Genomic DNA, 72,089 nt, shown 5'->3' on the forward strand with positions numbered 1-72,089 from the left:
CCATAAGAACCATGTGTGCCCCCAGGGCATAACTTGCAACAACTGCCCCCTGGCCCTGAGTGGTTCTGTCGACACCGGAGTTTTTGTTATCTAACCTTTGAACTTTTTTTTAACAAAATGCCTATCTCAAGATTTTTATCATATACATGTAAGGGAAAAGGGGCGTGGTGGGAGCTAAGTGCTCTCCAATCTCTTTTGACTCTTAAAAAGTGAACAAGAACTATAAATTTACAATCAAATAAGCCCTCTTTGAAGTTTATACGAGCATCCCTTCCATAAGAACTATATATGCCCCAGGGCATAACTTACAACGTCTGTCCTCGGGCCCTGAGGGACTGTGTCCGCCCCGGAATTTTCATTTAATGGTCTTTGAACCATTTTTTAAAAAATGGCTATGTCAAAGTTCTTATCGGATGGGTTTGATGAAAAAAGGGCGTGGAGGAGGGAGGGGGCAGGTGCTCTCGAATCTCTTTTGGCTTTTAAAATGTGAACTGGAACTTTCAATTTCCAATCAAATGAGCCCGCTTTGCAGTTCATACGAGCATCCTTTCCATACGAACCATATATATCCCGGGGCATAACTTATAACCCTTGCCCTGAATACTGTGGGGCGAGTGTCGTGCTCAAAGATACAATTTCCAGAACTTTCAACTACGTTGAACAAAATAGCTATCTCACAATTTTGATTGGATATGTTTGGGGAAATGGTGGGCGTGGAAGGGGTGTTAGTTGCCTTCCAATCACTTTCGACTATTAAAAAGGGAACTAACCATTCGTGTAAAAATTTAATGTGTTTAGAAACTAAACTGGAATAGGCCTACCTATTTAAAATGCCACTTCCCGAACTAATAAATACAATGTATGGAAACTGTCAGCGATCAGTAATTATAACTGCAAAATATTAATGGTATTCACCTGATATAATAGAAATCTTAACGTGCTTACATAAAAAAAAAAAAAATTTCAACTCAAAGCAAGGGGCAACATTAGAACTTCAAACGAACTGAAATTATTCCGTGTAAGAGGGAGGGTTTCCCCCCTCCTCAACCCCTGGATCGTCACGCTAAAGTCTTTTAGAGCTTTAAAAATGCTTCTTATGTCAGTCAAACGTCCCCTGTGTTTCAAACGTATTTCTTAAGAAATCGAGACAAAAAGTAAAACTATAACGTAAAAAGCAAGAGCAGAAAATAGGGCAGTCCGTGTATGTAATACTTTTTGTTTGTTTTAAGTTTTAATGTTGCTCCTTACTTTTTTTATTATTCAATTTCTTCTTGCATTCCAAATCATCCTATGAAATTTGAATCCCCTAACCGTGAAAATTTCCCCCCCCGAAAATAACTTACCCACGAAAATTTCTCCCATGGAAAATCCCCTATGAAAAGCTAGTCCTGGTTAAAATTTCCCTCAAGAAATTTCTGCAGACATTACATTCCTCACTGAAAATTCCACTTGGAAAATTCTCCTTACTTTCATTTGATTTTTTATTTAATTTCCGTCGTTTTTTCAATCATACTGGGTATTCCTCCTCCTCCGGGGGGAACTTTCCCTGAAAATTTTCCGGAACGGAACGTTCCTCCAGTAAAATTTCAAGATATTTCCCGATAACAAATTTTATATGGAAACAATAGGCAAATCGCATAACTTACAGCCATTTCCACTTCTTTTAAAATTTCACCTGGAAATTTCCCCGAAACTTTACTCCCGCCGGGAAATTATCCCCTTGGTACCCCCCGCCGTAAAGCTTATGTATATTCCCCAATAAGAAATACTATACGCAAAAAATGGGTGAATTGCCTAATTTATATTCCTTTCCCCAGACACTGTGGGGGGCAATGTCATCCCCAGTGGCACAGTTATTGGATTCTTCAACTACGCTAAATGAACGGGATATCTCAAAATTTTAATCGAACGCCATTAGGGAGAGAAGGGGCGTGGCAATAGTACTTTTAATTTCTGTTCAAATGGGCCATTTTCCGATATTTTTGGTCCATTGGTTTGAAACAATCACCCCTGGAACAAAAAAAAAACAAAAAACAAACAAACACACATTCTTAATTTCTCTTCTGGCAAAAAAAAAGAAAAAAAGATGCAGATTCGAAAGTTTTGTAGAGAGAAATTTGAAACCTCTACAACATGGTTCTCTTATATACTAAATCTGACGGTGTGATTTTCATTAAGATCGCTTGGCGTTTTCTGGGTGTTTGTTTCCCTTATTCGTAAATCAGACAAACTTTCTCAGGATCATAGCTTTTGATTAGTAATATTAAACTCAATGAGTTTTATAAATTTTGATTCAGCACAAAAATCCAATTCTTTTGATGCATTAATCGCCATCAAAATTTCAATTTTTTAGAGTTTCGTTTACTACTAACCCGAGTCACTCCTGACTTACAGCGTTACCATGCGTTACCACTCCTTACTTACAACGTTACATGTTACCATGAACTGCTCGATACCCGTTAAAAAAATCAAACAGTTCGCGGTAACGAACTGTAAGTAAGCAGCGACCCGGCTGAATAGTAACCGAAACTCTAAATAAAGGAATTTTGATACCAAGAGATACATTTTTATGCTGATTTCAAATGTATAAGTTTCATCAAGTTTATTCTTACCCATCAAAAATTACGCTAAGGCATTGAGGCTGTCCCCTCCTCAACGCCTCGCTCTTTACGCTAAAGTTTGGCTCTTTCTCACAAATCTATTTTTTAAAACAATAAAAAACTGTAGCATAAAGAACGAGGCGTTGAGGAGGGGAAAGCCCGTTTGATATACGGAATAATTTCTGTTCGGTTTAAGGTTTAATGTCGCTTCTTACTTTCAGTTAAAAAAAACTTGTTTTTTTTATTTAATCTTTATTCAAAGGCAAAAAAATGTCTTTTTTGAAATGTAATAGGCTATAACCGTTTGATTACTTTCACAAGCTTGCTGGCACAGGATGTAGAGATGGAGGAGATGCATCTCCTCCATCTCTAGGGGGGTAGTTCTCCGCATGAGAACTCAGGGGGAGCTGAATTTTCTGCTGGGTTTTTTCACAGGGATAATTTTCTTGGGGAAGGATATTTCCGGGGGTGAACTTTTCAGGGGATATTTTATACTGTTGAATTTGACAGAATTCCTCAACGAATTTTTTTTTATTTGTCTTACTTTCTCTTTGCCAACTCAATTTTGCATTTGAAGATGCTCCGAGGGGATTTTTTGGGGCTATTTTCCGTGTGTTTGGATTTCTGTGAAAAAACTTCCACGAAAGGGGGATTTCTGGAGTGATCGGGAAAACGGTTAAAAATTATATTCTTGTTCAAATGAACATGTACTAAGGACACTTTTAGGCTGAATCGTTTTTCGAGGGGGGGGGGGTATTCAGCGAGAATGGAATTACGCGGAGATAATTTTACGGGGGGGGGAGATGAATTTTACGAGCTAGTATATTCCAAGGAATAGTTTACCGTGAGGGGAGGGAGTTTCTTAGGGAGGATGAGCCAGATTTACCCGTATTATTTGATTAAACAGTCAAAAATTAAATAAAAAACGAGTTTTTTCTTTAACTGAAAGTAAGGAGCAACATTTAAACTAAAAAAGGATAGAAATTATTTCATATATGAAGGGTTCACCCCCCCCCCCCCCACTCATTAATATTTTGCTGTATACGCTAAATTTTGACTCTTTGTCACATTTTTTTAAGAACGGCTCCTGAAAAACAGGGGCTGTTTAATTAGAATAGGAACCTTTTTTTTGAAAGTGCTAAAAGCTTTCTTCGTAAAGAGCAAGGTATTGAGGAGGGGACATCCTGTCTAAACTTGTCTGAAGTACCTTTAAGGGGCATAATTTTGTTTGTTAATTTAATTTGAATTGCAGGTAGTAAACTCCCGAATCAGAATCAAACAAATTTAAAATTAACAGAACTTCTTATTCCAAATAAACAACAATAATTTAAGTAAAGAAAGTTCTTAAGAAGTCATCACACACTGTTCACAAAAAAGTATTGGGTATCTTCCGCTAGGTGTTTATTAGAAGCTTTTCTCTTCTGAAGCAGCCTTCTTTTAAGGAGCTTTTTTTTAATCGCTGAACATAAGGCTCCTTGAAGCACTTGCAGCCCTTCCTACCCCGCATCGCCTTTTCCTCCTTTATGCCTGTAAGTATCTGAATACAATAATTTATTCTACATAGAACAAGATTGCCAAAATATGGGGGGGGGGTTGCTATTATCCTTCCCTTTCTCAGCACCAATATAAAAGGCGTAGACAAAAAAATATTCTTGGGAATCAAGAAAAAGTATTTATCAATTTCTGCCTTTGCCCCAGCCACACCCCTTTCTCAGAACTCTTTCTATATTTATCTGAAGGCTCAATGAAACTTAGGATATTTAGGAATTAAAAGTACTCTTTGAGGCATATGTCCCCTTCCACCTGCAAAACTACCCACCCCCCTCCTTCGTAACAGCTGATGTGTAGTTACACATCATTGTATATAATTGTATGGAAAATGAAGAAAGTCAGTTTAGTTAAATGAAGCTTTGAAGTCAATGTCAGAAATATTTTTTTTCCTATAAGAATGGAAGTATCACCCCATAGCAATATCATTCAAGTTTAGTCTAAATGAGTTTAGTTTCATAATCTTAAATTGATACCAAATTTGTTCCCCACGGGGCAAAATCGTAGTTTGATGTTACAAGATTCCAGAAAACACCACTTTTCCATGGCAGAGTCTTTTTGGTCACATTAAATGGACACTAACAGTACTAAATCAAACAGTTCGTGGTAACGAACTGTAAGTAAGGAGCGACCCGGCTCAATGGTAACCGAAACTCTAGAAAACGGGATTTTGATACCAACAGGTACATCAAAAGAATAAAATTTTAATGTTGATTTCAAATATATAAGTTTCATCGAGTTTAGTCCTACCCATCAAAAGTTACGCGCCTGAGAAAATGTGGCTGATTTTCGAAAAAAGGGGGAAAAGACCCCTAAAAGTTATGTAATCTTAATGAAAATCACACCATCATATTCAGCGTATCAGAGAACCCTACTGTAGAGGTTTCAAGCTCCTATCTACAAAAATATCGACCCAGTTCTCCTAGAATATCGTGGGTGGGCTCATTGGAACGGAAATTAAAAGTTATAGTGCCCTTTTTAAGTAACCAAAAAAATGGAGGGCAACTAGGCCCCCTCCAACGCATATTATTTTCCCAAAGTCACCCGATCAAAATTTTGAGATAGCCATTTTGTTCATCATGGTCGAAAATATGATAACTAGGTATTTAAGGATCACTTAATTCCCCGAAGTCCTCGGGGGGAGGGCTGAAAGTTATGAACTTTACCCAATGTTAACATATGTAATTGTTTATTGGGAAGTATAAAGACATTTTCTGGGGGAATTTTTTCTGGTCGTGGGGCGGGGGGGGGGGTTGGTGGTTATGTGGGAGGATCTTTCCATGAAGGCATTTTCATGGGGGAAGGGACATTGCTATGAAGGGGGCGCCAGATTTCCCAGCATTCTTTAAAAAAAGACCAGAAATTAAATTAAAAAAAATAAGTTTTTCAACTGAAAGTAAGAAGCAACATCACAACTTAAAACGAAGAGAAAATATTACGTATATGATTGGGTTCACCCCCTAGTCCATACCTCGCTCTTTAAGCCGAATATGTTTTATTACTTTCATAAGAGCTATTTATTCTAATTAATGGCCTTTGTAATTAAGGGTCATTTTTAAAGAAAAAAATTCGAAATTTAGCTTAAAGAGCAAGCTATTGACTAGGGGGAGAATTCCCTAATATACGTATTAATAATATATGAATATAGAATTTCGTTACGTAAGTTAATTTGTAAGTTACGTATTCGATAGTAAACAATTCGTGGTAACGAACTGTAAGTAAGGAGCGACCCGGCTCAATGGTAACCGAAACTCTAAAAAACGGAATTTTGATACCAATAGATACATCAAAAGAATCAAATTTTAATGCTGATTTCCAATATAAAAATTTCACCAAGTTTAGTCTTACTAATCAAAAGTTACGCGCCTGAGAAAATTTAGTTGATTTTCGAAAAAAGGGAGAAAGACCCCCTAAAAGTCGTAGAACATTAATGCAAATCACACCATCATATTCAGCGTATAAGAGAACCCTACTGTAGAGGTTTCAAGCACCTATCTAGAAAAATGTGGAATTTTGCATTTTTTGCCAGAAGAAAGATCACGGATGCGTGTTTATTTGTTTGTTTTTTGTTTATTTTTTTCCCCAGGGGTGATCGTATCGACCCAGTGGTCCTAGAATATCATGGTCGGGCTCATTGGAACGGAAATGAAAAGTTATAGTGCCGTTTTTAAGTGACTAAAAAAAATGGAGGACAACTAGGACCCCTCCCACGCTCAATTTTTTTCCAAAGTCACCGATAAAAATTTTGAGATAGCCATTTTGTTCAGCATGGTCGAAAATATGATAACTATGTCTTTTAGGTTATTAGGAATTGTTTATTAGGAATCATACAGACGTTTTCAGGGGGGCTTTTTTTTGGTAGGTGGAGGGGGGGGGGTCGGGGGCTATACGGGAGGATCTTTCCATGAAGGAAGTTTTCAAGGGGGAAGGGACATTGCTATGAAGGGGGTGCCGGATTTCCCATCGTTATTAAGGAAACAGATCAGAAATTAAATATAAAAAAAATGTTTTTCAACTGAAAGTAAGGAGCAACATCAAAACTTAAAACAAACAGAAAATATTACGTATATGATTGGGTTCACCCCCTAGTCAATACCTCGCTCTTTAAGCCAAAAATTTTTTTAGTACTTTCATCAGAGCTATTTATTCTAATCAACGGCCTTTGTGATTAATGGGTTATTTTTAAAGAATTGGAACAAAATTCTAACTTTAGCTTAAAGAGCAAGGTATTGACTAGGGGGCGAACCCCCTAATATACGTATTAAAAATCTATGAATATAGAAGTTCGTTACGTATGTTAATTCGTAAGTTACGTATATTTATTACTAATAAAAACTTTCGTAAATAAAATTAAACAAGTTTCGAGAAAGCCATGTAACCAAATAAAAGTAAAATTAATTTGCAAATTTTGTTTTAATTATTCATGTACTGTGAGCCAAAATCAAAACATGCATTAATTCAAAAACGTTCAAAATTAAATTAAAAAAAACAAGGTTTTTTAACTGAAAGTAGGGAACGACGTTAAAACTTAAAAGGAACAGAAATTATTCCGTAAATGAAAGGGGCTGTCCCCTCCTCAACGCCTCACTCTTTACGCTAAAGTTTGACTTTCTCACAACTCTATTTTTTTAAACAACAAAAGACTTTAGCATAAAAAGCGAGGCATTGAAGAGGGCACAGCCCCTTTCATATACGGAATAATTTCTGTTCGTTTTAAGTTTTAACGTCGTTCCTTACTTTCAGTTAAAAAAAACTTGTTTTTTTTATTTAATCTGTTTTAATGAGCCATCTCCCTATTTTGAAGGACCATTGGTTCAATTAGAGAGCCAGGTATTACTCCGGTACGAACATAATTTATGCATGTTTTTATGGTTTTTGTCACTGATAATGAAAAAACAGGATTTTTCTCACTTTGATGTATTTTCATGGTTTATTGACTCTAATGGGGTCAATGACACCACCATTCAAGGTTGATTTATTTGTTGTTTCCAAATGTAATGACACTGGGGTGAAGTTTGCAAATCCGCATTAACGGGGGAGAGATGTATTGATCTAGGACAAGAGGGGGAAGTGGATTTCCGAGAAATTGATTACATAAAAGAAGGGGACAGAATTTCTGAGAAATTGATTCGTATAATCGAGGGGAATTATTGATCTACGAAAGGGGAATTAGAAATGACATCACTTGTTTCCTAGGAATTATACAGGATTCTAAAGAGATAGAAATTCCATTTTTCAATATGGCTTCTCATGTCATTAGGCTTAGCTATAAATTGATATTCTATCGAAACCATAATAGTGTAGCTAGGAACATCTTTGAGATGAAGAGATTAACGCGGGAAAGGGTTTCCTAGGAATTTCAAATATGACAGCGCAGGGATGCCAAAACAAAAAGAATACGCAGAAATTACTTTTAGGGGATTATTTGGGTTAAACCGTTTGAGACATTTTAGAAGATGATTTAGGGTGAAACTCTGTGGTCGTTATAATACACAAGTTCCATTTGAACAGTGTTGTGATGTCATCTACCCCAACCCTAAATGGCCCTCCTACCCCAAACCCAAAGGGCCCTCCCCGGTCCCCCAAAGGCCCCCCGGGCCCCCAAAGTCCCCTGAGCCCCCAAAGACCCCTCCCCGGGCACCCAAAGGCCCCCGTGCCCCCAAAGGCCTCCGAGCCCCTACCTTCCTCCCTCCCTTTTTGATTTTTTGTAAGTTTTTTGGACTGAATTTTTTAGACTTAGAAATTATCCAACATTTTTCTGGTTTTTTCTTTAACCCATTGGCATAGAGTTTTAGCCTAGAGTCTTTGCTTAGTTTTATTTAGAGTTGAAGTTTACTTTAGTTTTAGTTAAGAGTTTAGAGATTTGACTTAGAGTCTTAGCTTAGAGTTTTTGTTAGAGTTCTAGTTTAGTTTAGTTTTAGTTAAGGGTTTAGAGTTTTTAGCTTATAGTCTTAGCTTGGAGTTGTTTTTGAAGTTCTAGTTTAGTTTTAGTTAGAGTTTTAGCTTTGAGTCTTAGTTTAGAGTTTTAGTTAGAGTTGAAGTTTAGTTTAGTAATAGTTAAGAATTTAGAGTTTTAGCTTAGAGTCATAGCTTAGAGTTTTAGTTAAAGTTTTAGTGTTAGTTAAGTTTTAGTTAAGAGTTTAGACTTTTAGCCTAGAGTCTTAGCTTAGAGTCTTAGCTTAGAGTTTTTGTTCAAGGTCTAGTTTAGTTTAGTTTTAGTTAAGAGTTTAGAGTTTTAGCTTAGAGTCTTAGCTTAGAGTTTTTGTTAGAGTTGAAGTTTAGTTTAGTAATAGTTAAGAGTTTAGAGTTTTAGCTTAAAGTCATAGCTTAGAGTTTTAATTCAAGTTGTAGTTTTAGTGAAGTTTTAGTTAAGAGTTTATATTTGTAGCATGGAGTTTTACCTAAGAGACTCAGCTTAGAGTTTTGTTGAAGTTCTAGTTTAGTTTAGTTTTAGTTCAGAGTCTAGATTTGACCCTTAGAGTTTAAGACCGGAGTTTTTGTTAGAGTTGTAGTTTACTTTATGTGTTAGGTAAGAGTTTGGAGTTTCAACTTAGATTCTTAGCTTAGAGTTTTGGTTATAGCAGTGTTTTACTTTAGTTATAGTTCAGAGTCTATTATTTTAGCTCAGAAGCATATCTCGGAGACTTAGTCTGCGTTCTAGTTTAGTTTAGTTTTAGTCAAGCGCTTATAGTTTTTATCCTAGATTCTAAGAATAGTGTAGTTGCTGAATCAATAGTGTGGATTATTAATTGTAAAGAGTTTATTATTTTAGCCTTGATTCTTATACTACAATTTTATTTAGGGCGGACGTTTAATTTAGTAATATTTAAATGATTAGAGTTTTAGCTTCGAGTCTTAACTTAGAGTTTTTGTTAGAGTTCTAGTTTAGTTTATTTTTAATTAACAGTTTAGAGTTTTACCTTAGAGTCTTAGCTTAGAGTTTTATTCAGAGTTGTAGTTTAGTTTAGTGATAGTTAAGAATTTATAGTTTTAGCTTAGAGTCATAGCTTAGAGTTTTAGTTGAAGTTGTAGTTTAATTAAATTTTAGTTAAGAGTTTAGAGTTTTAGCCTAGAGTCTTAGCTTAGAGCTTTAGTTAGAGTTGAAGTTTAGTTTAGTTATAGTTAGGATAATTTCTAAGTCTAAAAAATTCAGTCCGAAAAAACTTACAAAAATTCAAAAAGGGAGGGAAGAATGGAGGGGCTCGGGGGCCTTTGGGGCGGGGGGGCCTTTGGGGGCCCGGGAGGGTCTTCGGGGGATCAGGACCTTTGGGGGCCTGGGGGCCTTTGGGGGTGCCAGGGGACATTTGGGGGCGCTGGGGACATTTGGGGGCCCGGAGGGACCTTTTGGGGCCCGGGGCCCATTGGAGCGGGGGTATGGGGGCCCTTTGGGGTGTGGTTAGGGGACATGACAACACTGTTCAAATGGAACTTGTGTATTATAACGACCACAGAGTTTCACCCCAAATCATCTTCTAAAATGTCTCAAACGGTTTCACCCGAATAATCCCCTAAAAGTTATTTCTGCGTATTCCTTTTGTTTTGGCATCCCTGCGCTGTCATATTTGAAATTCCTAGGAAACCCTTTCCCGCGTTAATCTCTTCATCTCAAAAATATTCCTAGCTACACTATTATGGTTTCGATAGAATATCAATTTATAGCTAAGCCTAATGACCTGAGATGCCATTTTTTAAAATGGAATTTCTATCTCCTTAGAATCCCGTATAATTCCTAGGAAACAAGTGATGTCATTTCTAATTCCCCTATCGTAGATCAATAATTCCCCTCGATTATACAAATCAATTTCTCAGAAATTCTGTCCCCTTCTTTTATGTAATCAATTTCTCGGAAATTCACTTCCCCCTCTTGTCCTAGATCAATACATCGTTCCCCCGTTAATGCGCATGTGCAAACTTCACCCCAGTGTCATTACATTTGGAAACAACAAATAAATCGACCTTGAATGGTGGTGTCATTGACCCCATTAGAGTCAATAAACCATGAAAATACATCAAAGTGAGAAAAATCCTGTTTTTTCATTCTCAGTGACAAAAACCATAAAAACATGCATAAATTATGTTCGTACCGGAGTAATATCTGGCTCTCTACTACTTAAATGCCATCATCCTTCGGAAAAAAACAACAAATAAACAAATAAGTGTCCGTGATATTTTCTTCTGGGGAAAAAAACGTGAAATTCTACATTTTTATATATAGGACATTAAACCTCCACAGTAAGGTTCTCCCATATTTTGAATCTAATGGTGCGATTTTAATTAATATTACTTGCCTTTTTGTGAATGCTTCCTCCCCCTTCTTCAAAAATCAGGCAAATTTCCTCGGGCTCGTAGAGTTTGATGTGTTACATTACACTGAATGAACTTGTTATATTTTGAATCAGTATAAAAAACCAATTCTTTGGATGCATTGAATATTTTCAAAATTAATTTTTTTGGGGCTTCGGTTACTATTTGCCCAAGTCATTTCTTACTTGCCGTTCATTACCTCAAACTGTTTGATTCTACACCATAAATTCTACATGTATTTAGGAATATAGGTAGAAAAATTCCAGAATCCTTTCTTTCCTTTATTCTTTTTATTTGTGTTAATTTTCCTTTGGCTATTCAATTTTACAAGGGGGAAAAAATTTCCAGGTGAAAATTCTCTGGAGGGGAGTTTTCCAGTTAGGAATTTTCGGTAGGCAGAATTTTCCTGTGAGATTTTACTGCAGGCCAGGATGAATTTTCCATGGGGAAATTTTCCAAGGAAATATGCCTACCGGACCTTTTGCTGGTTTTTGATTATCTTGCATTTCGATAATCCTATTTTCAAATTACCTTTGCTCAACAAAACTGACCATAAATATAAAAGGTAGGAGATGAAGTTTTAATTCAATGTTGAGGGAGAGGGTAATCTCAGTGAGTCAATTTAAAAACATATCTTCTAAACTATGCATGACAACACTAATAGTTTCTATTTTGGTTCATTCTTATTCCAGTTTAGAATTTCAGAATATTTATTTGAAAATTAAAAAAAAGTTATTTAGGGAGTGACGGCATGTTTTGGTAATAGAAATAATAATATGTCTACCGATAAAGTATTCTAATGTCACGGACAACCACTATGAAGCATGGAAGAAGCAAAATAAATAATTGATTAGATGTTTTTCCGCTGTATGGCAATTTGAACGGGTATTGCTATCTAGTTTCTAATAGTCCTTGACGTTTTGTTGGATAGTTCTAATTACTGATCAATATAACTTTACGTTAAGAACAGTAATATATCGACCCAGGTACAAATACAGGAATATTCTTGGGGGGGGGGGGCTTTCTTTAAACAGGATATCCGTACATAAAATACAATAAATTATATTTCAATTCAAAATTCAATAATTTAAACTGCATTCATGCTTATGAGAGGAATGTATTGAGTTGTAGAGGTCGATAAAATTATTTGTCGGATGAATAAACTTTTTTCATTCAGAAAGCAATCTAACCATGTCCAATTTTTTTTTTTTTTTTTTTTTTTTTTGAGGCTGTATTTTCAAATCTGTACATCAATTTAAAATTTATGCAGCCAAGGGGATACAAAAACGATGGTTGAAACAAGAAAAATGCTAAAAATATTAATAATAAGTAACAAACAAGTGCTTAAAATCAAGTTTGACCAAGTCTATTTCAAAGTTTGTGCGTAAATATCCAGCCACAGATTTCGTTTAGTAACATTTTCTTTTGCAATTGAATGTGATTTTGCTGTTTCTTGTTCCATGCCTTTTTTTAGATGTTCAGAGTCATTTGGTATCTTTTATAATTATGCATATGTCATTGTTACTAAAAATAATATGACGCCATTGGAGAAAAATTATATGATTTTTATCTTTGATTGTATATAAAAGTGACGTCACTCATGTGATTTTCTTATGAATTCAATCCCTCTTTCCAGTTTATCCTAGAAAGACGCCAAAGTAACTGCATTCTGTTTCAGGTTGGTTAAAAAATCCGGGCGTGGATTCATTTTCTCCTTCCTGTATATCTGTATAGACGCTAAAATAACATTTATTCATTTAGCGTTAAAAATCGGGAATTTCAATTGAATTTAGTAATTCAAGCATAAATTCGATTCCTCCTTCCTCTTTATCTTTCACAGACTCACACACGACAAACCAACACTTTCCTTTATTCCATTGTATGTTTTTTATTTTTCTTATCACCGCAGATTTCGTTGTGCAACATTTTGTTTGCAATTCAATATAATTTTTGCTGTTTCATTTTCCTTGCTCTTTTCTTTAGCTGTTCAGAGTATTTCGTCATCTTTGGTAATTTTGCGCGCGTCATAGATACTAAAATCGATTCAACCACTTTTGGGAGGGGAAAATTATGTAATTTTTGCTCTTGAAACGCCACTAACAAGAATGAGAAGTCACTAACATAATTTCTTTTTTGTTTTTTTATTGAGACTCCAAACAAATTTTCTCAAACTTGTGATATACAGGGGCGTGGCTCCAGAGTTTTTTGGGGGGAGGGGGGGCAAGAGGGGATCCACATCCGTGTATTCAGTGGCATGGGCTATCCATCAGGGGAACTCAGTGGGGGTTCTGGCCTTTTCAAGTTGCCTTTACTTACAGTAAGTACTAAGCATTAGTATATAATTGTTACAGTAAGTTAGTAACTTACTGCCAACTACGACCTCTACTTTATTCTAATTAAGATAAAATTTTAAAAACTACCAAATGATTATAAATGTTAGATTATCTATATAAAATTTGCGCCTCTAAAATTTCTGCTGCCAGGGCAAGTGCACCCTCAAACCCTCTCCTCTAAAAGCACCTGTGGTGAAAGGGAAGTTAGAAAACTTGTGGATAACACAAGTCTAAATGTGTGTTCAAAGATGTTTGAAAATTCTGATAATTCTATTCCGAAATTTCTCCCGTTAGTCTAAGGGAAAATAAAGTTTCTTTGTTGAAAAGGGCCGTCACACATATGAGCCAAAACTGAGGATGGATCATTAATTGGATCACGTTTGTTAATTAATTTGTCAAATGAAGCTGCTTTCACTGTGAAGATTGTCTTAATTTTCTGTCGTTGTGCTACTATTAGAAGATGTAGAAGTAGAAAGGTCCCTATTGACACGTTCCCACATCCCTGCTGCCATCTACAATTTAGTTTAATGCTGACGGGACACCAAATATGGGCATAGAGTCCCTAGGGAGAACAAGTGGTTAATCGAAGTGGGTCAATGACCTATTTTTCCAAAACTTCGCCCCGGAAACCATTCTACTGTTCGAACTCCAAAGATATTTATAAACTTCGCCATGGAAACAATTCTCCAAGAAACATCTTAGCGATGAAGAGATTAACGCGTGAAAGAGTTTCTCAGTAATTTCAAATGTGACAGCACAGGGATGACAAAAACAAAAGGAACACGCAGAAATTACGTTTAGGAGTTATTTGGGCGAAACCGTTTTAGACAATTTAGGAAATTATTTCGGCAAAACAGTTAGAGACATTTTACACAAAGATTTTAGAAGATGTTTTAGAAAAGAATTTGAGTGTGGTCGTTATAATACACAAGGTCTATTTAAACAGTGTCGTGAGGTCCCATACCCCAACCCCAAGGGGCCCCGATCCACCTACCCCGACCCAAAGGGCTCCGATAGTGTTTTGTCGTGGTTTACCTTGTCTCTGTTTCATTCTTAAGATGTTTCAAAGTTCATTTTGGATTTTTTCCATTGAAATGTAAGAGTTGGAATATTTCACTAGGGTTCTGTTATGGTTTACCTTGTCACTGTTAAACTCTCTTGATGTTTCAAAGTTCATTTTGGATTTTTTTTTCATTGAAATGTAATAGTTGGAATATTTCAGTAGTGTTTTGTCGTTGTTTACCTTGTCACTGTTGCATTCTCGTGATGTTTCAAAGTTCATTTTGGATTTTTTTTTTTATTTCGTTGTAATGTAAGAGTTGGAATATTTCAGTTGTGTTTCGTCGTGGTTTACATTGTCTCTGTTACATTGTGAAGATGTTTCAAAGTTCATTTTGGATTTTTTTTTCATTGAAATATAAGAGTTGGAATCTTTCAGTAGTATTTTGTCGTGGTTTACCTTGTCACTGTTACATTCTCTTGATGTTTCAGAGTTCAATTTGTATGTGTTTGTTTGTGTGTTAGTGTGTGTGTGTGTTTGTGTGTTTGTGTGTGTGTGTTTGTGTGTGTGTTTGTGTTTTTGTGCTTGTTTGTGTTGTTTTTATTGTTTACGTGTGTTTATTTGTGTGCGTTTTTTTGTATTTGTTTTTGTGTGTGTGTGTTTTTTTGAGCGTGTGCTTGTGTGTGTGTTTGTTTTTGTGTTTTTTTGTTTGTTTGTTTGTGTGTGTGTGTTTGTGTGTGTTTTTTTGTGTGTGTGTGTGAGCGTGGGTGTGTGTGTTTTTGTTTATGTGTTTGTGTGTGTTTTTTTATTTGTGTTTTTGTTTGTTTTTGTTTGTGTGTGTGTGTGTGTGTGTTTGTGTGTGTGTTTGTGTGTGTTTGTGTTTGTTTGTGTGTGTTTGTGTGTGTGTTTATGTTTGTTTGTTTGTGTGTTTTTGTGTTTGTGTGTATGTGTGTGTGTGTATGTCTGTGTGTGTATGTCTGTGTTTGTCTGTGTGTGTTTGTCTGTGTGTGTGTGTCTATGTGTGTATGTGTGTGTGTGTTTGTCTGTGTCTGTTTGTGTGTGTTTGTGTGTGTGCGTTTGTGGGTGTGTTTGTATGTGTTTGTGTGTATGTGTTTGTGTGTGTGTGTTATTGTTTTTTTGTATTTGTTTTTTTGTGTATGTTTTCGGTTGTGTTTTTTTGTTTGTGTGTGTGTTTGTTTATGTTTGTGTGTGTGTTTGTGTTTGTGTGTGTGTGTATTTTTGTGTGTGTGCGTCTTTGTGTGTATTTTTGTAGTTTTTATTTTGTGTTTTTTTTTTTTTGTGTGTTTTTTTGTTTTTTTGTTTTTGTGTGTTTGTGTTTTTTTGTGTTTTTGTGTTGTTTTTTTTTTTCGTTTGTGTGTGTGTTTGTGTGTGTTGGTGTTTTTGTGCTTGTGTGCTCTTTTTTGTGTGTTTGTGCGTGTGTTCGTGTGTTTTTTTGTATGTGTGTGTGTATGTGTATTTTTGTGTGTTTGTGTATGTGTGTGTGTGTCTGTGTGTGTATGTGTGTTTCTGTGTGTGTGTTATGGTTTGCGTGTTGGGATTGGCAGTTAACCAGTTGACTGTTGGCTGGTGTATGATGGGTTCGGATGGTTGTGGCAACTTGTTGTGGATGTTAGATGTTGCAGTTGACCAGTTGACTGTTGGTTGGTGTATGATGGGTCCGGATTGGACTAATGGTTGTATCATCTTGTTGTGGATGCTGGATGTGGTAACTGGAGAGTTGGCTATTGGATGTTTAATTGTTATTGCTGATGGTATTAATGTTTTCGGCCAGCAATCATATTTTGTAACAGCTGATCTGTTCTCAATGACCACTGGAGTCGCTTAACCCCTCCTTATCTTCTTAATGGGTAGGGGGAGCTATGGAAATTTCTAAAAAAAATAGTTTGTTTTTCATGAAAAAATATTGATAGACAATCATCATCGATTGTGTTTGTATGTGTGTGTGTTTGTGTGTGTATATGTGTTTGTGTGTTTGTGTTTGTGTGCGTGTGGTTGTGTTTGTGTGTTTGTTTGTGTGTTTGTGTGTGTTTGTGTGTGTGCGTGAATTGAAGTTATCAAGTATTTTGGGCAATAGGTTGCATCAAGACTGGGCTGGGTAATTGTAGACAGAGAAAAGCCAAGACCAGATAGTCCAAGTAGTTGAGAGGCAAATGTTTCAATGGCTGAGGCACGGGTAAATGGCAGGAGTATGAATGACTCTCTTATTGGACACATACTTGTCAGGTTAGTTTTTGGTAAGGCATACCTGCCTAGAGTCTTAGGTATGCTGATCAAGAATTTAAAAAAGAGGCAAACAAGGTAGACCCGCCTATGGTCTTAAGAAGGTTGACCAAGAATTTAAAAATGACATAGGACCATAAATTTGCTTCAAATAACAGGCAAAACAATCGATGACAGGCGAAACAATCCTCATCAATAATATGCACAAGAATATGTTTTAAATTTTAAGTCAAGAGTGTCATTCTATTTTTCTGATATGATTTAGAGCTGTAAAAAAAAGTGAAAAAAAAGAAGTTAGGGTCGGAGGGAGGGGGATTGGAGGGAGAGGGGGTTAGCAGGGGGTTGGGGAGGTGGGGTTTAGGGGCAGGAGTTGGGGGGGGGGGCAAAAAGTTGGGGGGAGGGGGTCTTTGTGGTTGGGGTAGGGGATCTTACAACACTGTTCAAGCTGTAGTTGTGTATTATACCGAACACATTTGAGAATCGCCCAAATAAAAAAAAATATGTATTTCTGAATAGGAGTTAGCATTCCCTCAGATGGTTTACCATTTTGGTTTCTGTCAACTCCTATAATCATACCATATTGAAGAATCATGTCTAACATTAAAACATCCATAACAGTTTGAATAACTCATCGTCAGAGTTTTTATACCCGTGTTCAAGGTTAAACAGAAAACAACCACGCCTATCCATATTGTTTAACAGACAGAATTTCATAGCCATTAACTTCATTCAAGCATACCATGAAAAGAACCATCGATGTATGCATGCTACGTGAACACCCATGACTCTATCAGAAAGATTGAATTTATTATCATAATCACTGTAGCACGAATTTTCATGGTATTCTAGTTCTAATTACAACATAAAAAACCAACTAAAGATATGACTTTTTAGACGTGGTGATTTCTATCTGTCTGATACCTTTAATTGATACAGTGATTTGCTACCTGCCCTCTTCCTTAGATTGACACAGTAGTTTTTTATTACCCCGCTCTCTTTAATTGCAACAGTAGTTTCCTATCTGCCCCGTCTCTTAGATTGACACAGTAGTTTCCTATCTGCCCCGTCTCTTAGATTGACACAGTAGTTTCCTATCTGCCCCGTCTTTTAGATTGACACAGTAGTTTCCTATCTGCCCCGTCTCTTAGATTGACCTATCACTACTCATGAGTAGGGCTGTTAACCCCCATGTCTTCTCAAGGCCAGAACATAATTTGTGCTTTACTGAAAAAAAAATAACAACTGATTATGGACTGTCAGTTTAATTGAAATATACAGATATTTAATCCTTAAGTTTTGATATTTATTTTTTTATTAAAGTAAAAAAGCAAAAAATTTAAAACGTATTTGTTTTCAGTAAAGTAGTTGTAGTAGAAGTAGTAGTAGTAGTAAATGTTACAGTAACAGTACTACTGGCAGTATTGTGCCCTCTATTACTTTTTGGTGATATGATCTTCCCCTTTAAGCATTCTATTAAAGTTCCAACTTAATACCAAAATCAATTCTGGAGATACACCATTTTGACAATAAGCATGCACGTGGCGTCTTTTTGTTCAATTAAAAGTTCCTCTCAATATTGTAAATGGAATAGTGGGGTAGCAGTAATGGTGGTAGTTGTAGTAGCAATGGGTAGCATGCAAATATTACCTTTTTGACCATCTCCCTTATCCATTTCCTGAGTTTTCCATATAAATATACTCAGTTATTCCTGTGTTACACTCTTTTGACAATCTGCATACACATAACGTATTTTGATTTAGTTCAGCACTCCCCTCAATATTCTCTGAAAGGCTCACCTGATTGCCCTTCGTCTTCTTGGAAAGCAAAGTTCAAACAGGCATACCTTTCTCAATAACATATAGTATGTGTAAACAATCGACGAAATTCTTAATTTACAGCCCTTGTCCTGATGACTCTGAGGAGGCTGACATCCCCAAAGACATAATTACTGGGCATTTCAACAATGCCGACCAAAAAAGCTCTTTTTAATATTTCGATCAGATGTTTTTAGGGACTGATAGGCTTGGGGGAGGGGGGTCTGATTGCCCTCCTTTCACTTTTGACTCTTATAAAGGTACTAAAACTTTCATCTTCCAATCAAATGAGCTCCATTTGATCCAACGTTTATGCGACAACCCGTTCCATAAAAACCTTATATGCCCCAGGGCACAACTTACAACCTTTGTCCATAGACTCTGTGGGATTGTGTCCACCCTAAAGACACTGTTATATGATTTTTGGACTATTGGTAACATAATGGTCATATTACGATTGCAATTGAATGTGTTTCGGGAAAAGAGGATGTCAGGAGGGCTAGTTGCCCTCCACCATGTTTGACTCTTAAAAGGGAACTAGAACCATACATTCCCAATCAAATGAGTCTCTTAAAAAGTTCATACGACGATTTCTTCAATAAAAACATAATATGGCCCTGGGGCATAACTGACAACCCTTACCTCCAGACTCTTGGGGATTCTGTCAATCCCAAAGATCTTTTTATATGATTTTTTGACTATTTTTTAACAAATGTCAAGCTCAAAATTGTTATTGGAATTTTCTATTTCGGGTAAATTTGACGTTGGGCAAGGCTGCCCCCGATCACTTTGACTTTAAAAAGGGCACTAATAAATCTGATTTTTAATTCAATGAGTCCCCTCCGGAGTTTTTACGACAGTCTCTCCCATAAAAACCTTACATTTCCTTGGGGCATTACCTACAGCCCTTGCACTGAGGGTTGTGGGGGGGGGAGTGTCATCCAAGAAGACATAATTTCCAGACCTTTCAACTACGCTGAAGAAAATGGGTATCTAAAATTTTTGATTAGATGCGTTTTGGAAATCGATGGGCGTGTATCGGGGGTTTGATGCCCTTCAATTACTTTTGACTATTAAAAAGGACACACGCTCTTTTAATTACCAATCAAATGAGCATTTTTCGAAGTTTCTACGATAACAAATGGTCATCTTAAAATTTTTATCGATGCATTTTGGAAAGTGCGAGGTATGGGGGGTATCTGCCCTCCGATCAGTTTTAATCTTAAAAGGGAAACTAGAAATTCTGATTACAAATCCAATGAGCCCCCTGTGAAGTTTATACGACCACCCTTTTTAAAAAAAACTTATGTGCCTATGATAGATCTCGACCTCTGATTGCTATCTTCTTTTTATTAGACATTACCCTTATGAAAAATATAAATTACACACGTGAAAAGATCTTTGGTTGTTTCTCAGCAGGAACTAGCAAGGAACGAACTACGTTGTCATCGCTGTTACCTAAGAGACCCTAAAAATACATTTGATACACAATTTTCTTAACTTTCTCTCGGTAGGTATTATAACTGACTTCACTCGTCAGTATCTTATATTGGTAATAACGCAATAGCAACTAACATCATCATATAGTTTTACTATAACGTCATTTATTAATGTAAACTACCATTATGACGTCATTCATCATCTTGTATCGGAAAATACAGTTTTTTTTATAAAAAAAAGAATTTATTTTAAACATCGTGTTTTTAAATTACAAACAGCGCTAAATAAAAAAAATTCTTTAAAATGAGTATTAAAACCGCTCTCTATGATGTTCGAGTACCCCACTAGCTGTGGATAAGGAAAAACCGAAAAAATATGATTATTATGCAAAAAAGGATTTTCCTTGTTGTTAAGGCCAAGGGAATTTTCTTGTTGTTCATCTCAAGGGACAGTAAGTTTCCTGTATAGGGTTTTTGGCCATAGCAATTCCAACAGTATACTTTTTTCCGATACCATTTCTTGAGGTTTTAGGCTATTTTTTATGCTACCACAGGGAAGCATCAAGGTAAGGGTGGACCTACTAATGAGTTTTATTTGGTTTGAAAATCGTTTTAAGCCAAAGTGGTGGGGCTATGCAACTTCCTCAGATTAAAATTTATTCTCAATACTATAGAAAATTCAGCGTATCAATTTTATAAACAATTTCAGACGTTCAAATTGAAAACCATTCAAAATTTTAATCTTAAACTGGGATATTAAAAATTACCCGGTACTCTCGAGAACAAACTCGTCAATTTCTTAGTTTTAGTGCATTCAAAATAAAATCTGCTACAACAAATTTCTAATTTATTCGCAAGTCTGAATTCAACAACATTTAATCAGTTGAAATACTACCAATTTTTTTCACTGGTTTTTGATAGAAGTTTTTTATTCCAGTCTAATCGATTGCTCAAGGAACATAACACTAATACCTGAACACGATATACAACCTGTTGCAATCATAAGCAACATTTAACCTCACATTTCAGTAAACTACTTTATAAGTTTGAATCAAGTGCATACGTAAGGGGGGGGGGCTATGGGCCCTGCCTTCCTGAAACCCTAAGTTTCTTATAATGTCTTGGAACTTCGAATCTGAATTACCGAACAATTTTGCTTTTATTGACCACCCCGAAAAAAACTTGCTCACTTTCTCCAAATATGCTTCAAGCAACTGTTACATAAGAAATGTGGGTCCAAGAAAAAACCAGACAACATTTCCATATCAGCATAAAAATTCCAAATCACATTAACTAATTATCTTTAAAATCACGGTACCTTTGCCAAAATCAAATTTGAAAAATCAGATATAATACCAATGGTTCATTAAAAAAATAAATAAATAAATAAAAAAAAATTGGAAAGCAGAATTGAAAACAGCACAAGAAAATACGAAAAAAGTCACCCATTGATTAATGCTCAAGAGAAAAAAGTAATTCCTATTTACCGCTGTAATTTAGAGAATTATATTGCTTTATAAAATATACGAAATTTTCAAAGAGATTGCACGTGGTTTTATGTGAAATAATTGCTAAAAATAATAAAACAAATAAAATGTTCAAACAGACAGGATGTGGTTTTATGAGAAATAATAAGTTTTTATTGCTGCTTATAAAATAATTTTAAGTGCATAAAGTTTTTATGGGATTTAATGTTTATTAGCTATGTTTATTAGTTTTGGTTTGTTGAACAAACCAAAACTACAGTAATTCATTGACAGTCACAAGAAAAAAAATACTGCTACTGCTACTAATACTACTAACAGCTCACAGTAGTACAAAGTGACCTGAAGCCAATACAGCTGCGCATCCTTCCCCTCCATCCCAAACTATGCAACACCTCTTTAAACCCTACCAGGAAGTTCCAATAAATATTTCATTACCATCTCTTCCCGCCCCATTCAAAGATAAACTGCTAGCGTTTGGCCCTTGATTTTCGAGTATAACTCACTGTGTAGGTACCCTCTGATGGCTGGCTGACAAGAGCGTTTCTTATCAATCTGCCATCCTTCGTTCGCAAAACGTGCCCTAGTCATCTTAATCTCTTCTCATTACAGGCCTAGAATGCGGGAATCAGCCATATTTTTCATATAGCTTGCTGTTTGAAATAAGGCAGTCTGACAGGCACCCAAATTAATCCTGTGGAAAATTTTTCTGGAAAACATCTAACAAGTGCTTCTCCGTCTTTTGGAGCTCCGGCGCCTCAGAACCATGCTTGACCGCTGTCATTATTGTGGCTTCCAATATTCTAATCATGGTTTGCAGAATATCCTTCCTACTCTTCAAAAAAAAAATTAAATCGGGAGGAAAATACCCTGGACTTGGCTATTCTACTTTCAATGCCTTCACCTTACCTGCCAAATTTACTAGTAATACTACCTAGGTAAGTGAAGCTGTCTAATTGATCAATCTTTTCGTTACTAAGCATCCCACTATTCTGTTGTTTTTTTTTCCAAGAAACAAAAAAATAAACGGTGATTGAATAAAACAGAAACAGAACAGGTAAACACAGAACAGAAAACCTGTTTCTATTGCTGTTCCGCTTTTTGGTTAAAACATAAAACTCAAGATTTCGTTCAAAAGGCAGCTGTTTAAACAGCTGTTTTTTTCAATACTTAAAGCTTAAAGAAAAAATAGCAGGAGATACGTCTTGTTTGATTATTATAAAGTTAATAATAGTAACGTTTTTCGAACCTTAAAACTTATCACTTAAAAACATGCACTTTTCCAAAGTATTTAAAATTGTCCGGGCACACTGCTTTCACATGAAATAACCGACGATCGAAAATGTTGATTCGCTCGGCACACGAGTAGCTTCTCCGCTGTGAAGCGATGTCTGCTACCTCCGGAAAGACTTCTTCGTTTTGAGACCAGAAAATGATTGGGTTTGTCTCCAATCCGAAAACATTAACCATCAGTCTCTCATCAACTTCTCCTCAAACATTAACCATCAGTCTCCCATCAACTTCTCCTCAGGGTTGCCAATTGCCAAGGGTAGCACTTTTTCTGGAAGCAAAACTTTTGAGAAAGTGTAATACTATCGCAGGAATTTTTTGAAAAAAAAGCACAGTTTTTCTAATAAAGGGACGACAAAGTTTTCATGTACACGAGCATTGCCATATTTTTATTTGTGTTTTTTTTTCATTTCCCATCTCTTTTTTTCCAAAGTGCGTCATTATGTTTATACAGCATCTCCTAAACTTCTTAGAAATGTTGGCTAGTCATTTGACACATTTCGACTATAAAATAATTTTTGTTACCAATTTATACATTTAGCTCAAAATCATTAGTATTTAAGCAGAGATCTTAGTTACTTTGGGGGAGGGGGCTCTCTTCCCCCTACAGACCATACTTAGCCCCTCCTCTATCCTGACGCTCGGAAGTCATCTTGAACGAAAGTATGAAAGAAGAAAAATACATGGGAAAGGGACACTTCTTAGTGCTAATTCAAAAATTTTCGTCGCTTCCCTGCTTAAAACTATTAAGGGGGGACGCCAGTCCAGAGCCGTTTTGGCCGATTTGAGCCCTTTTCCTGGTCGGCAAAAAGGCTCAAACACAAAGGTATCAGATTTCACACAGACTTGAGTAAACAAACGCGAAGAGGGTGACTTCCAGGGGTTCCTTACGCTTTTGAAAAAAATGAAGCCGCTTTTGAACAACTGACCGTTTTTGAACAAAAGGAAGCACTAACCCCCTCAGCATAAGTTATCCACAAAAATCCATTTGATTAAAAGTATTTTAGGCTCTTTGTCGGGTGATAAGTAGTTTGAAACGTTGGTATGTAAAGTATTTGAAGGAACTGCAGTCAGCAAGTGTTTTTTTTATAAAAATATGCTGCAACTGCTTCAATAGAATATTTTTCGCTGCATTTTTAAGTACCAATTACGACAATATTGCCTGCAGCGATCTTGCAGGCAAACCCAAAATAGGTTTTTGAGTTTTTTTGGGATTTAAGGAAAAATAGGTGTCGGCTTTAGCATTTTGCTAAATCAAAATGTTCACCTGATTCTATTCTATTAGCAAAGACTGAGACCGCCTAACTGCCTCAACTATTAATGTCAGACAAACTCAAAACGCTTACTATGGGAGAGATAGGAAGGTCGCTTTAAGTATGGTCGCCCCTTAACCATCAGTCTCTCATCAACTTCTCTTCAAACATTAACTATCAGTCTCTAATCAACTTCTCCTCAGGGTTGCCAATTGCCAAGGGTAGCACTTTTTTCTGGAAGCAAAACTTTTGAGAAAGTGTAATACTATCGCAGGAATTTTTTGAAAAAAAAGAACAGTTTTTTCTAATAAAGGGACGACGGAGTTTCTATGTACACAAGCATTGTCATCTTTTTTATCTGTGTTTTTTTCTTTTATTTCCCGTCTCTTTTTTTGAAAATGCGTCATTATGTTTACACAAAAACTCCTAAACTTCTTAGAAATGTAGGCTAGTCATTTGACACATTTCAATTATAAAACAATTTTTGTTATCAATTTATGCTGTCATCTCAAAATCATTAGTATTTAATCAGAGATCTTAGTTACTTTGGGGGAGGGGGCTCTCTTCCCCCTACAGACCATACTTAGCCCCTCCCCTATCCTGAAGCTTGGAAGTTATCTTAAACGAAAGTATGAAAGAAGAAAAATACATGGGAAAAGGACACCTCTTAATGCTAATTCAAACATTTAAACAATTGCCTCTCAATTACTTGGACTATCTGTCTTGGCTTTTCTCTGTCTACAATTACCCAGCCCAGTCTTGATGCAACCTATGCAACCTATTGCGCAAAATACTTGATAACTTCAATTCAATTGAATGGCATTAATGTCATTTAAACATTTGCCTCTCAATTACTTGGACTATCTGTCTTGGCTTTTCTCTGTCTACAATTACCCAGCCCAGTCTTTATGCAACCTTTGCAACCTATTGCGCAAAATATTTAATAACTTCAATTCAAAATCATCGCCGCTTCCCTACTTAAAACCATCTTTTAAGGTTATTTTTTCTAGCACATTTGTGTAAGAGACATATCAGAAAAAAGAATACACGTTTTAATGGTAGTTTGTCCATTTTAGCAGTGATTCGTGCCAGAAATTACCGTCCTATACTATCCATCGAATTCATTTTTTACCAAATAAATAAAATGAAATCACTTAAATTCTGAGTTTGGACAAAACTTTAGACCCTTAGCTCCATAAACCTAAGACCCTTAGCTCCATATTACTTTTTTTTTAAGTATTCTGTTCTCTAAAATAGGTTTTGAAAGGGATTCATAACTAAAATGACAAGGATATCAAAATTAAGCTATCAGTTTCCCACGTTTTCTAACTATAAACTAAAAAAAAATGCATCTAACAAAATTCCCTATAAAACTTTTACGAAAATATAATATTTGTGCATAGATTTCTGTGTGTGCACTTCGTAGATACGTAAGTTCAACTCATTTCTAAGTCAAAATATATCCTCTTTAATTTTATATTGTCTTTTTCAGCTCATTAGGACAATTGGCTTCTGCTTTTTCCCTCACAATTCCAACATTTGATTTGATTTTTTCATTTAACATGTTACTTTAAACGGCGCCATTGTCAAATTCAATATGATATTCAAGAAATTTCAATCTGCTGTTGAAGTCCAAACCATGTTGATTAATAAAACCTATTTACGTTGAGAATTACATTTTTTCTACTTAAAAGTACATAAATCTTATTAACTTCAATAATTTGTTGGAGTTAAAACACAAATCACAATTTCAACAACAAATTAGATTTTCTTTTTGCTTGTTTAAATTCCAGCCAAAAATTTTGTTGGAAATCCAATTTTTTTTTTACAGTGTATCACGTTTGACGGTTCGGGTGGTTGAAAAAAAATTCCTCTTGTTCCAACGAATCATCATTCCTAACAATTGTAAATATTCATTTTGTGGGTCTTCCTCTAGGCATATTATTTCTACTTATATTGTTTAGTACATCGTTCAAACAAAAATCTGAGTTTCGCTCGGTAACAAGGCCATATTGTAAATAAAAATATTTAAAAGATACCCACAAAATAGAAATTTCCTACAAAGTTTTATCTTACTCTAATCTTAATGTTTTCGAGCTAAATTAATGATGATTGAAATTTTTTAGGATTTACATTTTATTTTGTTTTTCGGTTACTATGGGCTAGAAATCATTCATTGTTTTAATATCTTGTCAATAGATAAATTTGTAACCTGTTGAAGTACAGTGGCTTGATGCTCCGCTTGGTAATACAGGACCCAGGGTTCGATCCCTGCCGCAGCAAGGGTGGGTGATTAGCTTACTATTTGTCCCTATGAAACAGACCTAGCAGCTGCCACGTTGATTCGACGCCCTATGCGCCAGCAATAGATCTGGAGGATCTTTTTCCCTTTTTTTAGATAAGTGTGTTGCATCATCATGCATAGGATGACTTATTTTAATATTACGGTTACTATGGACTGATGGAGGGCCGTTACTTTTTTTTATTAGGGGGGAGTTTTCCTGAAGCCCCAAAAGTGCAAAAATTTTTAATTCTCCGTAGGGCATTCAGAGAAATATAGAAAGAGGTTAGGGGGACACTACAGAAAAAATTTATTTCCGCAATACGAGGAGAACCATCAACCCCGCAGCACCCATATCATAATATATGCATAGTCCAAAATATTTTTAGAAATGGAAGAAGATTGAAGATTGATTTCTACCCCCTTCACCTAAACTCCTTCTTTATTTGTCTGAATACCAACTTAGAAATAAAATATTTACCAATTTTTGGGGCTTCAGGCACATCCCCCCCCTACACAAAAGTCCATTGGCTCTCCATCATAATAACTTATCTGCAATTATACACCATTCTACATAGCTTAGTTATATAATTAAAATATTTCCTATATCATGTATGGACTGGGGGCGTCGTCAGGAATAATACGCTACCATGTGGCATTATTGCCTCTGAAACTAGGAAGCTCAATATTGGGTCTTTCAAAAATTCTGAAATACTTGACTGCATCGGATTTTCACTCAATAGGAGCATACTTTACCAATTTTTTCGCCAAAAAATGGCAGAAAACACCCCTTATCTGTGGCAATCTCTTTTTATAATTAAAATAGGCGGCAAAACTTTTAGTTTTCGGCTGAAATAAGCCCTCTTTCGATGTTCTGGGAAAATTATTAGGATACGGTCACCCTAGAAGAACACAGAAAAAAGAGATATGTATCTATGATCATCCTTCTTGGAAAAAATACGAATTTTTTTGAAATTTTTTGGATAAGACGCTGAACTTGACGGTAAAACTTTCATCAACAGTGTTCTCCTTTTCAGACGTAGTTTCCTTTTTTCGAAGATAAGCTAAATCTTTTCAGTTCATAACTTCTGTAACTTTAAATTTGATGATATATAGAATCACCCTAAAAGCGCTTCTTTCGATTAAAAACTCCTTATTTAACACTAATTGCACAAGTCGCTCCTTACTTACAATTCACCTCCACGAATTGTTTGAAAAAATGTGCAATACTACATGTACGATGTTTTTTGTCTGTTATCCTTTCTTTTGCCAAATACAAATCAAGGGGGTTCAAGCGAGAAAGGAAATAATTTTTTTTTCATTTTTCTGTTTAAAAATTAGCGTATTAATTTAGCAAGGGTTCACTCAGATACGGGAGGAGGAGTTGAAAGAAAAGTATATTTACTAAGAAACTGTTGAATCTTTACAAAACATTGCAAAGTTTTGCCTCATATATATTGTCCAAACACTCCCAAATGTTGCACTTCACGAATATTTTTGGCATCCTTTCGGAGAGATATTTGCCGTTTTATCCCGTCTTCCCTTCACATACCCATGCAAAGAAACCACTATTTATGTTTTCAATCTCTGGGGTTAAGTAAACATTTAAAGAAAAACGCGAGAATATTAAACAACATGGGTACTATATTTAAGGTAAAAAAAAATATATATTGTATAATCGACCTGAAAAAATAATAAAACTAACGTATTTAATAAAACAATAACTTATTTTCAGGAAAAAAAGGGAAATATCGTACAATGTATTTACAAAAATCAGCCATTTTACAAAAAAAAAAACTGAATTTACGCCGAACATTGGCAGCATCGATAAACTAAGATATTGCTTTGCATTTAGTTTAACAAAACTAATGGCAGTAATAAAATGTAATTTTTTTTACATTTTTGATCTACAAAGCTTCGGTATTTCCTCTACTCTTTTTGATTCTTGTTGATTCAAAAAATCCTGGAAAGGGGGATAAGGAATCAGCCGCTCTAAACCTTCTATTATTTGGAGCTTCCACAAAGTGAGCTGAGCTAGATGATGCTGCAGAAGCTTCTTGAGACAACGGACTCTTCAGGAAGGAAATCTTCTTAACTTTGACTTTCCTATTCCTTGGCTTTTGTAAAAGGAAAGAATGAAAAGGATGGTTTGGATCATTTTCACCACTTGTCACTACTTTTGGTGCAACTGGTTTTTTCACAAGTTTCTTCACGGTAGCTTTAGGAAGAGATGTAGTTACAGGAGCAACTGTAGTTGTTGGGGGAACTGTGGTTGTGGGGCACCGTGGATCTGTAAATGTTGTATCACAGACAATAGGACATTCGGGATTGCTGGATCCAGGAAAGCATAGTGCTTTTGTAGTGGTTGATACCTCAGTTGTAGTAGCTCTAGTTTTAGTTGTTGGGCGAACTGTGGTTGTGGGGCACCGTAGATCTGTAAAGGTTCCATCACAAACAATAGGACATTCCGGATCGCTTGATCCAGGAAAGCATAGTGCTTTTGTAGTGGTTGGTATCTCAGTTGTGGTAGCTCTAGTTGTAGTAGTGGTTGTTGGAGGCTTCTCAAAAACTCGTACATCAATAGACGGATTTGCTTCTGGGCATTGGGGTCCTACTTCTCCTGGGAGGCAAGGAGGCTGTGTTGGTTGCTCAGTTGTGGTAATTGATCGGGCAGTAGTTGATTTTACTTTTAATATCTTCTTCTTCTTCTTTTTTGGACTTTCTCCACAAAGGAAAGCATGGAATGGATGGCTACAGTCAAAATCTTCCTTGTTTTTAGCAGTTGTAGGTGACTTTCTCGTGGTTGTGGTAGTAGGTTCCTCCTCAGCAACAACAGGCTGGAGAAAGAGAGCTCCTAAATTCGAAGAATCTGGGGATACTGGAGGTAGATAGTCAACAGGTGGTAAATATTCGAGATTAGGAGTTGTTTCTGCAACAACTGGCTGAGTCGGTGGCCTAGTAGTGGTCGTTGTAGTTGTAGCTGGGCAGCGAGGATCTCTAAATGAAGGATTGCAAACAACAGGGCATGATGGATCTCTTGACCCAGGAAAGCAAGGTGGCTTAGTTGTTGTTGTAGTTGTGGTCGTAGTGGTAGTAGTAGGACACCGGTCATCTCTGAAGGCTGCATTACAAATTATGGGACAGGAAGGATCTCTTGAGCCAGGGAAGCAGGGTGGCTTAGTTGTTGTTGTAGTTGTTGTTTTGGTGGTGGTAGTAGGACACCGGACATCCCTAAAGGACGCATTACAAATTATGGGACAGGAAGGGTCTCTTGAGCCAGGAAAGCAGGGTGGTTTAGTTGTTGTTGTAGTCGTTGTCGTGGTGGTAGTAGTCGGACAGCGATCATCTCTGAAGGCTGCATTACAAATTATGGGACAGGAAGGAACTCTTGAGCCAGGGAAGCAGGGTGGCTTAGTTGTTGTTGTAGTTGTTGTTGTGGTGGTGGTAGTAGGACACCGGACATCTCTGAATGACGCATTGCATATTGTAGGGCAAGAAGGGTCTCTTGAACCAGGGAAGCAGGGTGGTTTAGTTGTTGTCGTCGTTGTTGTGGTGGTGGTAGTAGTGGGGCATCGAGGATCTCTGAAGGAAGCATTACAAATTATTGGACAAGAAGGATCTTCCGACCCAGGGAAGCAAAGTGGCTTAGTTGTTGTCGGCGGAGCACATTCTGGAAGAACAGTGTAAAAAGGGTTACTGCAATCAACTCTTGATTCTTCTTTTGGATATCCTTCTCTTGGATATCCTTGTTTCGGAGTAGCTGCTTTTAGTGAAGCCTGAGAGGATCCAGAAGACAGGATGGCATTTATACTATTTGGCTCATGCTCTTCATGGTGTCCATGATGAGAACCATGACTATCTCCTAAAAGACCTCCTCTCACTGCTGTTACCAAAAACCCAGCTAAGAGATAATTGCTAAGTCGAAAAATCTAAAAAAAAAGAATAGTTTAGAATCGGTATTTTAAGCGAGATATTATACAAATGAGGAATTTATTCTACAGAGAACACAGGAATCTGGTTTATTTGAGAGTAAAAATTATTTTACCCTCTTCTTAAGTGCGTGTTGAGAAAATATTTTCGTACTATACTAGCTATATAAAGTAAAGAAAAATAAACCAATTGGCCATTTTGCTGAATGTAACAAAATGTATGATCCATAAATGTGATTTATAGCTTATTTTATTCTTCATTTTTAATTGTTTTTCTATTTTTTTTATTGACATATCAAATCAACTGAAAATTCATAATGGTAACCGAAAAGCCAAATATTGGAAACCAATCCTGCGAATTTTTCGGGGGTGCCCAATCAAGAAGGAACTTATTACCCTAAGGTCTGTTGGAGTGACGCGAGTGCCACTAAAAAGCCTTACAATATGAAAAATTTGCAATTATAAGATTTATAAGATTATACAATTTTGAAATAGCCATTTTGTTCAGCGTAGTTGATTTTCAGATAGAAAATATGTTTTTGAGGAGGACACTCTACCACAACTCTCAGGACAAGGGTTTTAAGTTATGCACTGGGGGCATATAAGGTTTTTATAGAAGTCTTTGTCGTACAAACTTCAAAAAAGGCTCATTAGATTGGTAATTCGAAGGGATAGTACCCTTTTGAATAGTCGAAAGTATTTGGAGGGCAACTAGCCCCCCCCCATGCCCATTATTCCCCCAAAAACATCCAATTAAAATTTTTAGATAGCCATTTTGTTCAGCGTAGAAGATTTCCGGATAGAAAATAAGGTTTTTATAGAAGGCATTGTCGTAGAAACATCAAGAAAGGCTGATTCGATTGGAAATTCAAACGGGCTAGTGCCATTTTTAATAGTCGAAAGTGATTGGAGGGCAATTAGCCCCCTTACCCCACGCCCATCATTCCCCCAAACACATCCGATCAAAATTTTGATATAAACCATTTTGTTCAGCGTAGTTGATTTCCAGATAGAAAATATGTTTTTGAGGAGAATACTCCCCCACAACCCTCGGGGCAAGGGCTGTAAGTTATGCCTTGGGGGCATATAAGGTTTTTAAAGTAGGTGTTGTCGTAGAAACTTCTAAAAAACCTCATTCGATCCGAAATTCAAAAGGCTAGTGCCCTTTTTAATAGTCGAAAGTGATTGGAGGGCAACTAGCCCCCCCCCCCACACCCATCATTCCCCCGAACACATCCAATCAAAATTTTGAGATAGCCATTTTGTTCAGCGTAGTTGATTTCCAGATAGAAAATATGTTTTTGAGGAGGACACTTCCCCACAACCCTCAGGGCACGGATTATAAGTTATGCCCTGGATGCATATAAGGTTTTTATTTAAATCGCCGTTGTAGAAACTTCAAAATGGGCATATTCAATTGGAAATTCGAAGGTGCCCCTTTTAATAGTCAAAAGTTATTGGAGGGCAACTAACCCCCCTCTCACACCCACCTTTTCCCCAAACAGATCCAATAAAAAATTTTAGATAGCCATTTTGTTAAGCTTAGTTGATTTCCAGATAGAAAATATATTTTTGAGGAGGACACTCCCCCAAAACCCTCAGGGCAAGGATTACAAGTTATGCCCAGGAGGCATATAATATTTTTATTGAAATCTTTGTCGTAGAAACTTAAAAAGGGCTCATTCGATTTGAAATTCGAAGGGATAGTACCCTTTTTAATATTCAAAAGTGATTTGAGGGCAACTAACCCCCTCTCACGCCCACCTTTTCCCCAAAAACATCGAATCCAAATTTTTAGATAGCCATTTTACTCAACGTAGTTGAAAGTTTTGGAAATTAGGTCTTTAAGGATGACAACCCCTCCCCCCACAGACCTCAGGGCAAGGGTTGTAAGTTATGCCCTGGGGCATATAAAGTTCTTACTGAAAGCGTTGTCGTAGAAATTTCAAAAGGGCTCATTCAATTGGAAATTGAAAGGGCTAGTGCCTTTTTTAATAGTTGAAAGTGATTGGATAGCGACTAACCTCCCTCTCACGCCCACCATTTTCCAAAACAAATCCAATACAAATTTTTCAGGCCAAACTATAAAGTCTTAAAAAACGAAAAGATAAATCTTAGCGAAAAACTGATCTTAAGAGGTTTTTCTGCCAAAAAAATTAGTTGGCAATTTAAAAAATGTAGTTGTATGTATCAAGAAATTTTAGGTAAATAAACAAAAAATTATAAAGAAATACTGAATGATATTTTAATATAATTTCTCTTTCGCTTTTCTTTTTTGGAATTTTGAATTTGTAGATTGTTTTCAAACAAGCTTGAAGAACTTTAAGTCTGTAATTGGTTCCGAATACCAATAAAAGACTTTTTTTTATATCTAACATCTAGGCCAGTCTTTATTTGTTCCAGAATGGTCTTTGCTCAGTGACTTCTGGGATATTATTAAGGAAAGACTGAAACTCATTTTGTATGTAATTTTGAATAGCTTTACTAGTATGTATGTATTTCAAAAGTTTTACCTAACATAGGGATACCATAAAGATCTTATGGTAGAGGCTCCACTGTCCCAGGTACAGAAAGTAAAGCCTTGAAACCCATTAAGGCAGGTGGTATTTCTTCTGATGAGCCTTAATGGAAGGTACCACTTGGAAATATTTCACTAGATTTAAGGTGCTTTTGCTTGTGAATTTACAACGACTTAAATTTATTGATGACGAGTTTGCATGGATTTGGACATTTCTATTTGGTTGATGGTTCGGTTATACTGTTTGGTTCTAGGTAGTTAGATAGATGAGTAACGTCAAAACCTCGGTCAATTGCAAATTTATCTCAATTGCTGGATTAGGATGACAGTCTTTTTCTTCTTCTTCTCTCTCTCTCTCTTTTTTTTTTCTTGCCAAGTAATTACCTCTAAAACATTACATACTGATATTTAGTAATCGAAATGTTTATATTATTGTATTCTATTAAAGTTATAAAGTAAAAACATTTATGTTTTCTAGAGGATGGGCATTTTGTATATTTATCCTTGTTAAAGAAGTTATTTATGTTAGTAGAGAGGTAAAAATTTTAAAAAAATTGACTCCTCCAGGGTCAAATGAAAAGCAGGTCGTCACCAAAAGGGATAAGAGGAGGTCGAAAGGAAGGATTTATTGGAAACTGGAACCTCTTATTATGGTATAAAGAGGAAGACTTTGCATAGATTGGGATGAAGGAGGAGCGTGCGTGGCTGTGTTTGCCTCAGGTGGCTTGGTGCTGGAATGAGATTTTAGTAGAAATAGCAGAAGAAGAGAAGCAAGACAGATTTTCTGGGGAGGAGCTGCAACACCTGGTAAAAGGCTTGTTTGATTTCTATGCAACTGAGGAATAGGCTTGGGTCAGCTTTGGTAATAGTTTCCCCCCTCTTACCATTTTAGCTGCCTTAAGGCTTGATTTAGTAGAATTTTAAATTGTAGAGGTATTCTATCCAGAACACTTTCTGAGGAGGAGCTCTGGTACATGGTAAAAGGTTTGTTTTATTTATATGTATTTTTAATAGGCAGGGGTCAGTTTTGGTAATAATCTCCCCCCCCTCTTACCATTTCAGCTGCTTGAAGGTATGATTTAGTAGGTTTTTAAATTGTGGAGGTATTCAAGGCAGAAAATTTTCTGGGGAGGGGCTCTGGTACATGGTAGAAAGTTTTTTTTTTATTTCTATGTACTTTAAATAGGCTGGGGCCAGCTTTAGTAATATCCTACCCCCTCTTATAATTTCACCTGCTTGAAGGCTTGATTTAGTGGGTTTTTAAATTTTAGAGGTACTCTAACCAGAAAATTTTCTGACGAGGGGCTCTGGTACACGTTAAGAGTTTTGTTATATGTCAATATATTGTAAATAGACTGAGGTTAGCTTTGTTAATAACCTCCCCCATCTTACCATTTCAGCTGCTTGAAGGCTTGATCTAGTATGTTTTTAAATTGCAGAGGTATTCCAACCAGAACATTTTCTGAGGAGGGGCTCTGGTACATGGTAAAAGGTTTCTTTTATTCCTATACATTTTAAATAGGCTGGGGTCAATTTTGGTAATAATCTCCCCCCTCTAGTCTTACCATTTCAGCTGCTTTAAGGCTTGATTTAGTGGGTTTTTAAACTGTAGAAGCATTCTAACCAGAAGATTTTCTGGGGGGGAGTTTTAGAACTTGTTAAAAGGTTTGTTTTATTTTTAAGTAATTTAAACAGGCGGGGGGGGGCAGCTTTGATAGTAGCCTCCTCCCTCTCTTACTATTTCATCTGTGTGAAGGCTTGGTTTAGAAGGTTTTTGACTTGTATAGGTATTCTAACCAGAAGATTTTCTAGGGAGAAGTTTAAGTACTTGTTAAAAGTTTTTTTTTATTTTTAATTAATTTAAACAGGTGGAGGGGGGCAGCTTTGGTAATAGCTTCCTCCCCCACTTACTATTTTGTCTGTGTGAAGGCATGGTTTAGAAGATTTTTGACTTGTAAAGGTATTCTAACCAGAAGATAGAATGTCTACCCTAATTTGAATAAACTAAGGTTTTGTTATGATGCGATCACGTATGGGCAGAGTAACCAGAAATTCTAGAACCGTAGGAATAACTTTTTGACATTTTCTTCCGAAGGTCTCTTATATCAACATAAGCTGTTTGGCCTTGGTGGATCCTCTTCATTCAAGTGAATGCAAACCGGTGGACTATCAGTCTATCTATGTTCACGTTTGTAATCAGAACCGGTTAGCTGGTATTCCCTAATTGCAAATTACAGCTTATTGCTATGGGTAATCAGTTCCAGCTTTAATTAACTTTTTACCAAACATGGTTACTAAATACTATTAAGAACTTGGTAATGGCGAAAAATTCTGAAAAGGAATACAAATGCATATTATATCTTTGCTTGAAATGTAAAGCTATTATGAAGGTAATTTTGGAAACTGTGATGATTTGCAAATGTACATAACTCACAACAATTAGTAAAATTGAACTTTTTTATAGTTGTTATTTTGTTTATTTTTGGGGGGACGATTGGGGCTATTCTTTAAAAGGCCTATTGAATTCGAATAGACAAGGGCAATATATAATATTATTCTGTTTCTTAGGGGGGGGAGGCCTCACTATTTTTCAGGACGTCTGAATACTCCTCAAAACGTTCAAATATAAAAAGTATATCAAAACGACATGAAAATATAAGACAAATCGGGGGAGGCATGACAGTAAGTGCTCAAGCTTGGAGCCCGACTAAGTATATAGCTGGATCTAATGCAAAACAGTGGCAGATCCAGGGGATGAGGGGGCGCGTACCCCCTAGCGTCATCTAAAGTAGTGTAATTTAATTAATTAACGCAATTTTTTGTTAATTAAACTTATTCCTAACACACTTTAATCGGATCAACCTATTTGCCCCACCCCCCCCCCCTCTCTAGAAAAAAGTCTTAGGTCCGCCCCTGATGCAAACAAACAAATAATAAGGTTCTCCAAAGAAGTTGTATCAATCTTTTTCGATTGGAGCACCTCAGCTACTTGAAACTGGGTTTCAGTTCGTGTTTTGGCCCCCTCACAAATCCCTTACTGAAATTGTTGGCTTTGTTTTGAAAGTATTAATGAAAGATTATTGAAGTTTTTTTTTAAGGACAGATCAATTTAGCTTGGGTCTTCAGGTCCGTGTTCACACATAAACTGAAATCTTAAGAATTTAACAATAATCCTTACATCGTTAATCCTTATAACCTCCCCGCCCCCCTTATCCTTGAAAAAAATTTAATGCATGCCTCTGATTATAACTTACAATACTAAAAGCCAAAAACTCTATTAAACTTGAAAACTATTGGAATATATCTTGATAAAGGCATGAATAGTTAGATTTTATTATTATTATTATTATTCGATAAAGAAATTATAATGCCTTTATTTCTACTGGGACGCATTTATACGATATATTACATTGATTAAAACTTGGAAAATTTTCATTATTCGGCTACGCAAAAAAAAACCATTAATTGAATCAAGAATTAGACTAAATATATTAGGCATCAATTTGATATATAATAGCTTCGCACTACAGATTCCGTTTTTTTCATCAAAAATACGCATATACTATGCAGAATGTGGTCGAGCAGAGGCACCAAATGCCGATGGGGGGGGAGATTTGAAATATACAATTCTAGCATTATTATTTAAAAATAAGAAACCATATTTTATTAAATACATGACACGTACTCAAAATTTAAAAACTTTAAAAATCCACCTTTTAAATTTTGAGAAATACATTTTAAATTAAAAAACCTATTTTCCTAACTTTAAAATAAAAGTTATTTACTTCCTCCTCCCCCTATGTTGAAGTGAATTTGCACCAACGCAATCGATTAAAATAGAAAAGCTTTAATATTAAAATTATATCAGACATTTGTAAAGTGTTTTTTCCTAAGAGTATCTATATATCCCTTAAATACAAAGATAGGAATTCTTTGCTTTTTACATTATTAAAAACAAAATAGTTTTGTCCCTTTCAATGCTATTATTTCATTATTCTGTTTTCTACTGATAGTCAGGTTTTTATCCCTTTCTATTATTTGTATGTGTTTTAATGTTCTGTCTGGGTTTCATTTTCTCATCAATATTTCAAATTTCTTATAAACATAGATTAAAATTATTTGATTATGATATCACTAATGAAAAAACGGTTTTGTGCGTCTCAGTGTGAAAAATTTCGTATCTTATTCCTTGTTGATAGTTTAGTTTATACTTCTTTCTCCTGTTTATATGTGTTTTACTATATCTTTCTGAACTATTTTTTTTTTTTTTTTATTTATCGCCATTAGTATTATTTTTCAATTTTCCTGGTACGATTTTAAATTATCAATATTTGCTAGTATTGTAGAAAGTAATTATTACAAAAACAAGGTAACGTGACCCACAGGGCTCCGAAGACGATATTACAAGAGGCTCCATGAGATAGAATGTTGGAACAAACTGCGACAAAAGAAAGTATAAAAGTGAAATTAAAAGGTAATATAATTAGAAATTAGAAGGTAAAATATGACGATCAGACCCAAAAAAATTTAACATAGAAAGTAAACAAGAGAAATATATTTTAAGACCTCAGTGGTAGGAGAAAACTCCGAAAAAGGAAAAAATAGATTTGTTGAAGATACTTGAATGAGGACACATCCTTGTATCCGAAGAGAAATCTGAATTTGTTTTGAGAATAAATAAAACGGAACAAATATTGAGAAGAATAACGAAGGCAAATAGCCAAATGACCAACAGATTTGTTATAAATGTTATTCGTAGAATATCATTAGCGCAGTTGTCATTAGAGCATATGCCGTTGTTTTTAACCCTATATGTCATATCCGAAATTCCTATACTTCTGAGGCAATTGTCAAAACCGTTTGTTAAGCTGTTCTAAAAAATAGGATGATGAAGATAATTTTAGATCCGGGGGATCAAAAAGTGATTGAACATACATTGTCCTGCTTATCCCCCATTTTAATGCAGCTCAGTAAACGCTTTTTGGCAAGCATTTCAAAAGTTTAAAAACGTCATATGCGAGCCAAAGGCAGAACAGCAATGAATTGTGATATTTCTGCACTTACACAGGTGGTATGTATTTTTTTCGGGGGAGGGGGGAGGGGTACAAAAAAAACTTAAAATAACGCATCAAAAATTTGTTTATATTTGTTTTTGCTACGTTTTACGAGTTGGACAAACATTTCGTGGAGGGGTTCAAACCCTCTACCACCTGGATACGACGTTGTGTAGCCTATGTGATATGTGTGCAACTAAAGTACATATTGAGTACATATTCAAGTTTGCAAGTGACACGATTCTTATTATTATTAAATAAAAAAAACTAGTTTTTTAAACTGAAAGTAAGGAGTGACATTAAAACTTAAAACGAACAGAAATTATTCCGTATATGAAAGGGGCTGTCCCCTCCTCAACGCCTCGCTCTTTACGCTAAAATTTTTTATTGTTTTAAAAAATAAAGTTGTGAGACAGAGTCAAACTTTAGCGTAAAGAGCGAGGCGTTGAGGAGGGGACAGCCCCTTTCATATACGGAATAATTTCTGTTCGTTTTAAGTTTTAATGTCGCTCCTTACTTTCAGTTTAAAAAACTTGTTTTTTTTATTTAATTTCTGATCGTTTTTTAGTTAATGCAGCTTTTATTTGTATAAAAATTTTACTTTTCTTTTGCTAAATGGATATCTTTACAAATTAACTTACGTAACTAACTTCTATATTCGTATATTTTTCTTCTGGCAAAAAATACAAAGTTGCAGATTTTTGCAGATATGAGCTTGAAACCTATGTAATAGGGTTTCCTGATACGCTGAATCTGACGGTGTGATTTTCATTAAAATTCTTTCACTTGAAGGGGATGTTTCCCCCCTCTTTAGAAAATCGAGTGAATGTTCTCATGCTGGTAGCCTTTGATTAGTAATACTAAACTTAATAAATTTTATATATTTAGGATCAGCATTATAAACACATACTTTTGATACATTTATTGACATCAAAATTTCGTTTTTAAAAGTTTCGATTACTATTGAGCCGTATCGCTTGTTTTTTTATTGTTTTTTTTATTACGTATATGTTATTACTTATACGAAGGGGTTCTCCCCTTAGTCAATACCACGCTCTTTACGTTAAAAGTTAAAAAAAAATTTGATTCAGAAACCCGTGAGTCACAAAGGCCGTTTAATTAGAATAGATAGCTCTTTTGAAAGCACTAAAAAAAACTGTAGCGTAAAGAGCGAGGTACTGACTTGGGGGAGAACCCCCTCACATGCGTTATAATTTCTGCTCGTTTTAAGTTCTAATATTCCTTCTTACATTTCAGTTGAAAAAACTTGTTTTTTTTTAATTAATTTCTGATCGTTTCTTAAATAATGCTTGGAAATCCGGCGCCCCCTTCATAGAAATGTCCCTGACCTCAAAGACACATCCTCCACGAAAATATTCTCCAGAGTAACCCCCTCGGCTAGCCCCCCCCCTCTCCAGAAAAAATCCTTCCTGAAAAAGGTTGTATACTTCCCAATAGCCAAAAAATAATGCTGGCAAGTCCGGCGCCCCCTTCATGGCGATTTCCCTTCCCCCATGAAAACTTCCTTCATGAACAGATCCTCCAACATAACCACCGACCCACCCTTCCCTCCCACTACCAGAAAAAAACCTCCTGAAAACTTCTGTATACTTCCCAATAACCAATACTATATGTTAACATTGGGTAAAGTTCATAACTTTTAGCCCTCCATCTGGGGACTTCGGGGGATTAAGTCATCCTAAAAGACATATTTATCATATTTTCGACCATGTTGAACAAAATGGCTATCTCAAAATTTTGATCGGGTGATTATGGGAAAAAAATAAGCGTGGGAGGGGGCCTAGTTGCCCTCAATTTTTTTTTGGTAACTTAAAAAAGGAAATATAACTTTTAATTTCCTTTAAAATGAGCCCTACCACTATTTTATAGGACCACTGGGTCGATACGATCACCCCTGGGTAAAAAAAAAAAAAAAAAAACAAAAAAACAAACAAAAAAAAAAACACGCATCCGTGATCTTTCTTCTGGCAAAAAATGGAAAATTCCACATTTTTGTAGATAGGAGCTTGAAACCTCAACAGTAGGGTTCTCTGATACGCTGAATATGATGTTGTGATTTTCATTAAGGATCTATAACTTTTAGGGGGTCTTTCCCCCTTTTTTGGAAAATCAGCCAAATTTTCTCAGGCACGTAACTTTTGATGGGTAAGATTAAACTTAATGAAACTTATATATTTGAAATCAGAATTAAAATCTGATTCTTTTGATGTATCTATTGGTATCAAAATCCCGTTTTTTAGAGTTTCGGTTACCATTGAGCCGGGTCGCTCCTTACTTACAGTTCGTTACCACGAACTGTTTGAAAAAGCTACCTAGGTCTATAAAACATACGAAGGAATATTTATGTGATAGCAAATTAAAACAACCAAAAGTAAAGGAAGAGGAAGGGCCAGAAAAAAGAGAGACAGAAAGAGAGAAAAGAATAGATAAATGATTTATTTCTAATTCATAAAAGAATAGGATACTTGTTAACTATTCAGAACACACTCAAGTTCTTGATCTGAATGAAAGATCTGAGAAAATCGGCTGCACAGCCACAAAGACAAGTGACGGGCGACAGAATGCATTGGACTTATATAATTTGGGCTCTATATTTGCACATTAGGGGGGAGAATGTGGGTGCAAAAATTTGGACAGCTTTAAGTTAGAAAACAATTCTTACTTCATAATATACATAATAATTGTACTAACACATTTTGCACACAAACCCACTATACTTTACCCCCACCCCCTAATGTGTAAATACATCACCCGAAGTATATAAGTCCAGTGTATTCTGTCACCTACCACTAGCAGAAATCGAAGATTCCCTAAAGACATAATGCGAACTCAAGGACCGGCTCTACAATGTAGACGAACTAAACAGCTATCTGGGGGTTAAAGGCCCAAAGGGTGACTAGGTGGCAGGCTTAGGTTGTCCCTCTTTGCTAATAAAAACAGGTTTAATAAAAGCAAATAGTATTTAAGATTATTTTTATTATTTTATAGTAAATTAGGTGAGATGATTGTTCTTCCGGGGGGGAGGGAGGAACCCAATAGTTTAGGAAATAATAAGTAATTGTGGAGGAGGCGTGTGGCGTCTCCATGATAGTGATGAATATTTATATTTATGGGTCTCAATGTCCAATGTGTGACAGAGCAGTGCTTTTATGTTATTTTATGTCATTTTTTTTTCAAATAAATCCGATTGAACTAGAAAAAAATATACTGAATTATAAAAAGAAGGAAGAATGTACTTTTTAGAAAAGAAATTCGAAAACGGATTTCATATAGAGCGAAACGTCGACTTTATCATTTTGGTCACTACATTTTGACAAAAAGAAAGCCCCCCCCTCCTCAACAAAATATTAAACTGGTTGTTGCTTTTACCTTCGGAAAGTGTAAATGATTGCTATGTTATCATAACTATACGAAAACAAATAGTAAACTTTAGAATATGGTTGAATTTTTCTTTTTATGTTTTAAATCCATATAGTTTAAAGAAGGCTGAATTATTGGGTGGGGGCTAGCAATTCTTGTGCCTAAGATGACAAAAAAACTTGGGATGGCCCTGCTTAGACCAAGGCCGTACCCAGGATTTTTTTCGGAGGGGGTTTTACTCAATGATTTTTTCGGGGGGGGGGCTAACACAAAAAAACTTAAAAAAACACCCATTCATTTTTGTTACGTTTTTACGAGACAAAAAAAACATTTCGGGAGGGGTTGAAACCCCCCTAACCCCCCCCCCCACCCTCTCTGGGTACGGCCTTGGCTTAGACAATAAAAACAAAATTATTGGACCTTTATGAATACTTAAGCCCCCTAAATAGTATTTCCTTTGTATCCTATTCAGTAGAAAGTTTGCTTGCATTTGGCACACCCAGAGCCAATGGGGCTCAGGGGATATAAATGGCTTTCAAAATACGAAAAATAATTATCTTCAGAATATTTATTCATCATGTTTTTAAAATAATAAATAATGGATATGTGTGAAAAAATTTGACAATCTTAGAACATGAAACGGACTATACCAGTGTAGGCGAGTACTTGGCTGGACCATTAGGCCATTATATTATTATTAACACAAAATTAGCGCCTTTCTTCAAAACTTTTCTTAAGGGACTTGTGTGGGAGCCCGACATTCCAACTTAATTCCATTATTGAGTAGCTATGAAATAAATAAAAAATTGTTAGTGTTGATTTAATTGAACCTAACAGTTATTATCTCCATGGAACTTCAAAGCCCTGGGCTTAAAGGGTCGTTTGTGACAAAACGGCGGATTTTATTTACTTTTATCCCTAGGTATATTTCATTTTATTAAAAATAAAACAACAGTAATTTTCTTGCTGCCATTCTTCAACACTGTTCTATGGAAAGTTTAGGAATTCAATTTTTTGAGGGGGGGAGGCATTTCTATGGGCTTTCATTAATGAGTAATTTTAAAAGGAAAATCATTAGTACTGATTAATTGGAGCCTGAAAATGGTTATTTTGTGCTGGAATTTACCGCCCTAAGTTCAGTGGCCTATTTGTGACCAAATGACGGATTTGGTTTAGAATTCACTTAGCCCTTCAAATATCAAATTATTTAAAATCAAAAGATATAAATTTATGGTCCCCATTCCTGTTTTGCCAATAAGAAGAATAAGAAAATTTTTAGAAATCTTCTGATTTTAGCTTGAAATTTAACATCTAATATACAATTAACCATTAAATCTAACCATTAAATCCAATAAGCCTTTTGGCTCTTAAATTTTCTTCATTTCCCAATCTGCTGTTTCGAGGTTTTAATAATGCAAACAAAAATTTTACAAACGACACCAAATGGTTAGGGAACCTGATAAGCGAAGGAAGTTAAAATATCTTGAGAAAAAAAAATCAAACTAACAACAGCTACCAATTCCCTACTCTGCAAATTCATAAATTTATTAATAAAACCTGAATACTAGTAGTTTTAGTTTTTTCCGTTATTACTTTTGCTGTATATTAAGCCAAAGTAAACAAAAAACTTCAGCCAAAAGGGCACAAGAAGTATAATTATCTACCTTAAAAAATGCTTATGCCCTACTTACTGATTCATCCTCGTCTATCTTAACAATTTTATATTCAATAAAGCTGCCTGTTTTCAGAAAATTTCAGGCTGGATCCAAATTAGCTTACCCTGGGTTCCCACTAATGCAATTTCACGCAAAAACGGTTGCTTTTTCGTACACCAACTATGTTTTCGCTGCAAGTTTATGCGTCACAACGGTTCAACGGCTGCGTGGAAATATTTCTACTAAGCCATTAAAAATCGCGTCCCCTATTCTAAACTGAAAACTTTTTAGAATCATACATTGCAAGTAACTTGGAAACTAATCATGTTTATCAGAAATTTTCGATTAATCTTTGACAAAAAACATGAGAGTCATGTCATTTTAATCTTAAATATTAATTATTAGGATCTGGGGGAATTTTCAGGGACATGAAGATACAAGACAAGAATTATATTTTTAGTAAGTATAGCTTGGCTGTCTAGCCGAGTCGATTAGTGAGCTGGATTAAGGATCCTTTATCCGAGAGGACGAGGGTTTGAATCCTACTGTGCCCAATTTGATTTGGGACGGGGGGTCATTGGCGTGACTCTGTAAGCTCAGCCAGGGTCGACCCAGCTTTATATGGGTACGTGTGGAAATCTGGGGAAGGTAAACAGGTAGGGTGTGCGAAAGCACAGGGTGGTTGGCACCCAACCCCCATTGCAATTCCTGGTTGAAGGGCCAAGAGACAGAGATCAGCACCACTGGCAGCGATTGTAAAGTCCAATGCCGTATTCTTTACCTTTTTTTAACTATAGCTAGCCTAGGCTTATACAGGTTAGCCCTTTGAATGGAACTTGATTTAGGAACTTGCTTCTAGAACTTGATTCAGCCTATTCCTATGCATTTGCTGTTTAAATATCTCACAATAGGTTTATGAGATAAAAATATTATGTTTCTCTATTTAAGTATCTCTATAATATTTTTTACATTTCAATAGCTACAGTAAACCGTTCTAGGTGAACATTTTTGCGATTTTCCAGCAACCGCTATTCGTGAGACGTTTTGCGTTAAAAAAAAATCGCATCAATGGGAACCAAGGGCTAGAGTCTTGATTAAAATCCAAATTTTCGTGGATTAGAAACTAGCTAGTTTTGATTTTTATAGTTCTGCTTCGTACCGATGCACTGGTAGTGGTACCAGGGCCGTATCCAGGATTTTTGTTCAGGGGGGTTTTTACTAATTTTTGACTTTTTGGGGGGGGGGGTTTACTAATTTTTGACTCAGTTTTCGACTAATTTTACTGATTTTTACCTAGGTTTTACTAATTTTCTACTTATTTTCGAGTCGGTCAAAAATTTCGGGGGGGGGGGGGGGTTGGGGGGGTTCAAACCGGGTAACCCCCCCCTGGATACGGCCTTGAGTGGTACTGCTAGTTTCAATTTCTATCCCATGTAAAACCGCCTTTAAAATCCCTTTTATTAGTTTCTCGTACACGTTGGATGAAAAACTTCAAGTCAATTGAGATTTTTCTGGAGAAACATTATGCCTTATTTCTCTGACACTATTTCTTTTTTGTAAGTATAACCTAATAAAAAAAAATACTGTTAAATTTGCAGACGAGATCTTTGGATATTAACGATTATTTTTTTTTAACAGACATTAAGACACCAATGTGGTATTTAACAATTCATAAGGAAATTTAGATAACATCTTTTGGGAAACCATTTTCTGCTAGATTTTTTCTTATTTATTTATTTAGTATCAAAAGGAAGTTTGACCTAAAGCTGTTTGAGCAACCTCATTTTTAATGCGCTAATAACGTTTAAATTTCGGAAACTTCTCTAATTTATTTAATTTTTTTTTTTAACCAAGATTAACAAAACAAAAATAGTGACAAAACAAATATTGAAAAAAAAAATATTGCAAAAAATTATACTTGGCAGTGGAACGGTGGCAGTTTATCTGCTGATATCCGAAACATTTCTGCTTAGCACACAAACTTTACTAAAGACATCATTCATCTGGGATTTTCACCTTATCTCCTTATTATAGTGCCATGGAGGGAGAAAAAGAAGGATTTCCAGTGTCGTAAATGCTGAATACGTAAGGAAAAAATTATTTTTGATAAATTTCCAGTTAAATCACTAATGAGATGGCTAAGAAATAGATGTACCTTTATAATCAGAATTTCATTCTGAACCCAAATATAAAATTCATCTGCGTCGGAAATGAATATTACCCCTACTCCCTAATATGCAAAGATATACCCGGAGTTGTGTACAAGCAATGAATTTTTAACTATTTTGACATAATCTTAAATCAGTTTGAAGAGAAGACCTACTTAGGGAAGATTCACTACGTATATCCAACTCAGGGTATATGTCTGCACATTAGGGAGGAGGGGGGTTAAAGCACACATCTGGCACAAATTAGTGTTTTATTAGGATTCGGGGGGGGGGGGATTCTGACTCTAACGATATACCTGTTTCATGGCTATCTCAATGGTAAGTTAATTCGAAAATTTACCTGAATTTTTTAGAACATACAAATCAAAAACAATAAAAATGTCGGTACTGTTTTAGGTAAAATTCTACTTTAGCTACTTTTGGCTATCTTGGGAAGGGGTTAGGTTAAGAAAATGAGACTTTCAGGGATGGGTCTACAGGCTAAAGTATGTCCCGGGAAGGTATTTTGAAGTACCTACCTCCACTCCTTCTCCCTCTAGAGGGTCATGAAATTTGCCTACATGACAGGTCTATACCCATTGAAATTTTGACAAAACAACATTTTACCTTAATTTTTAGTTATCAGTTTCTTTTTCTCTGGCTTTAGCTCTGAAAATGCAATTTCAAATATTTGATCAGAATTTTAAGAGATATAAATAGTTTATTTCCAAAATTTAGGAAATTTATTTGCATATCTTTAAAGCCTTATAAATTGGGATTGAGCAAAGTTGTGAAGCTGAAAACAATTTTGTTGTACTTCATTTAAGCAGAAGATCTATTTTGCTAGGTTTCACTTCTATAACTCACATATTTTTAAAGGTCATCAAAGGTCAGGACCGTCTAGAGGGAGAAGGAGTGGAGGTGGGTACTTCAAAATATTTTCCCAGGACATACTTTAGCCTGTAGACCCATCCCTGAAAGTTTCATTTTCTTAACCTAACCCCTTTCCAAGATAGTCAAAAGTAGCTAAAGTAGAATTTTACCCTGTTTTAATTAATGGTACACAAAGCTATAGACTCTATAGCAAATTAGCATGGAGACTCGTAAAGCAGGTAATTGCTATCTAAATTGATCGCAAAGCGTAGTTTCTCATTGAATTTACAATATTTAAACTGTTGTCTTTTAGGGTTTAGGGGGGAGTTACCTAGGTTAGGTTACGTATTTAATATATGCTGTGCTTTACCCCCGACCCCCCTAATGTGCAAATATAGCCCAAATTTGTTTTATGAACCATTTTAACCGGGTATCTGTCTCTCCCGCTTGACTAGTTTTCTTGATAGTGGTACACGGAGTGTACCATTAAGTAAAACAGTACCAAAATGTCTTCAGATTTTCAAAAACCCCACTGCAAAATATACATAAAACAAAGCTCACCATTTTCGCTTAAATATCCCCACTCTTTTTGTTGTAGAGACGAGGGACCATCTGCTACATTAAAGCTATTGTCTTCAACTTTAGTATATCTTTTACTATTCCACAAATTGCCCCTAGGAAAAGAGTCTTTTCAGGTTTTATCTACCAGATTTCATCCAATCAAAGATCATGGAGAGCAGTAAGTTTAATTCAAGGGCATGCTGCGAGGCGAAGATTCTTCCGCATTGATGTAGCCGGTTTTTAGATGGACAGATTATTCCGCCGGATGAGATATACGTTCCTTTCACCATACATATAGAAGTGCGTTGACTCCTTTTGTTGTTTTTTAATTCGCTCAGGTACACGTAATCTACACAGGCTGAGCAATTCCTTTCACTCGGTCCATTAAGAAAAATATTACTCCAAGGCTGTTTAAATGAGGGCAAAGTTGTCAGTCGGCATTCTTCTTTAACAGCACAGCTAATTTCATTGAAAGATCAGTTTTAAGTACGGCAATACTTTCAGAAAGGTTTTAAAAAGAGCATATGTTACAAACGATCAGCGAAAATAACAGAATTTTTATTAAATATTTATCTTATCCTACGAGATTAAATTTAAAAAAAGACTAAATGAAAGTAAACAGTAACATAAAAAAAAACTATTCTAATTATCCTCATCCCCCCTCAAACCTTCCAATACCGCCTTCTCAACCCCCCGTTCTTTTCGCTATAGTTTAAAGTGTTTAAAAATACTTCTTTGTTTAAATCAACAGCCCTTCTGTTCGAGGAGTCAGTCTTAAATAATTGAGGCAAAAATCCAAACTTTAGTGTTAAGAACGGAGGGTTGAGGAGGTGTTATCCCAATTCCCTCGTATATAAAACATTTTCTGTTCACTAGAATTTTAATTCTTCTCTTTACTTTCATTTGAGGTGGCTTGTTTTTGTTTTTTTTGTTTTTTTTTTAATTTCGGTTCGTTTTTTTTAATAGCCTACTACTGCTACTATTAATAACTCACTGCAGTACCAAGCCGGCTGATGCCAACACAGCTACACACGCTTCTCCTCTATCTCAATATATTCAAATCCTCCCCCTTTACACCCTTCCTTGAATTTTCCATTTCCCTTAAATCTTTCCTTACGACATCTTCCCACCACATTCAGAGACGACCTAATTTTTGTTTGGCCGACAAGGACAATATTTCGCAATCTGCCATTATTCATTCACAGAACATCTCCTAGGGATCTCATTCTTTCTCGAATTATCAAACAGTTCGTGGTAAGGAACCGTAAGTAAGAAGCGACCCGGCTCAATAGTAACCGAAACTCTAAAAACGGAATTTTTGTACTAGCAGATACATCAAAAGAATCGGATTTTTATGCTGATTTTAAAAATATATAAGTTTTATCAAATTTAGTCTAACCCATCAAAAGTTACGAGCCTGAAAAAGTTTGCCTTATTTTCGGAAAAGAGGGAAACAGCCCTAAAAAAGATAGAATCTTAATGAGAATCAAAAAGTCAGATTCAGCGTAACAGAAAACCCTACTGTAGATGTTTCAAGCTCCTGTATGCAAAAATGTGGAATTCTGCATTTTTCGCCCAAAGAAAGATCACGGATGCGTGTTTATTTGTTTGTTTTGTTGTTTTTTCTTCCCAGGGGTGATCGTATCGATCCAGTAGTCCTAGAATATCGTGAGACGGCTTATTTGAACGGAAATTGAAAGTTCTAGTGCACTTTTTAAGTGACCAAAAATATTGGAGGGCAACGTGGTCCCCTCCCACTCTCATTTTTTCCCAAAGTCACCCAATCCAAATTTTGAGATAACCATTTTTTTTCAGCATAGTCGAAAATCTAATAAATATGTCTTTGAGGATGACTTAGTCTCCAACAGTTCCCGGGGGAAGGACTGCAAGTTATGAACTTTGCCCATTGTTTACATATAGTATTGGTTATTGGAAATTATACAGAGGTTTTCAGGACGGATTTTTTCTGGTGGAGGGGGAATGGGGTCATATAAGGAGGGTTACATGGGATGATCTTTCCATGGAGGATGTTTCCTTGGGGGAAGGGAAATTTCAATGAAGGGGCGCCAGATTTCCCAGCATTATTTAAAAAAACGATCTGAAATTAAATATAAAAAAAACATTTTTTTTTTAACTGAAAGTAAGGAGCAACATTAAACCTTAAAACGAGCAGAAATTATTACGTATATGAGGGGGTTCGCCCTCTAATCAATACCTCGCTCCTTACGCGAAAGATTTTTTTAGTACTTTCAAAGAGCTATCTATTCTAATTAAACGGCCTTTGTGATTCAGGAATTCGTGATTCGGACAAAACTCGAACTTTAGCGTAAACTGTTGACTAGGGGACGAACCCCTTCATATACGTAATAATTTTTGTTCGTTTTAAGTTTTAATGTTCCTCCTTACTTTCAGTTAAAAAAACCTGTTTTTTTATTTAATAGCCCTAGAAGGCGGGATTGAACCTCATTATTCGTAGAGCTTACTCTTCGAGATACGGTCAGTCAGTCCGACTGACTCAGTCGGGTACCCAAAACAATCCACAAGCAATTTTTCTGGAAAACATCTAGCACATCCTCCTTTGTTTTTTGAAGCGCCCACGCTTCAGGACCATACTTGACCACTGTCATCATTGTAGCTCCCAGCATTCTAATCTTGGTTCGCAGGGTTATCTTCGTTGTCTTCCAAACTTTTTTTCAACTGTGAAAAAACACCCTGGGCCTTTGCTTTTCTACTTTCAACATCTTCACTGAAGCCACCGTCTTTAATAATAATACTACCTTGGTAAGTGGAGCTTTCCACTTGATCAATTCAGAGCAGTTGAACGGCTTCAGAGCCGCTCCTAGGGTTGGTGGTGGCAGGGACAAAATTAGTTACAGCGCAGCATCCCTTCCTGCCTCAAGTATAAGCAAACAAAACAAATTAAAGTGACAAATCTTTTAAAGGTGGACAACCCCCGCTGCGACATGCCCTCCAAGCCACGGCGTCTGGGACCACTTTCCCTGGTCATCTATCCCACTTTGAATGGCTCTACCCAATAAGAACCTCTTCACCATCACTCATCCCTAGTCTTGGCGAGTTATTCTTCTTGACGTAAATTTGCAATCTTGCGTTTGCACCCTGAACACGAACAACCTCTAAAAGTTCATTCGTGCTGTTAACAGTTTCATCTAAGAAGATTAAATCATATGCAAAATCTAAGTCTAGGAGAGTGTTAATTCGTAGTTGATTCCGTGTCCTCCCATTGCCTTTGCTGTGCTCTTTAGGACGAAGTCTATCAAAATGATCCATTTCATAATGGATTAATAGCGTAATCAGGGTTACCCTAAATAGAAGGAGGTCTAACCCCACTCCCATCAAAAAAAACTATTGAAATATAAGTTTAACTTTGTACGGCAATGCTTCGAAAAAAAAACGCATCTGGTGTTTTTACTTGTCGAAGCAAAGCATAAGTAGCATCCCCTCAATAGTTTTAAGCGCAGAGATAGGGGATATGCTGTTGGAGCTACCAATCCCTCGACATGTTATTACGCGCACCTGGGTCTTGCGCAATACTATAGTACACCTGTTTTTTATGTAATACTACAGTACACTTGTGTTATATATATATATATATATATATATATATATATATATATATATATATATATATTACGATAAGCCTCTTTTCACGTTTTATTTTTGTCTGTCATGCTTTTTAGCTGCTTTTTTCTATGTTTTTGATTTTACGTTTGCACAGTCCTGTCTCTAAACGCTGTATTTTCGTTAAGGGCTCTCAGAAGTATCTCTTAAATTGCTTTAAATCTATCTCTAATATCACTCCTTCCTCCCTGCCCTCTGGGTTGCATGCTAGGATGTGTTTTTCTATAATAGATGAATGTTTTACGTATATTACGATAAGCCTTTTTGCACGTTTTATTTTTGGTTTGTCATGTTTTTAACTACTTTTTTCTATGTTTTTGATTTTACGTTTGCAAAGTCCTGTCTCAAAACGCTGTATTTTCGTTAAGGGGTCTCAGAAATAACTTTTAAAACGCTTTAAATCTATCTCTAATATCACTCCTCCCCCCCTGTCCCCTGGGTTGCATGCTAGGATGTGTTTTTGTGTAGGATGTGCGGGATCAAGAACTATAGAAAAAAACTAAAGAAATAAAGAAAAAGCGTTGACTGTTTTGAGCGAAAAATGAGATGTCAAAATGGGCATTATGTGACAGTTATGTATTCCGACATTGTGTAAGATGCGCTGGCCTTACATAAAGTGTGTGCTGCCATTACATGAGGTGTGAGCTGTCGTTACGATACAAGTGGGGATTCCCCCATGGGTTCTTGTCGCAAGGTTACATAAAATTGCGTCAAGCATATTACACCTGAGCGTTTGGAACGGGGTTGGTTGTGACGTCATTGGAGTCCACAAGATTGTGTCACGGGAATCTTGGCAGCTGACTGCATTGTACAGGTACGAGGGGTTAAGAGCTCCATGCCTAATAGACAGCCTGAAATCCATTGCTAATTTATCTATGTATGCCATGATGTCAGAGGGCTGCGCTTGAAATCCTATGCAAAAGGGATATGGGCGTTGTAGAAACTCAATGTCAATTTCCCTATGGCTGCCGTAACGTTAGAGGGCATGTTGTCTCAATTATATGGGAAAAGGGATGGCTTGTTGTCCGAATTCTATGGGAAAATGGAGGGCTTGTTGTCAGAATTCTATGGGCAAAGGGAGGCCATGTCCTTAAACTGCCTACGGGGACACTACTTTTGAGAGGGCGGACGCCTAGAGCCTAGAGAGTACGCATAGAGAGTGTAGAGATAAAAATATAAAAATTTCAGGAAGTGTTGACGAGGAAGTTGAACGAAATTAAAACACACTACGAGAATACAGGATATCAAAAGGGTATATCAGCAATATCATAGCAATGGCTAATTGTATAAATCTAAAACTTCCCGGGCTTGATAAGAGGGATGTTTAACGGACCATAAGGCATCAAATTAATACTACTCATGTTACTAGTACTAGTGCTATTACTATTAATGCTACTACTAGTCCTAAACTAGTACTACTAGCACGCCTACTACTGCTACTGTGACCACTATTACAATAATGGCTAAGGTATAAAGGTAAAATTTTCAGGGAATATTGAGAGGGTAAGTTGAACTTAATCACAACACGCCATCTGCATGCAGGTTATCAAAATTCCGTACCAGCAACGTCTTAGGAACGGCTTGGTGTGTGAAATTGAAACCTACAGGGCTTGTTTTGGGGGATGTTGGACTAACCAAAATGAAATAATTGCATCTTACTTCTACTACTTCTACAGCTACTGCTACTACTGCTACTGCTACTATTCTCATGACTGCTACTTAAGCTAAGGCTACTACTACTAATTCTATTGCGACTACTACTACTGCTACTACTACTACTGCTACTACTATTAGAACTGGTACTACTACTGCTGCTACTAAAGCTAAGGATATTAGGACCAAAATTTTGGGGAGCATTAAAACAGTCTTGAACTAAATCAAAACGCACTATGCACATACAGGTTGTCAAGAGAATGCACCAGCAATGCCTCAGGAACGGTTTTTGGTAATAATTTGAAACTTTCAGCCTGTGTTGAGGGGGATGTTGAAAAAAATACCAAGGTTGCTATGCGCATACTGCTACTAATGCTACTACAAGTACTGTTACTACTGACGCTAAGGGTATTAAGATGAAGCTTTCAACGAATTTTTAGGTGGATTTTGAACTAAACCAAAGCGAACTATGAGCATGTAGATTGTCAACATTATGTAAGAGCAATATTTCAGGAACGGCTTATATTATTAAGTTAGAACTCTTCAGGGTACGTTATGGTAGATGACAAGCTGTGACATGTTGTGAGGGGGACAACCCAAAGCCCTCAGAGTTAGGTAATTATACCTGGGGTTATGAAAGGTATATATAGAAAGGTTGATCGTATAAACTTCAGAGGGAGCTCGTTGGATTGGTAATCAGAAGTTATAGTGCCCTTTTTAAGGTTCAGAGGGATCGAAGGGTGGATAATTCCCCCCCCCCCCAAAAAAAACCTCGTATTTTCCCGAAAGGAATTTGATATAAATTTTGAAATGGTCATGTGTTGTCGTAAAAAACTTCGAAAAAGGTTCATTCGATTGGGAATTGAAAGGTCTAGTGCCCTTTTTACAATTTAGTTTATTTAAATCATACAATAAATAACCGATTCAAACTCAAAACGAGCAAAAATTAACATGAGTAGGGCTGACAGCCCCCTTGCCTTCTCACGACCAGAACATGATTAGCAATCTACTGAAAAAAAAAATACATTTAAAGTGTTTTCACTCTTACTTGTTTAAAATGTTTTTACTAGATATACGAAGTCCTTCTCCTTGCACTCCAATTACAGCGCAAGTGTCTGGTACCCTTTTTAAGAGTAACAAGAGATCGGAGGCCAAGTAGCCCTTCTCTCAACCCCATTTATTTTCCAAACCCCTCCAGTCAAAATTTTGAGACAGCCATTTTGTTAAGAATAGTATAAAGATCCAGCTACTATGTCTTTAGGGATATTAGGCATGTAAACCCCCCCCCCCCCACAATTATGCAATAGGCCCAATATGTTTCAAAACTAAATATTGCTTTAAAATAAATCAAAAGGCATCGTGTCTATGGTTGCCAATAAAACACCTCAGCAATATATCGAGAATGACTAGGAGTATTAAGTTGAACTTTTTGGGGATACTACTTTTACTACTTCTGCTCTTACAATTTAAATAAATAAAAAGAGCGTAAGTGTATCCAGGTCTTCAAAGAGCATAGATAGAATCTTTTGGGAATTATATTAAGTTTTATTTTTCAGGTCTACTTCAGAAGCTTTAAAATTAAATGAAAAAATACTGTTTGGGTCAGGATTAAAAATTGTTGAAAAAGTTTCTTCAATATACAAATAGCAACCCATACTATGGATTCTTGTTGAAGAAAACTGAAAAGATGTACTTTTTTCCATGAAAAAGACCATGTCAATAAAAAACGAACAGAAATTAATTTAAAAACCTTCCACGGGATTAGTTTTTCAAAGAAAAGTAAAGAGCTCCGTTAAGCCAAGAATGAGAAAAAGTAAGGTCAAATAATCTCCCAAGCGTAAATCTACCGCAAATCACTATCAATAAAAAAAAAGAAAGTCAAAACAAACAGAAATCACAATAAATAGCCAAGTCAAACTCAAAACGACCAAAAATTAACATGAGTAGGGCTGATAACAACTATGCCTTTTCAAGACCATAACACAATTTGTGCTTTACTGAAAACGAAATATGTTTGAAATGTTTTCACCTTTCTTACTTTCATAAACGAAAAATTATCAAAACCTTAAGGAAAAATGTCAGTATATGTCAATTAAACTGACAATCCACGGTCATTTGGTTGTTTGTTTTTTTTTTTTTTTTTTTTTTTTTGTAAAGCGCAAATTGGGTTCTTTTCTTGAGAAGGCATGGGGGTTATCAGCCCTATTCATGTTAATTTTTGCTTGTTTTGAGTTTGACTCCGCTATTTATTGTAATTTCTGTTCGTTTTGAGTTTTAGTTATTTATTGATAGGGATTTATGGTAGTTTTACGCTTGGAAGATTATTTTACTTTATTTTTGGTCATTCTTGGCTTAATGGAGCACTTTACTTTTCCTTGGAAAACTTTTCTCGTGGAAAAATCTATTTGAATTAATCAGCATAAAAGGCCAATTCTTTTGGCATATCAATTGTTATCAAAACTTCCTTTTTTAGATCTCGGGTCCCAAGTAGTCTGAGTCGTACCTTAGTTACAGTTTGCTAGCACGAACTCTTTAACTGCAGAAAATTACCAGAAACTTGTACCAGAAACCAGAAAAATTGCATGTCAGATACTTGTGCAGGGAACATAAGCTCTGAGTGGGGCCAAAGTTGAGACAGAGTTTTGATCTACTCTGCTCCAAAGTGAGTAGTGTGAAAGTAGATTGCATGAAAAACTGAGTAAAAAGAAACTGCATTTTTTTTTTATTCAGTCTTAGCAGACTAACCTCAAAACACAAAGGACTTTGTGTAAATCGAAACGGAGCTTACACAAAGATATATATCTTACCATATAACTAGAAATTAAAAACTGAAAATTAAGTATTAATAAAAAGACTGCGATATACTGTTATGCAGTTTTTAGGTAGTAGAGGCAGGGAAATATCTAGACCTGTCAGTGCCCCAGGCACCCCTCGGTCAACAAACCCCTTATAGACATCAGATTATGGTTATTTTACTTCAGTAAAGAACATGTTTATTTAATTGTTCGACTATCATTAATATTTCTTTTTGTGTAAATCTTAATATGTAGGCTACAATAAGATTCAAGAAAAACTTTAAGATTTTAGGTAACAACATTTTATTTGTAACACAGTACATATACAATTTAGATTATACACAATCAATATTATCCTGCAGATTAAAACTTAACTGTAACTTTACGTGCTAGCCCATGTCCTTATAATGTCTTCATATGAAAACATTGATGTCACATCATGTTCTATGTGGATTAGCCTATAGTCAGGTTTGTCAACCGCTGATTGACCCTCCTGTTTCTAAGATAGTTTTTAGTTAACATTAGTTTGCCGAAACTTATTTCATTAGAAAAAATTAGTACAGGTATAGTTAAATACATCTTCAAGGCAAAAGTTGGCGAGTTCCAAAGCTAAAAAAATAAGGTACAAATTTTATTTGATCAGATCGAAAAGTTGCTTACGAGCCGCAGCTCCTGCGATCCAGCGGCCAAAGCAGACTGTCCCCTCCCCTTAGATCCGTCTGTGAGTAGAGAGAACAAGACTTTAAAAAAGAAAAAAATGTAATTATAAATAAAAGACAGGGTACTTGTCGGCTATATAAAACACACTCGAGAAGTGAAGTTTGGTTATTGCTAACGAAATAAAATAGAATATGATGAAAACATAATAGTTTATGGGGGGGGGGGGGGGTAAAGCATCAGTATGGATCCAGAGGGGGGTGGGGTGAGGGGGGAACCCCCTAGCATAGTCTAAAGTAGTGTAATTTACTTAATTAACTCAAGTTTGTGTTAATTAAACTTGCTCCTAACGCAAGTTTATTGGATCAACCTATTTTGCCCCCTCCCCTAAAATTTTTTGGGATCAACCTATTTTGCGCCCCTCCTAAAAAAAAAAATCCTGGATTCGTCCCTGTAAAGCATAGCATGTATTAAATACCTAACCTAACCTATCCAAAATACCAACTAGATACTTAAATAAAATATAGCTACAATTTATTTTCCAGCCCAGAAAAAGCTAATTCTCTGGTATAAGGAAGTTGCTTGAACAGTTTCTTGGCTTATGGTTGCATCATTCGCGATCGAAATTCTTGAGTGTGTTTTATATAACTGACAAGTACCAAAAAACAGCTTAAACGTATGCTACCAAGCAACTTTGAGAAGGTGTAACTATGTTTTGAAGATGTAGTTGTCTGTGGGAATAAACATATTGTTTTTAATGTTTTTAATTCAGTTTTTAATGACGAAAAGCATTGCCAAATTTTGACTAATTAGCTTTACCAATATGTTTCCATGGTTCAAGATGATCAAACTGACAAAAATGCTGTAGTGCCCTAAAAACTTCATAATTTTAAAACAACCAAAAGAAGAATCGAATGCCGTAGTCTTTAAGCATGAATAGACCCAAAATGGGTCAACGGGCTGGGAAAATAGTTTTGTTTTGATGGTCTTATTTAATTTAGATATATATATATATACTCTTATTGTTTATTTAAATAAAATGCATTTATTTTGATTTGATGGCAATTTAAGTGAAAGAGAATGTCAACAGGAGTAGATATTTCCAGGCGTAAAAAACAAAAAAAAAACGGCGAATCGACCCAGTATTTCAGGTTAGTCTCAAAGGCTAGTCCGGTTTGTTTTAGACTATCTTGTTTTTTGATTAATTCTATGTCTTAATCTTATATTCCTTTAATGGAGAACACGTGCATGAATATATTAAAGACAAACTTGCCATTGGCAACCGGTCAGAAAGATTCTTCCCAGCGAAGTGAGCTCGGTAAATTTTGGATTTTGTAATTTAGTGGAAAATGGTTTCATGATATCAAATCTTTTTTCAATAAATTTTCAAAATGTGGGGGGTAAGGGGTGGTTAAGGCGTTTTCTATTTTTTATGAAGACACAAATAAAAGGTGTTTTTATAAATCAAAAACAGGGAGAGGGGGTTCCTTTTATAATTGAAAACACCAAACACATTTTTTAAAGTGTAGTGGAAATAATTGACCCTGCACGCACTTTATTGGCACCACTGATTTATATGTTATCGGCCTTTGAAATAGCAATTAATATAAAACGCATCCATATTTCGAATTCAGGGTATCAAACTTGGTGATGGCAACGTAATAAGTAACTTTTTTTTATCTTTTCCGGCAAATTTTTATCATGTCAGCCATACCAGCCGTTAAACAAAAAAAGGAATTCATCCTAATTTTGGAAAGACTGTGATATTCATTTCACCAGTATTTTGACCTGCATACGAGATTGAACTATATACGCAACATAACTATGACCTCACTTATTTATTAGTAAAACAAGCAAACAGTTCTCAGTAAAGAAACTGTGGGTAAGGAGTGATTTGTGTTAATAGTAAACAAAACTTGGTACTTTCGCATTATCTGGGCCTCTCGGCTTAATCACTATAGAGAAGGCAATGATAAAACCCGTTTCTGACATGATAACCGTTGTAGACTAGGATAATGCGAAAGTACCCAAAACTTTAAAAAAGGGAGGGCTGATAACCAAGTTCGTATCCAGGATTTTCTTCGGGGGATGGGGGGGTAACAAAAGTAGCTTTTAAAAACATATAAAAAAAAATTGTTTTTATTCATTTTTGTTAGGTTTTTACGAGTCGGGCAAACATTTAGAGGTTTTAAACCCCCCTAACCCTCCTGGATACAGCCTTGCTGATAACAAAATAAATATCAACAAAATAGCATTTTTATGGTGATTCTAAATATATAAAATTTGCAAAGCTTAAAACTGCTCAAAACAAAAAACTGCAAAGAAGAGAGAACGAGGACAACAACAGCCAGTGAAAAAATTACAAAATTATGCAAATATTTCAGTCAAGACCTCCACTTGACCGTCCCCAGTGCAAAATAATTACCGATAAAAATATAAAAAACCAAACCTTAAAGAAAATACAAAACGAAAATAAGATGACCCTTTCAGAGCAACGGTGAAAGGGTAACTGAAATAAAAAACAAGCCTAAATAGCGTTTCACAGTTTCATCTTACGTAAAGGATGTAAAAACGATGGGAATCAAAAATTTTATCATAAATGGGACTTAGAAAAGTTTCTACGGCGTCTCTATTGAGGGCGACCTTTAGGTGAATGTGCTTCTTTATTTCAATTGCCTCCCTGAAAACTTGCATGATACCTTTAACAGGGACAATAATGGAGGTATTATCAAACAAAATGAAATCATTTGGGTTGTCATAGACATGTTGAGCCAAGGCGGAATAAAACATATCAGGCCTTTGGCCTAGCCCCATAGCTTTGCCGATTGAGGACCTGTGCTCCAATAACCTCTCTCCTAATTGCTGTTGGGTTCTATCAACATAAAAACAGCCACAAGAACAGGGAATTCTATAAACATCACTAACCGGAATGGGGCTGGTTTTGTCTTGTTGCTGTTGAAAAGGCTCTGAATTGTACTTGAACTTTTAAAAGCGACATTGAGGTTAGGTTTTTTGGGATTATTTTCAGTTTGTCATTCAATTTTAGAATATAGGGTAGAACAGTCAAAAATTTCTTATCTTCCACCAAGGGGACGATATCTATTGGGGTTTGTGGAGTTGATGCATTCTTTTCTGCCTTTTTTCGTCTTTTGTCTATGGTGGCTTCAAGTAATTCTATGTGATGGCCACTGTACAATAAAACGTCCTTAAGAGACTTCAATTCTGAGATTATATGAGGCTCTCAGCATATTCTTATTACGCAGTTAACCAAAGAAATAACTACTTCTCTTTTTATGCAGGGAGAGTGGTCGGAGGAAAAATACAAACACCTATCGTTATGCGTAGGCTTTCTATACATAGAGAATTCAAGGCTTAGAGACTTATTGAAAATTAAGACATCTAGAAAAGGTAGTTTGTGGTTATCTTCTAGTTCTCAGGTGAACTGAAAGTTAGAGTCCAAAGCGTTTAGATGAGTCAAGAAGGAATTAAGTGATTCCTCTCCATGATCCCACAAAGAAATAACATCATCCACAAACCGACCCCAGAACTGGTGTTTCAGAGGAAAAAGGTCTCAAAGGTATGTTAAAGGTATCATGCAAGTTTTCAGGGAGGCAGTTGAAATAAAGAAGTACATTCACATAAAGGTCGCCCTTAATAGAGACAAAGAGGGCATTATATGTCCCTGGGGCAAAAATTTCAACACTTGTTCCCGGGCTTTGAGGGATTTTGTCAACCCCGTTGTTCTTGCTATTTGATCTTTGAACAAAATTTTAGATTCCCTCTTGGCTCAGAATGTCTATGACAACCCAAACCATTTCATTTTGTTTGATAATATACCTCAATTATTGCCATAAATTGGTCTCAGTGGTCTCAGAAATTATTTAAAACTAATCACCAATATTACCCGCCTGTAAAATGTAACCAATCTTCAAAAAAGGCAAAAGCATCCCTAAAAGGGCTGTGATCTTGATTAAATTATCCAATGTATTAAATAAATTGGGTATCCCTAAAGTCACTATTGAAAAGATATTATAATTCTTATTGTTTCAGCGAAGGCAGGCTGCACATGCGGTCATTCATAGTCAAGAGTCGTAGCTTATGGCTCTATATAATAATGAACCTCAATTATTAAAAAAGGTTCATTCGAAAGAATATTTGAAGATTTACTGTACTTTTTAAATATCAAATGAGATCACGCCGCAAGAAAGGTTAGCGTTTTGGTCCAAATAGGGCCAAAATGTTATCGAACAAAATTCTGAGAGCTATCGAGCAAAATTCTGAGAGCTATCGAGCAAAATTCTGAGAGTTATTGAGCAACATTGAAAAGATATTTATGTAGCCTGCCAATCACAGGAGCCATACAAGTATGGAGTATGTGATTCTCTCCTAAACCGTAAAAAATTAGAGTATGGACCGTTTATTCAGTAAAATTAACGGCAATAGAGTATCGCTTAGTTGCAGATTATTAATTATGATGCAGATCAATGGATTCTCTAAAGGAAGGGGGTACATAAGCCCCGAAAAAGCAATTAGGGCCCATATTTTTTAACTTTTGATAATGACGCAGTGGGCTATATACTTTTATAGTTAGGGAAGGGGGCAGGAGCCAAACTCTTGTTTGTAGTAATCTTTGTCCGCTTTCAGGTTGATCTGCATATTCAGTTTAAGTTTTACCCCTTTTAACATGCATTCATTCATTTATATTAGTACCGGTTGTATCTTGGCTTCCTATGATTGTTTATTTTATTTATGTTCGTTTTGGGTTTTATAGTAAACAATTTTTCGGTCGTTTTAAGCTTTATTTGCATATTAAATTCAAGTTTTCTCGTTTTAAGATTTATTTATTCATTTATATGGTATCTGTTGTATATTTGTTTGCTATGATTCTTTATTTTATTTCTGTTCGTTTTGGGTTTATTTATTCCTCACTAGTTCTTTCTGGTTGTTTTGAGGTTGTATTATTATATATTTTAATTTATGCTGATCTTAAGTTTTATTAAATAAAAAAAAAGTTTTTTTAAATGAAAGTAAGGAACGACAGTAGAAAGGCCTTATTGACTCCAGGGGGGAGTCCATATATGGGCATAGAGTCCCTAGGGAGAACACCTGTGCTGTCAGTCCCAATCCTACACCAAATATGGGCATGGAATCCCCAGGGAGAATGATTGCGTAATCGAAGTGGGTCAATGACCTCTTTTTCCAAGGTCGATTTATTTATTGTTGTTGTTCTTCCAGGTGCACGCTAGAGGGGAATGTTAGGATCCAGGAACAGGAAACCAGATCACGTGTTTCCTTCTAGACCAATCAGAGGCTCGCTTACATATTAGCGGCGGAGGATTGCAGAGAATATGAGGAAAGGATTTTTGCTATAGTTTCTATTAGTCTGTGAATAGAATTCAAAGGAGTGAGAAGAACAATTTGACTTTGCTTATTTGGATATATATTTGTGTGTTGATGGCGAGTGGAATGTTTACCCTATTAGAAAATGATAGTGGAGTTGATGGTAATAATACAAGAGCACTAAATATTGCGGTGGAAATTACGAGAGGACCACAACATTGTCTGGAATGGGAAAAAGTATATGCAATATATGTGATATCCTTGAGCAAATTTAAAATGGAGGATCAATTATGTTTTGCTGCCAAAGTTAATATAGCGCATGTGAATAGACTTCAATGTGCTTTAAGTGCGTTGGTGAAACATAATGAAGTCAATAAATTGTATCGCTAATTGTACATGCTTAGTATTATTGTTGTTGTTGTAATTATTCAATAAAATTGTTTCGAAATCGAAAATGTTCCTTTTCTTTTCTGGTTAGGTTAGGTTAGAGCTAACGAATCAGGGTCAGTCTAGAGTCAGCAGTCAGAGTGAAAGGATTGAAAATGAATAAATTTGAGAAAGAGAGAATTAGATCAAATCCAGCGTTTATGGAAAAACATTTGATTTTGGATGATGATTTTCTCGAGTTATCTCTTCAACGCAGGATATTCTCTTGGGGAATACTTGACAATATAATGAAAACTGATTCTCCCCTATTGGACTATTGTATGAAACTTTTAAGATGTGACTCAAGTGCTTATAGTCAATTTATTGAAATATTAATTGGAACAAAGCAGAATAATATCGTCGATATACTTTTGAAAACATTGCCAATGGATTCAATGTAGATGCCACCTCATTCAAAAGAGGTGACATCGCAGAGCTACTCCTCTCCCCATTCCTCCTCCCTGAATTTATCCGTCGGCAGGGACGATCAGTTTCGTTTTAGCTGTGAGAGAGTTGACATCGAGAAACAAAAAAAAAAGTTCTATACATGTCCGCTATGCATGTACACTCTTGGCAGTTGGAGTCAATGTGAGAATTGTACAATTATTGATGATTATAGTGAAAAGTGTAAATTATGTAATCCTTGTAAATTACATAGAGGCTATGCAATACAAATTAAAGGATGTAATTCATGTCTTGAGGAGATTTGTGACTCTCTTCCTAGAGGACATCTGTGTTCCAAGTGTCACTATGAGAAATGTGATCAGTGGGAGAATACTTACCCCGCTATGATTGGAAAGAATCCCAAACGTGATTTTAGTTTATTTCTACGAGATTGGTATCGTCGTGGATTTAAAATATTCTGGGAAGAGGAATCAGGTATACGATTCAACTGTTGGGGTAACAAGACATTTTGTTTTCTACGTCATCGTTGTGACAACACTGTCTATTATGACTATAAACCTAGTGATTTTTATTTGGCAATTACCGAATGTGATTCACCATTTGAAAACACTGTATGTAATATTGCTTCTAATAGACAGATTGAAACACGTGAATTTCATAATATGAATGCAAATAGTATCATTGACTATACAAAGAGATATGACAAGAGTGAAGTTACATTGTACTGTAGAAAATGTGACCCTGACTTTGCAGTCAATCAAGATCAATATACAGCTAATCCAAATGATTTACCAGGATTAGTGGTTCACGACAGTTGATATGGCTCATGTGAATAAATCCTAATGTGTTTTAAGTGCCTTAGTGAAGCATATCAAAGACAATAAACAGTATCTTTAATTATATATGCTTAGTATTATTGTTGTAATTATTCAAAAAAATTTTTTCGAAATCGAAATTGTTCCCTCTCTTTTGTTGTTAGAATGCTTGGCTAACGATTCATGGTCAGTCTTTCTTCTCCCCTAATGTCTAGAGACGATATTTTAAAACCTTGGCATAGTAATCATCAAATGTGTCAAAATCTTTCACGCACGTTTTTTCTTAATTAACAATACATGTTTGTTATGAACAAGAGGGGTGACTGTCTGGAAAGAGCTTTTCTCTGCAAAATTGTTACACAATAGATTTTATTGGAGCGAAACATTTTCATATGATTTATTCACATTTTCGGGATGGAAATTGCATGTAAGGATGGGGCTTTAACAGGAGCATGTGGGTGCACAATAAAAACATTTATTCATGGCTAATTCTAGTTTGGCTAGAGGATCTAAATACTTGCACCTGAGAAAGCTATTTTATCCTAGCCCTAGACGAATAATGCTAGTTTTTTACAGCTTTAAACATACCTTAGCTTATTTTGCTTTATATGCTCTGCATCTCTAGGCATCTTATCAAAATCATATATTTTCTCTAAATGGTAAAATAGGAACATTTATCCTTAATTTTTCTGGTAAAATAGATAAAAATAGGATCATTTATTCTTGCATTTTTCCTTAAGAGTACACAGTTTTTTTAAGAAATTCTCCAAAAATTCTAGTTTTAGGTACTTTTCTTATCATTATGGCTTAGGTTGGGGGAAACGAGACCTATTATTCTCTGCCTATTAAACTCGGATTTATTCTTTTTCTATTATATTTAATGCATTTCTAGCCTTACTATAGCTTATTATAGGGAGAATAAATTATTTAATTCTATACCTTTCTTTGAAAAATGTTTCTTTTATTTTTGCGAGGTGTGAAAACTAAGGTTTTTAAGTTTGATATAGAAGGGTAGAATGCAATGACATAAGTTTAGGGAGGGTACTAAAATTAGGCTCAATTTATCTGGAAAAACATTTGATTACAGGAGCAATCCCACCTATTAGGAAAGAACTCAGGCATCTTTTACCCCATTTATCATTACATGGTCCTCATTTAGGGACCCCTCCATGGTAAAAATAGGAACATTTATCCTTAATTTTTATGGTAAAATAGGTAAAAATAGGACCATTTATTCTTGCATTTTTCCTTAAGAGTGCACAGTTTTTTTTTTAAATTCACCTAATTCTCCAAATATTCTAGTTTTAGGTACTTTTCTTATCATTATGAAAAGTCTTAGGTAGGGGGAAACGAGACCTATTATTCCCTGCCTATTAAACTCGAATTATTCCTTTTTAGTATATTTAAAACATTTCTAGTCTTACTATAGCTTATTATAGGGAGAATAGATTATTTAATTCTATACCTTTCTTTGAAAAAAGTTTCTTTTATTGCTGCGAGGTGTGAAAACTAAGGTTTTTAAGTTTGATATAGAAGGGTAGAATACAATGACATAAGTTTAGGGAGGGTACTAAAATTAGGCTCAATTTATCTGGAAAAAAACATTTGATTACAGGAGTAATCCCACCTATAGGAAAGAACTCATGCATCTTTTACCCCATTTATCATTATATGGTCCTCATTTAGGGACCCCTCCATTAAGGTGGGTATTTTTTTGGGATTTATACTAAATTCTGTCTTCTTTTTAGGAGTTTCAAACTCTTCCCCCACAACCCAAGAGAGCAAGAACAGTGATAAACTCCTTTGAGGACATCAGTTGTCCATTATGGGCGTTGGCCAAGACATTCAGCCCCTTCCAGAAATATTCTGGCGCTGCCTGCACATGCCACAGCCCAATCAGTGCACGAACATAGCGGCACTTTTACCTAACCTAACCTCAAAAACTGAACTAGGACTTTCAATTTGCGATCAAATAAGGTTAGGTTAGGTGGGGGGGGGGGCAAACCTCGTCTAATTAGCACTTTTAATGCTATATAATAGAAATATCAGAACAAAAAAAAAATAAGGCAGCATCATTCAGTCAGGGGTGGCGAGAGCCCCCTCCCCCCACCCCCCTCCCAAAGTAACGACATTTTACCTTAATACTGACATACTTTTACTGATCACACACACACAAATTTCTTTTAGAAATAATATTTTTCGTCAATGATAACACTTTCTCGGTTCGAACTAGCAAGTTTTGTACCAAAGATACCAAATTTTTTCTTAGAAGTAACATTTTGATTGTAATAACAACATTTCTGACAGAAATAGCAAGTTTTGCTTAACACTAACAAACATTCTCATCAAAATAACAACATTTTACCTTAATACTGACATACTTTTACTGAACACACAAACACAAATTTCTCTTAGAAATAATATTTTTCATCAATGATAACACTTTTTCTGTTCGAACTAGTAAGTTTTGCACAAAATATATAAATTTGTTTTTTTAAAGTAAAAATTTGGATTGTGATAACAACTTTTCTGTCCGAATCAGCAGGTTTTGCATAACACTAACAAATACTCAAATCAAAGTAACGACAGTTTACCTTAATACTAACATACTTTCCTGAACACACACAAATTTCTCTTAAATATAATATTTTTCGTCAGTGATAACACTTTTTCTGTTCGAACTAGCAAGTTTATTACCAAAGATACCAAATTTTTTCGTAGAAGTAACATTTTTTGATTGTAATAAAAACTTTTCTGTCAGAAGTAGCAAGTTTTGCTTAACACTAACAAACAGTTTCATCAAAGTAACGACATTTTACCTTAATACTAACATACTTTTACTGAACACACACTCAAAGTTCTCTTATAAATAATATTTTTCGTCAGTGATAACACTTTTGCTGTTCGAACTAGCAAGTTTTCTACAAAAGATACCAAATTTTTTCTTAGAAGTAACATTTTTGATTGTGATAACAACATTTCTGTCAGAAGTAGCAAGTTTTGCTTAACACTAACAAATATTCTAATCAAAGTAACGAAATTTTATCTTAATACTAAAATACTCTTACTGAACACACAAACAAAGTTCTCTTAGAAATAATAGTCTTCGTCAGTGATAACACTTTTTCTGTTCGAAATAGCAAGTTTCATACCAAAGATATCAAATTTTTTCTTAGAAGTAGCTTTTTTTTTATTGTGATAACAACTTTTCTGTCAGAAGTAGCAAGTTTTGCTTAACACTAACAAACATTCTAATCAAAATAACGAGATGTTACCTTAATACTAACATACTCTTAGTGAACACACAAATTTATCTTAGAAATAATGTTTTTCGTCAGTGATAGAACTTTTTCTGTTAGAACTAGCAAGTTTTCTACCAGAAATAAAAAATTTTTTCTTAGAAGTAACATTTTTTTATTGTAATAACAACATTTCTGACAGAAGTAGCAAGTTTTGCTTAACACTAACAAACATTCTCATCAAAGTAACAACATTTCACCTTAATACTAACATACTTTTACTGAACACACACACAAAGTTCTCTTAGAAATAATATTTTTCGTCACTGATAACACTTTTTATGTTCGAACCGGCAAGTTTTCTACAAAAGATACCAAATTGTTTCATATAAGTAACATTTTTTGATTTTGATAACAAATTTTCTGTCATAAGTAGCAAGTTCTGCTTATCACTAACAAACCTTCTCATCAAAGTAATGACATTTCACCTTAATACTAACATACTTTTACTGAACACACACACAAAGTTCTCTTAAATATAATAATTTTCGTCAGTGATAACACTTTTTCTGTTCAAACTAGCACGTTTTCTACCAAAGATACCAAATTTTTTCGTAGAAGTAACATTTTCTGATTGTGATAACAACTTTTCTGTCAAAAGTAGCAAGTTTTGCTTAACACTAACAAACATTCTCATCAAAGTAACGACATTTTACCTTAATACTAAAATACTTTTACTGAACACGCAAACAAAGTTCTCTTAGAAATAATATTTTTCGTCAGTGATAACACTTTTTCTGTTCAAACTAGCAAGTTTTCTACCAAAGATACCAAATTATTTCTTAGAAGTAACATTTTTTGATTGTGATAACAATTTTTCTGTCTGCAGTAGCAAGTTTTGCTTAAGACTAACAAACATGCTAATCAAAGTAATCATATTTTACCTTAATACTAACATTATCGTAATTAACACACACACAAAGTTCTTTTGGAAATAAAATATTTCGTCAGTGATAACATTAGTTCTGTTCGAGCTACCAAGTTTTATACCAAATATAACAAATTTATTATTATAAGTAAAATTTTTTTATTGTGATAACAAGATTTCTGACAGAATTAGCAAGTTTTTCTAACTATAACAAAAAATCTCATCAAAGTAATCAGATGTTACCTTAATACTAACATACTTTTACTGAACACATACACAAATATCTATTAGAAATAATATTTTTCGTCAGTAATAACACTTTTTCTGTTCGAACTAGCAAGTTTTCTACCAAAAATACCAAATTTTTTCTTAGAAGTAACATTTTTTGATTGTAATAACAACTTTTCTGTCAGAAGTAGCAAGTTTTGCTTAACACTAACAAACATTCTAATCAAAGTAACAACATTTCACCTTAATACTAACATACTCTTACTGAACACACACACAATGTTCTTTTAGAAATAATATTTTTCATCAGTGATAACACTTTTTTGGTTCTAGCTATCTCGTTTCATACCAACTTGACCAAATTTTTTCTTAGAATCAGCATTTTTTTACCGGGATTAAAACTCTTCTGTTAGATGTAGCAAGGTTCGCTTAAGACTTAAAGATCTGCTACTCAACGTACCAAACTTATAGATTAGTAATCACATACTTTTACTGAACACACACAAAGATCTCGTAGCAATAATATTTTTCGTCAGAGATAACACTTTTTCTGTTCGAACTAGCAAGTTTTCTACCAAAGATACCAAATTTTTTCTTAGAAGTAACATTTTTTTATTGTGATAACAACTTTTCTGTCAAAAGTAGCAAGTTTTGCTTAACACTAACAAACATTCTCATCAAAGTAACGATATTTCACCTTAATACTAACATACTTGTACTGAACACACACACAAAGTTCTCTTAGAAATAATATTTTTCGTCACTGATAACAATTTTTCTGTTCGAACTAGCAAGTTTTCTACCAAAGATACCAAATTTTTTCTTAGAAGTAACATTTTTTGATTGTGATAACAACTTTTCTGTCAGAAGTAGCAAGTTCTGCTTAACACTAACAAACATTCTCATCAAAGTAACGACATTGTACCTTAATACTAACATACTTTTACTGAACACACACACAAAGTTCTTTTATAAATAATATTTTTCGTCAGTGATAACACTTTTTCTGTTCGAACTAGCAAGTTTTCTACCAAAGATACCAAATTTTTTCATAGAAGTAACATTTTTTGATTGTGATAACAACATTTCTGTCAAAAGTAGCAAGTTTTGCTTATCACTAACAAACATTCTCATCAAAGTAACGATATTTCACCTTAATACTATCATACTTTTACTGAACACACACACAAAGTTCTCTTAGAAATAATAATTTTCGTCAGTGATAACACTTTTTCTGTTCGAACTAGCAAGTTTTCTACCAAAGACACCAAATTTTTTCGTAGAAGTAACATTTTTTGATTGTGATAACAACTTTTCTGTCAGATTAGCAAGTTTTACTTAACACTATCAAACCTTCTCAACAAAGTAACGACATTTTACCTTAATACTAACATCCTTTTACTGAACACAAACACAAAGTTCTCTTAGAAATAATATTTTTCGTCAGTGATAAAACTTTTTCTATTCGAAGTAGCAAGTTTCCTTCCATATATACCAAATTTTTTCTTATAAGTAAAATTTTTTTATTTTGATAACAAGATTTCAGTCAGAATTAGAAAGTTTTGCTTAACACTAACAAACAATCTAATCAAAGTAACCAGATGTTACCTCAATATTAATATACGCTTACTGAACACACACATAGATTTTTCTTAGAAATAATAGTTTTCGTCAGTTATTAAACTTTTTCGGTTCAAACTAGTAAGTTTTCTACCAAAAATACCATATTTTTTCATAGAAGTAACATTTTTTTATTGTAATAACAACATTTCTGTCAGAAGTAGCAAGTTCTGCTTAACACTAACAAACATTCTCATCAAAGTAACGACATTTTACCTTAATACTAACATACTTTTACTGAACACACACACAAAGTTCTTTTAGAAATAATATTTTTCGTCAGTGATAACACTTTTTCTGGTCGAACTAGCAAGTTTTCTACCAAAGATACCAAATATTTTCGTAGAAGTAACATTTTTTGATTGATATAACAACTTTTCTGTAAGAAGTAGCAAGTTTTGCTTAACACTAACAAACATTCTCATCAAAGTAACGACATTTTACCTTAATACTAAAATACTTTTACTGAACACACACAAAGTTCTCTTAGAAATAATATTTTTCGTCAATGATAACACTTTTTCTGTTCGAACTAGAAAGTTTTCTACCAAAGATACCCAATTTTTTCATAGAAGTAACATTTTTTGATTGTAATAACAACTTTTCTGTCAAAAGTAGCAATTTTTGCTTAACACTAACAAACATTCTCATCAAAGTAACGATATTTCACCTTAATACTAACATACTTGTACTGAACACACACACAAAGTTCTCTTAGAAATAATATTTTTTATCAATGATAATAATTTTTCTGTTCGAGCTAGAAAGTTTTCTACTAAAGGTACAAATTAGTTTCTTAGAATTGAAATTTTTTTATTGTGATAACAAATTTTCTGTCAGAAGTATCAATTTTTACTTAACGCTAACAAACATTCTCATCAAAGTAACGACATTTTACCTTAATACTAACATACCTTTACTGAACACACACACAGAGTTCTCCTAGAAATAATATTTTTTGTCAGTGATAACACTTTTTCTGTTCGAACTAGCAACTTTTCTACCAAAGATATCAAATTTTTTCTTAGAAGTAACATTTTTATATTGTGATAACAACATTTCTGACAGAATTAGAAAGTTTTGCTTAACACTAACAAACATTCTCATCAAAGTAACAACATTTCACCTTAATACTAACATACTTTTACTGAACACACACACAAAGTTCTCTTAGAAATAATATTTTTCGTCAGTGATAACACTTTTTCTGTTCGAACTAGCAAGTTTTCTACCAAAGATACCAAATTTTTTCTTAGAAGTAACATATTTTGATTGTGATAACAACATTTATGACAGAAGTAGCAAGTTTTGCTCGACATTAACAAAAGTTCTAATCAAAGTAACGACATTTTACCTTAATACTAACATACTCTTACTGAACACACACACAAAGTTATCTTAGAAATAATATTTTTCGTCAGTGATAACACTTTTTCTGTTCGAACTAGCAAGTTTTCTACCAAAAGTACCAATTTTTTTCTTAGAAGTAACATTTTTTGATTGTGATAACAACATATCTGTCAGAAGTAGCAAGTTTTGCTTAACACTAACAAACATTCTCATCAAAGTAACGAAATTTTACCTTAATACTAACATACTTTTACTGAACACACACACATAGTTCTCTTAGAAATAATATTTTTCGTCAGTGATAACACTTTTTCTGTTCAAACTAGCAAGTTTTTTACCAGATACCACATTTTGTCTTAGAATTACCATTTTTTTGATTGTAATAACATCTTTTATGTCGGAGGAGTAAGTTTTGCTTAAAACTAACAAACCTTCTCATCAAAGTAACGACATTTTACCTTAATGAATGTCATTACTTTGATGAGAAGGATTGTTATTGTTAATCAAAACTTGCTACTTTTGACAGAAAAATTGTTATCACAAACAAAAAATATTACTTCCAAGAAAATATTTGGCATCTTTTGTAGAAAACTTGGTAGCTCGAACATAAAAAGTGTTATCACTGACGAAAAATATTATTTCTAAGAGAACTTTGTGTGGGTGTTCAGTAAAAGTATGTTAGTATTAAGGTGAAATGTTGTTACTTTGATGAGAATCTTTGTTAGTGTTAAGCAAAACTTGCTACTTCTGATAGAAATGTTGTTATCACAATCAAAAAATGTTACTTCTAAGAAAAAATTTGATATCTTTTGTAGAAAACTTGCTAGTTCGAACAGAAAAAGTGTTATCACTGACAAAAAATATTATTTCTAAGAGAACTTTGTGTGTGTTCAGTAAAAGTATGTTAGTATTAAGGTAAAATGTCGTTACTTTGATGAGAATGTTTGTTAGTGTTAAGCAAAACTTGCTACTTCTGACAGAAAAGTTGTTATCACAATCAAAAATTGTTACTTCTACGAAAAAATTTGGTATCTTTGGTAGAAAACTTGCTAGTTCGAACAGAAAAAGTGTTATCACTGATGAAAAATATTACTTCTAAAAGAACTTTGTGTGTGTGTTCAGTAAAAGTATGTTAGTATTAAGGTAAAGTGTCGTTACTTTGATGAGAATGTTTGTTAGTGTTAAGCAAAACTTGCTACTTCTGACAGAAAAGTTGTTATTACAATCAAAAAATGTTACTTCTATGAAAAAATTTGGTATCTTTGTTAGAAAACTTGCTAGTTCAAACAGAAAAAGTGTTATCATTGAAGAAAAATATTATTTTTCAGACAAATTTGTGTGTGTTCATTCGACTTATGGTGTCATTCGATAATGGGGATAGGAATATGGTTAGAGGAAATTTCTTTTTTAAACAGATATTGCTCCAACTGTCAAAAGTGTAGATAACACAATCAAAAAATGTAGATTCCATGATACTATTTGGTAGAGTAGCCAGATATCAAGCTCTCTTAACACGCAAAAGTGTAATCACTTTCGAAATATTATATTTCTAAAAGAACTTTGTGTGTGTTCAATAAAAGTATATTAGTAATAAGGTAAAATAGTATTACTTTGATTATCAGGATGTCCAGAGTTAGTAAAAACTTGCCACTTGTTGAACAAATGTTGTTAGACAGAACAAAAAAGGTAAGTCTTCGATAAAAGTTGTTATCTTTGGTAGAAAATTTAGTAGTTAAACCAGAAAAAGTGTTATCAATGACGAAAAATATTATTTCTAAGAGAAATTTGTGTGTTCAGTAAAAGCATGTTAGTATTAAGGTAAAATATCGTTACTTTGATGAGAATTTTTGTTAGTGTTAAGAAAAACTTGCTACTTCTGAAAGAAAAGTTATTATCAAAGTCATAAATGTTACTTCTAAAAAAAAATTTTGTAACTTTGGTAGAAAACTTGCTAGTTCGAACAGAAAAAGTGTTATCATTGATGAAAAATATTATTTCTAAGAGAAATTTGTGTGTGTGTTCAGTAAAAGTATGTTAGTTTTAATAAATAATGTTGTTACTTTGATGAGAATTTTTTTTATTTTTTAGCACAACTTTCTACTTCTGACAGAAAATTTGTTATCACAATCAAAAAATTTTACTTCTAAAAAAAGATTTGGTATCTTTGGTAGAAAACTTGCTCGTTCGAACAAAGAAAGTGTTATCACTGATGAAAACCATTATTTCTAAAAGAACTTTGTGTGTGTGTGTTCAGTAAAAGTATGTTAGTATTAAGGTAAAATGTCGTTACTTTGGGAGGGGGTTGGGGGGGGGGCTCCCGCCACCCCTGACTGAATGATGCTGCCTTATTTTTGTTCTGATATTTCTATTATATAGCATTAAAAGTGCTAATTAGACGAGGTTTGCCCCCCCCCCACCTAAAATAACCTTATTTGATCGCAAATTGAAAGTCCTAGTTCAGTTTTGAGGTTAGGTTAGGTAAAAGTGCCGCTATGTTCGTGCACTGATTGGGCTGTGGCATGTGCAGGCAGCGCCAGAATATTTCTGGAAGGGGCTGAAGGTCTTGGCCAACGCCCATACTGGACAACTGATGTCCTCAAAGGAGTTTTATCACTGTTCTTGCTCTCTTGGGTGGTGGGGGAAGAGTTGGAAACTCCTAAAAAGAAGACAGAATTTAGTATAAACCCCAAAAAATTACCCACCTTAATGGAGGGGTCCCTAAATGAGGACCATGTAATGATAAATGGGGTAAAAGATGCATGAGTTCTTTCCTATAGGTGGGATTGCTC

At 35.1% G+C, this 72,089-nt stretch overlaps 1 protein-coding gene across 1 annotated transcript; it reads right to left on the reverse strand.

The window, feature by feature from the left end:
* Nucleotides 1-27,812: 27,812 nt before the first annotated feature.
* LOC148945450 (uncharacterized) lies at nt 27,813-46,332 on the reverse strand. The gene is made up of 2 exons (XM_089099527.1): nt 46,206-46,332; nt 27,813-30,016 (listed from the first exon to the last, which is right to left on the reverse strand). The coding sequence occupies exons 1-2, from the start codon at nt 46,206-46,208 to the stop codon at nt 27,995-27,997; spliced, it is 2,025 nt and encodes a 674-aa protein (XP_088955653.1). The 5' UTR covers nt 46,209-46,332; the 3' UTR covers nt 27,813-27,994.
* Nucleotides 46,333-72,089: the final 25,757 nt, after the last annotated feature.

This window comes from Artemia sp. Qi Xiang Cuo, chromosome 13 (assembly GCF_049724085.1).
Source record: "Artemia sp. Qi Xiang Cuo chromosome 13, ASM4972408v1, whole genome shotgun sequence".
In the NCBI taxonomy this organism is placed as follows: Eukaryota; Metazoa; Arthropoda; class Branchiopoda; order Anostraca; family Artemiidae; genus Artemia; species Artemia sp. Qi Xiang Cuo.